Source organism: Numenius arquata, chromosome W (assembly GCF_964106895.1).
Source record: "Numenius arquata chromosome W, bNumArq3.hap1.1, whole genome shotgun sequence".
NCBI classification, from domain to species: Eukaryota; Metazoa; Chordata; class Aves; order Charadriiformes; family Scolopacidae; genus Numenius; species Numenius arquata.
The window spans coordinates 15738875-15809325 of record NC_133615.1 but is presented as its reverse complement, the minus strand read 5'-3'; the positions used below and the strand labels follow the sequence as shown (position 1 = coordinate 15809325).

Genomic DNA, 70451 nt, shown 5'->3' with positions numbered 1-70451 from the left:
TATGTTTTTGATTTGTGACCAAAATATTGTTGATATGACAACAATGTTGTAGCTATTGCTGAACAGTGCTTGCACAGTGTCGAGGCTTTCTCTCTCCCCTTTCCCTCTGCTCCCCAGCGAGTAGGCTGGGGGTGGGCAAGGGGTTGGAAGGGGACATAGCTGGGACAGCTGACCCCAACTGAACGAAGGGATATTTCATACCATATGATGTTGTGCTCAGCAATAAAAGCTGCGGGGAAGAAGGAGGAAAGGGGGACATTCGGAGTTATGGCGTTTGTCTTCCCAAGTAACCATTATGTGTGATGAAGCCCTGCTTTCCTGGAAATGACTAAACACTTGCCTGACGATGGAAGTAGTGAATGAATTCCTTATTTTGCTTTGCTTGCGCGCAGCTTTTGCTTTCCCTATTAAACTCTCTTTACCTCAACCCACAAGTTTTCTCACTTTTACCCTTCTGATTCTCTTCCCTATCCCACTGGGTGGAGGAGTGAGCGAGCGGTTTTGTGGTGTTTAGCTGCCTACTAGGGTTAAACCACAACACAGGCCTTTCTTTGCTGACTGTGGGCTATTCTTTCCCTCCATGTGGGCCACATGGAGTCCATCTGTATCCCCACAAGGCCTCCATTAGTGGAGGGAAAGGAGCAACTGGTGTCAAAGTAGAATAGTGACTTCTGCAAATGTTATGAAGTAGTAGATAGCCATGAATGCTGTCAGACCTGGAATGGACACCAACATGGTGATACTAGGGTGCTCAAACTGTCCAACCAGGTGTTTCCCTGTTAGTCAGGGAAAGCACCTGACCCTATTCCCATCCCAAGCCTACTGACTGCGGAAGTAGGTCAAACTTGTGTGGTATGATCAATACAAAAGGTTTGTTGTTATGCTCCAGCTGCAGTGATCAAGTGCACAGCTGCCTGACCGGGACCTCTGAACAACAACCATCATATCATCTGCATACCTTATTATCCCTTTTCCCATTTCTTGGACCTCTTTTTCGCCAACCCAGTCTCCTCTCAAATACTGATTTCTTTTTTTTCCCCGTTGGTCCCAGTTTTGCTTGATCCATATCCAAATTTGGTATTTCTTATACCATTACCTAGGTCATCTTGGCTGTACATGGTATTACTGTTGCAGTTACCTAGGCACCGCTGGCCTTGGAAGACTCTGCTCCCCAAAAGGTCCCCGTCACTGCCCTTCAGTTAGCTGTGAAGCTTGGTCATCTCTCACATCACTCCCTGTGAAATCCAGCCATTGCTTACAGCACTGTCTGTAGCTTCTGTCAGCTTCTCACTCTGTTATCTGTCACATCTAGCAATTTCTCATGTCACATCTGGTAGTTTCTTATGATCTGTTCAGTTAGTTAAACATCAGTCAGTGGCCTGCAGCCTTAACACCTCCTAGGTAGAATGGTTTTGAGATGAGTGAGGTAAGGAAAATGTGAGACCTAAAGGCCTCCAGTTTTGTATTTTGAGGTCCTCCAGTCTGAGTGCTGGAGTACTGTAGCTGTTAAGGGATGTTAAGAGAGAGAGCAGCTACTTTCTCCAGCAGCTCCAGTCCAGGTTCCCCCTGCCCAGATGCTGGAGACCAGCCTGGTGCACTCAGGGACCTGGGGTCTCCGCCCGAGGTGAGGGATGTGGCTGCCGCTTTCCCATTTGCAGGTTCAACCAGTAGCAAAGCAGAGAAACATACACATGCACACACAGGACACTGACACGGCTGGCTACAGACTGCCACAGACAAGGCACTGCCTTCAACAGCACCTACAAATAGGACTCACATAAAGCACAAACACAGACAGCCAAGTCCCCTTCCTCCTCTTTGTCTGGCAGAGAGAGAGGTCACTAGTGAAGGCACACACATGACACTAGATTCACACACACATTTGTGGATCACCTGAGTATCAGCATGGCCCCGCTGTCCATCTGGTACCACTGATCAGATCCCAAGCCCTCTGACCTGCTTCACGGGTCCCCTACTTGCTGGCTGGTCCAGCTTGATTCTCACTAGCAAATGTGCAGCACTCACCCATCCCACAGGCACCCCACACTTGCAAGTTCCCCTAGATACCAGCACAGACCCTCTGGCCACCTGATACCTCTGCCCAGATCCCAGGCCCCCCTGTTTACCGCCTAGTCCAGTTTGAAGTTTGCTAGTGAATGACATGCACACCCCCAATGCACACCCAGTTTGGGGAAGATACAGGCACTCGGACCCCACAGCAGATGGCACCAGGCACACAGGCTGTGACCCGTAGTCCCACTATGTGGAGGAATGGCTGAGTGAAAAAGGGCACAACTTGATTACAGTGAGCAACCCAGTCTTTGATAGGGATGAAAGCCCGGAGGAGGCTGTGAACTGTCCTTGAGAAATAGAAGTATGAAGAAGTAGCTACATGATAAGTAAGTGATAAGTGGTACTGCCTCCGGGAGATAGAGAAACATCTGCTGCGCGTGGACAAGAGGTCTGCACTAATTGTGTGAGCGCTCTAGGCGCGTGAACAGAGACTGTAAGCCAATCGTATAATTGTTGCTAGCGCGTGCTCTGCTTGTCTGTCTTTATATACTCTGTGTGAACTTGAATAAAGGGAGAACGACCATACTCATATTGAGACTCATCGTTACTCCGGGTCCGTCTCCCACTCCGACATCTGGTAGCAGAGGATGCACAGAGATCCATAGCTCAGCGGGACTGAGTTCTCCGAGTCTGCGGTAAGCAGCTAGAGGAGGGGAGTGGGAAACCATGGCTGGGAGAAGTGCTGCTCGGGCGCAAAGGCGGGAGCAGACAACGGTGCGAGGTGGCCTCTCGCCTCCCAGGCGCAGTGATGCAAGTAGAAGCTGCGACCACGCTACTCGCTGGAATCCTCTCTAAGAGAGGGAATGAAGTACCGGCAAAACTGTTGATAAAGTTAATTAAATTAGGACAGCGATGGGGTCATTTTTCTGACACACCTATGCTGTTTTCTGTCTCAGAATGGTGAGATTTTGGAGGGACGATGTGGCAAAAAACAATCGAGGGGGATGAAAAAGAGGAGAAAGAGATAAAAGCTGTCCGTGGGTTGTGGCATACTGTGCTAGAGACTTTAGAAGCGATGAAAGCAGAGCGGGAAGTAGCCTGTGCAGCTGCTCAAATGTTAGGTCCAGGAGCGGCCGCCTTAAAACCTGAAAGTAAGCCTGGACCTATTGCACGGTTCTTTGGGCTGCCCGCGGTAAAGGGAATGACCGGGACTGTGTGTAAAACTGTTGCTGAAATTCGAGCTAATGAGGACTCTGACCCTCCTGAGAAAAGTAAAGACTTGCCGCTGAACCCCTTGCAAAACTCGGGAAAAGCGGAAGTGAGTGATGCGAAACCAAAACAGAAAAGTAATGCAAATGCGGAAGCGTCTCCTCAGAAAACTCCAGCAGGGGAGGGGCCTGAAACATCTACTGATCTCATCGATTTGGGAGGAGCAGCGTGTCGGCCTCCGCCCACAGCACCGCCTCCAGCAACTCCGCCTCTCTTGTATCCACCGTTACCCTCCTCCAGTGATTCGTCTGGTCCGCCAACTCCACCTCCCGACAAGAGTCGTAAACTGTCCACAGACAAAATGTTACAGACAGTTTTAAGATGCCTCGAGGAGTTAGATTTACGTGTGGGAAGGAAGGATGATAACATGCCTCCATGGCTAGTGAATCCCTCAACACCTCCGAGAACTGCACGCTGGAATGGCATTATTAGAGACGCTATATTAGAAGGACAGTGGGGAGCAGCCGCTAGTCTGAGCGGAACTCCACCTCTCGCGTGTCCCGTCGTACATGTAAACAATACTGGCAAATAGGAGCCACATGATTGGAAAATTTTACAACAAGCTCGCACCACCATCTCAACTTATGGAGTAAAATCTGAGGCTACCCGACAAATTGTCAGCTGGATTTTTTCTGCTGATCTGATGTGTCCATATGATTGTCGTAACCTAATGAGACTGTTGCTTACTCCAACACAATATTTGTTGTGGGAGTCCTCCTGGCAACAACGAGCCATGAATGAAGCAGCTCGAAGACAAGGGGAGGGAGTCCTCCTCCGTGGAGTCACGGCAGAGATGTTCGCAGGGCACGGAAAATTTAGTGACTTGCAAGTACAATTGACGTTTCCAGCAAACCTATTACAGCGATCAGCGCAACTTGCCCTAGAGGCGTTTCTCGGCCTCCCAGGATCTACTATTCCGTCATTTGGTACCATGATGCAAGGAACTACAGAAAAATATAGTAACTTTGTTGACCGACTGTGGGAAGCAATCATGAATCACCCTGATTTAGATGACAGCGGCAAACAACAGATGTTCAAAGTATTGGCTTTTGACAATGCCAATAAGACCACCAAGCAAATTCTAGCCAGTCTACCAAAAGGAGCAGGCATTGAAGAAATGTTATTGAGAGTAGAAAGGACTGAAGCTCAAAAACAAAGCACCACAGTTGCTGCAGCAGTTCAAGGAGCTGTCCGAGAAGTCGTGCAGCCCTTGGCCGCAATTGTCCAACAGAAGCAAGTACGGCCGCCTGAACAACCCTTCCGTGGAAGTTGTTTCCGCTGTGGTGAATCTGGCCATGTTAAAACCAACTGTCGCAGTGCCGTATGGTGCGACAAGTGTCAAAAGAATACTCGTGCTACGAAAGTCTGTACGGGAAACTGGAAGCCGAGCGCAGGGAGAGGCCACGTGCAGAAACAAATAAACCCTCAAAACAAGACAAAGGTTTTCTACAACAGCACCAACCAGCAACCCGAGGGAGCATGGGAATCGACGTGGAAACTACAATAGATGTTACCCTCATTGACTCCAACGTCCAGAAAATTCTTAGCAACGCTGTAGGGCCTTTATTTCATCAAAACAGTGTTATTGGAGGACTGTTACTAGGCCGGTCGTCAGCAGGAATCAAGGGACTGATTGTACTGCCTGGAGTCATTGACGCAGATTATACTGGTCGCGTCCACATTATGGCCTACACCGTTTGTCCGCCTTTATTTATTCCAAAAGGTAGCAGAATTGCACAAATAGTCACTATTGACAATCCATTGGATTATCCGCCAGAATCAGATGTCTATCGTGGTGATCGTGGCTTTGGGTCCACTGGGCCTGCGGTGTGTTTTACCATGAAAATGGACCAGTGCCCCATGATGAGTGTAATCATTTCACAGCATGGCATGTCTAAGCGAATTATGGCAATGCTAGATACCAGAGCCGATGTTACAATTATAAGCCGAGCTATATGGCCTGTAACTTGGTCAGTAGAGTTACCAACGTCATCCATTGCAGGTGTTGGAGGACAGTCTACACCTTATGTCAGTAAACAGCCAATACATTTGCAATTTCCAGAAGGCCAACAAGTAAGTCTCAAGGTATACGTGCTACCCTTACCTGGGACATTAGAAGCCTTAATCGGCCGTGATGTTCTAAGCCAAATTGGAGCAGTTTTAACTACAAGCCATTTTTAGTCATGGGCACTGGAGAGCAGTCGCCCAACCCGCCGTTAACTTGGACCTCCAATGAACCCGTGTGGGTTGACCAGTGGCCCATGACCGAAGAGCGACTGCAGATCGCTAGACAGCTAGTTGCCGAGCAACTTGCAACTGGCCACATAAAACCTTCTGTTAGCCCATGGAATACGCCCATCTTTGTAATCCCAAAAAAGAGTGGAAAATGGCGACTTCTACATGATCTACGAAAGGTTAATGCACAAATGCAATCTATGGGTGCATTACAACCTGGAATGCCTTCCCCTAATATGTTACCAGATGGATGGCATATATTGATAGTGGACTTGAAAGACTGATTCTTTACCATTCCCTTACACCCTCAAGATACACAGCGATTTGCCTTTTCTATACCAGCAGTAAATAAAGCCTCACCTGCAGACCGCTATGAATGGGTTGTTTTACCACAAGGGATGAAAAATTCACCCACGCTATGCCAACTTTACGTAGCATGGGCACTGCAACCACTTCGGAACCAATGGTCGAACACAATAATCTATCATTATATGGATGATATTCTCTGTTGTCAAAAGGAGCCTTTCTCTGAAGAGTCTTTGCAGCAATTAACCAACGTATTATCAAGAAAAGGCCTTGTTATCGCACCCGAAAAGGTGCAGCGCACAGCTCCCTGGAAATATCTCGGATGGTCCATCATAGACTCCAAGATTCGACCGCAAAAAACTGAGCTCGCAACTCAATTGCGCACACTGACTGATGTCCAAACCCTGCTTGGAGACATTCAATGGGTGTGGAACTGTGTTGGCATCTCCAATACCGACATTGCACCCTTAACAGAATTATTGAGAAGCAATCATCCAGCCAACGGTGTTACTCTGACGGCGACGCAGCAAGCAGCACTACAACAAATTGCACAAAAACTGCAATCGACGTGGTCATCTCGACGCATTTTAATGTTGCCAGTGTCTCTGATAATATGTAATGGGAAAGATTCACCATATGCAGTCATTTGTCAGTGGCAAAACAAAAAGGGGGAACTTGCTACTCCCTTCTCCTTCTTTGGTGATGCCACTGACAAATGCGAAGGGAAGGTAACAAAAGAGAATGTGTTCAATGTCTTAGAATGGGTGTTCTTAAGTGTACAACCAAAAACAAGCATTCAAACGCGAACTGAAGCAGTAGGTGAATTGATACGAAAAGGAACATCACGAATCATAGAAATCAGTGGTAAAGAACCAGAGGATATTAGCATACCTGTTAACGCTGTAGATTTAGAATGGTGGCTGCGCAATGACACTGCCATGCAAGAAGCCTTGTTAGGCTACAGTGGGAGAGTGCATTCACAACAGCCACAAGGGAAATTGTGGCAAGTTCTAAAAAGAAATCAGTGGCTAGAAAGACCCAAGGTACAGAAAGACCCATTGTCAGATGGTATCACTCTGTATACAGATGCAGGCAAACGCTTGCGGCGTGCAGCCTGTGTTTGGCAGGAAAAGGGTCAATGGTGTCAGCATATCATAGAGGGACAACCTCGAGATTCCCTTCAAATATTGGAACTAACCGCAGTAGTATGGGCCTTGAACAATTGGCTAAGTACTCCCTTGAATGTAGTAACAGACTCATCATATGTGGCTTGAATAGTGCCACGCCTGGAAGACGCTCTACTTGGAGAGACAGCTAATTCTAGGCTGGAGAGTTTATTTATTCGGTTGCGATCTATACTTGACCAAAGAACAGCTGCCTGTTGTGTTATCCATATTCGTAGTCATCAGCTAGACCTTGGACTAGGCCAGGGCAATCAACTTGCTGACAGCCTGGTTAGTCCAGTGTGTCATGTGCCCCCTATGGATAAATTTCAGCAAGCTAGGCAGAGTCATGAGAATTTTCACCAAAATGCAAAAGGGCTAAAAAGACAATTTAACAGAAAATGAGGCTCGAGGCATTATCCAAGCCTGCCCGAAATGTGGGAGCCATGGCCCAGGAATAGGGTTAGGAGTGAACCCAAAAGGACTAAAGGCATTAGAGTTATGGCAGATGGATGTCACACATATCCCAGAGTTTGGTCGCTTGAAGTATGTACATGTGACCATTGACACCTTTTCAAAAATGATCTGGGCAACCGCATTGCCTGGAGAAAAGGCACATCATGTCTGTAAACGCTTGCTTGCTTTGCTGTATTAGGAGTGCCTGAATGCATTAAAACTGATAATGGGCCTGCTTATGTTAGTCAAAAGGTTAGAAAGTTCTTGCTAAGATGGTGGGTCGATCACACGACAGGGATCCCACATTCGCCTACGGGACAAGGATTAGTGGAACGCACTCATCAAGTATTGAAGGACTATCTAGGTAAACAAAAGGGAGTAGAGACAGATGCTCAGCAAAGGCTACATCGTGTGCTCTTTACGTTGAACTTTCTCTGTCTCATGGGTGATCGAGAGGAACCGCCAGTGATGATTCACCATCAAAACCTTAAGTTCAATAGTTCAACAAAACTCCCGCAACTCAAAGTGATGTATAAAGATCCAGTCTCTGGAATTTGGATGGGGCCTGTTCCTGTTATATTTAATGGTCGAGGTTATATGTGTGTCTCCACAGATTGCGGTCCAGTGTGGGTGCCCAGTCGAGCTGTAAAACCTGCTCTGACTCGACATGATCCGCCTGACAACCAAGATGTTCAAGATCCTGACCCTGGGGATATTGATTCCGGCGGTAATGACCCTCCACAAGATTGAACCTAGGGAAAACATGTGGGTCACCTGGGCGAATAAGATAGGACAACAAGCCTTTTGTCTATCGCTTGCCTCTGCTACAGAGCCTTTTCGGACATGTTTGATAGGAGTGCCTGGTTTTAAGGTAGAAGACTTTAGCAAGTATAGTAAGCAGAACTGCACTAATTCCCAGAGTGTTAGTAATTGTAGTGCCACGCTCCTTAATAGCTTGAATGTTACGCTGCCTTGGGACCCTCAAGAATTAGAACTGTTAGGATCAATGAGAATTGGAAATGTCTCCCAGAACTGGACTCAAACCTGCATATTTTTTGGAGGACCTGCCTTTACTGGCGTAAATTATTATCGATCATTTAATTGGATGGGGTGGACAAACGTCACTCCGAAAGCAAACTACTATGACTATAGATATAAAGGCGCATTTTGTGGCACAAATGACACATCAAAACAAGGACTGGGAGCCCTTGGGGTTGGAACAAAAGGGGAACAGCAAATTTGGAACAATGGCACCCCAAAAGCCTTGCCGCCAGACGTGATTTTGATATGTGGTGACAGGGCATGGCAGGGAATTCCGAAAAATGCGATAGGTGGTCCATGTTATCTTGGCAAATTAACGTTGTTGGCCCCAAATCAAAACTGGTGGAAAAATGTGACCAAGGGAGAAAACGCCGCACGTACGAAACGGGCGGTCACGGGTCTCCCACCAAATTGCAATGATGACGTTACCTTACTCAATCCCACTGAGAGAGTGTTTTTATCCTTGTTTGTACCTGGGGCAGCAGCAGGCAGAGCTTTGAAGGAGATAGGACGGTTAGCTTGTTGGGCTGAAAAACAAGCTAAAGTCACCACTGAGGTAATAGAAACTCTGTTAGGAGATCAAAATAGCTTACGCCACGCAATTTTGCAGAATAGAGCGGCAATTGACTTTTTGCTATTAGCTCAAGGTCATGGTTGCGAGGATTTTGAAGGCATGTGCTGTATGAATTTGTCCGATCACAGCAAATCAATTCATAAACAGTTGCAGTGGTTAAAAGAGCCATGCAAACAAAATTCATCAAAACCATGGGTTTTTAGATGGGTGGCTGACTAACTTGTTTGGGAATATGCCACAATGGTTAGTAGGCTTGCTTGTTGAAGGCTTGCGCATTATATTAACCCTTATGATCATAGGTCTGTGCTTATGTTTAGTGCTTAGTTGTATTAAGAGAGCTATGTTAAAAGTAATAAACCAAGCCTGGATTGCTCAAAAACAAGAAGGAAGAGTTGTGGAGGAATGGCTGAGTGAAAAAGGGCATGACTTGATTACAATGAGCAACCCAGTCTTTGATAGGGATGAAAGCCTGGAGGAGGCTGTGAACTGTCCTTGAGAAACAGAAGTATGAAGAAGTAGCTACATGATAAGTAAGTGATAAGCGGTACTGCCTCCGGGAGATAGAGAAACATCTGCTGCGCGTGGACAAGAGGACTGCACTAATTGTGTGAGCGCTCTAGGCGCGTGAACAGAGACTGTAAGCCAATCGTATAATTGTTGCTAGTGTGTGCTCTGCTTGTCTGTCTTTATATACTCTGTGTGAACTTGAATAAAGGGAGAACGACCATACTCATATTGAGACTCATCGTTACTCCGGGTCCGTCTCCCACTCCGACACCACTAGCTGCTGGTGCTGAGCCCCTTACTCATGCTGTTTTCCCCCAGTAACTGCTTTTTGGGATACATGCTGTTCCCACCCCAGTGGCTGGCCGCCAAGATCCCCCACCTGCTCCAGTAGCTGGCACTGAGAACTCCACTTGCTCCAGTAGCTGACACCACAGGCCCAGGGCACCTACACCCCCAGTCTGATTCTAGTAGCTGGCACCAAATCTACTCACACACACACAGAGTAGCTGGCACCTGGTCTTTGCAGCACACATACACACGGGCTAGAGAGTGAGATTATGCAGGGAGCTAGTTAAGAAAAGATTTAATAAAGATAGAACAGACTGTGGTGATCAGGCACAGGACTCAGCCAGAAAAGTGTACTAACCAGCCCCATTTTACAGGCAACTGGCCCCTTTTATACTCTTTTCTGTCTTCTCCCACTTTGTCCCTCCCCAATTCCCTCCCCCTACACATTGCTTCATCAGTTGGCATCGTCCCACTGGCCCCCTCTAACATCCTGGACCCTCAGGTTTGCATCTTTATCAGTTGCAAAGTCCTGGTTTGCCTGCTGTTTCTTGGTAACCCAGTGTGACTGACCAGGTTTGTTCTCATCACCACCTGTCATTTGTTGGTCAAGTTTGTCTCTGTATGTTCTTTTTTTGACCAGATACCCTTAAAGGAGCAGATACTCTCCTTCCACATACCCTTAATGTAGATATCATTGCAGATTTCTCTGATCATTTTGGAAAAGCAAAGATAATTGAAGAACAGATGTAATTTTTGAATGGAAAGAATTTTGAAAGTTTAGCTTGTTTTACCAACCATACTGGTCACTTATGGTTGTACACTTCCTTCCATGTGGATAATTAAAACAGACTAATATAACTTCCTTCTCTCCTTGCCTTCACTAAGACAATTTTTTGTTTTCAATTGAATGGGAATATCAAGAGTGGCTCCTATCTGTCTTATAGCTCATATAAACTGTTTACTAGTTGCCTAGTCTTGCACAAATACCAAAGTAAGTTTTTAGTCATATTGTCATCAACTGACAGAAAAAAATTCCCCTTTTGTCCAAACAGGCACAAGCTGGTGAGATAGCTATGTTGCAGGATGACAACTAGACAAATATTAAAGGTGAAAGTTTTCATACCCATCAATATTATATCTAAAACTGGGCTTAAAGCCCAGTGTTGGTATCCATTCACTGAATTTTCAAACCAACTAAAAAGGACATTTAATAGAGGGAATCAGAACTGAACTGCTACCACGCCCTGGAAATAATTCACTAAGACATGAATATAATGAACACTGCGACAAAGCTGCTCCCCGTGCATACTGGGAACCGCGAATAGCCTAGGGACCATTCATAGTTTTGCGCACGGCCCAGGACGCGGCTAAGGGCCAGTGTGTTTTGGGAGTTGCAGTTTGGGGTGGACCGCAGTGTTTGCCGGGAACTGTAGTCTAGGGAGGTAATCACAGCATGACCGACTCATAGCCTGTTACTGGGTCTCTTCCCTTTGATTCACCACCCCCTGAACAACTAAGAGGGTGGGGTTTCCGGGGGTGGGGTTTTTTGTCGGTTCAAAATTCCCCGGATGTGGATATTAGTTTGGAATTTTCCAGAAAGGTTGTAAATTGTAAGTTCTCGATTTTGTGTAGTATATTTTGATTCTTTCCTTTGATGAGGGGGTTGGTGTGTCCGTATGTTGGGATTAATTGCTTAGTGTTCTTGTAGGTCTGTCGCCATGGTGAAGGAGACCCTGTATTATGATGTGCTGGGGGTGAAGCCCAGTGCTTCTGCTGAGGAGTTGAAGAAGGCGTACCGTAAGCTGGCATTAAAATATCACCCTGATAAGAACCCCAATGAGGGTGAGAAGGTTAGTGTTGAGGGAGCGGGAGCTGGACCGAAGCTGCTGAAAGGGTTGGGATGGAGTCACCCCTGATTTATGCCTAGAACAGTCCACCAAAGTTGTCCTTTCCTTCCAGTAGTTTGACTTTCCCATTCAAAGGTGAAGAGTGTTTGGCTTTGTTCATCCACTGGAATGCAGAAAAAAGCATCTTTTAAGTCTAACACTGTAAAGTAGGCATTGTTTTCGGATACAGGTGCTAGCAGGGTATAGGGGTCAAGCACCGTAGGATGTATATCTTTGGTTATCCGGTTTATGGGCCTAAGATCCTGCACTAATCAATATTCCTGGGAACGAGGCTTTCTCACTAGTAAGATCAGTGTATTATATTCAGATCAACATTCTCTGATCAGTCCACACTGTATGAAGGTATTTGTCAGAGGTTTGAGGCCCTTACGAGCTTCCAGCCTAATAGGATATTGATGCACCCTCACCGGTTTGGCCCCCTCTTTTAGTTATATTTCTATTGGACTTTTTTTTGCTTTACCTGGTTTCTTAGAAGCTCATACCAGGGGAATTACCACATCTAGTACAGTGCTCAGAATATTCTCCTTGGATTCTTCTGATATTTCATGTGTCAAGCAAGCAGATCTGGGTTCTCCAGGCTGTTTCAGGGAAGGATAAGGAGCTGTATGGCATTCTCAGAAAAGGTTACTTGTGCATTTAGTTTGCATAGCAAATCCCATCCCAGCAGCGGTAGGGGGCATTCTGGCATATATAGAAAACTCATGGGTTAATTTGGTGCCTCCAGTTGTGCATTCCATAGGTTGCAAAAATGACCTGAATGTTCTTTTTCCCATTTTCTACTCTGCCCTGGTGAGGCCCCATCTGGAGTACTGTGTCCAGTTCTGGGCTCCCCGGTTCAAGAAGGACAGGGAACTGCTGGAGAGGGTACAGCAGAGGGCTAGAAGGATGATTAGGGGACTAGAAGATCTCTCTTATGAGGAAAGGCTGAGGGACTTGGGTCTTTTTAGTCTGGAGAAGAGAAGACTGAGGGGGGATCTGATCAATGCCTATAAATACTTAAAGGGTGGGTGTCAGAAGGATGGGGCCGGTCTTTTTTCAGTGGTGCCCAGTGACAGGACAAGAGGTAACGGGCACAAACTTGAACATAGGAAGTTCCATCTAAACATGAGGAGGAACTTCTTTACTTTGAGGGTGGCAGAGCACTGGAATAGGCTGCCCAGAGAGGTGGTGGAGTCTCCTCTGGAGACATTCAAACCCTGCCTGGACACGTTCCTGTGCAATCTGCTCTAGGTGGACCTGCTTTGGCAGGGGGGGTTGGACTAGATGATCTCCAGAGTTCCCTTCCAACCCCATATCATTCTGTGATTCTGTGATTCTGTGAATCTAGAGTGTCATGTATTTGCCTTCACCAGCGACCTGTTTCTTCCAGCCAAAGAGGAAGGGGACTTGGCTGTCTCTGTTACATGCTTTATGTGTGTCCTATATGTAGGTGGTCTTGAAGGCAGTGACTTGTCTCTGTCAGTCTTTGTAGCCAGCCATGTCAGTGTCTGGATGTCTGTGTCTGGGATACATGCTCAGCTGCACTACTGGTTGAACCTGCAAATAAGAAAGCAGCAGCCATGTCCCTCAGTCTGGGCAGAGACCCCAGGTCCCCAGGCTGGGCTCCAGCATTCAGACAGGAGGAATCCCCAGGCCCTGGAGCTCCTGGAGGTCGTGGATGCCTATAATATCCCTGAACAGTAATAACATTTACCATAGTACTGTAAAAATCTTTATCTTCTAGCTACAGTTCTAAGTTGTAAAATTGTTGGCATGTTGGCATTCAACGCAATTACAGTACTGTTTTGGAAAATGTTATTAAATTTCTTATATAATCTAGGAAGAGGCTTTACCCCTGGCAAATCTTCCATATACCATGCAGTTTTATCTGTAAGAGTTGAAGGCAGCTCAATTTAGTGCTTTAATTAACATTTAAAAGGTATTGTACACTGTTGGCCCATGTGAATTACTTTATTCATGAATTGGCTCTATTGAAAATAGCTAGCTGTGTCCTATCTACAGGCATCGGAAATGTTGTACATGAGGTGCACCATTTAAAGACTTGATGGTCAGTTCCAGCATAACATAGTGATTTAATCCTCCTACTTCTGCAGTAGGAACTAATGAATTTCAACCTGGCTTGTGTGTCGACAGCCTATATACATGTGCAAAATATATGTGCAAGAGGTATAGCCCCCTGCAGCAAAAAATATGCAATCTTAGGTTTCTGTACAGTTGTGCAAGCATGGGCTTAACTCGCCTTTTTCTATGTTCCTAGGGAAATACCCCTGCCTAAGTAGCACATATATGCCCATTGTTATCAAGTACAATCCTACTCTGACACCATAACCAGCTTACTACCTGCAAAGGAGAAAAACACACACAAACCCCCAAACCAAGCCATCAGACAATTTCTCTACATCCTATTAGAAACTGAGGGATGACTTGCACAGAAATCTGAGTAATTGCTTACAGAACAACTCGTTTACAAAGAGCTTCTAAAGGAGATTAAGCTCTCATGAGATCAGAAAGAAAACCTTTACTGAAGTTTGGGGACAACATGAAACAGAAAGCAGTAGAAATATGTCACTAGGTTCTTGTGACTAGTAACAATAGCATCCCACCAGCAACAAATTCCTATTGGTTCTACTTCCATTGAAAGATATGGTGACATGCACAGATGTCAGTTAGGTGCCATCATTAGGGTCACTGTTTTGTCGTTAGGATGCGAGGTGGCTGATCACCAGGTTGCTGTCACTTAATTACGAGCACATGACAGTTCAGACATTAAAGGGGGTTTTGGAGGCCTAGGACACAAGGTGGTGCTCTTAAATATGGCTCTCATACTCTGATGCAGACCCATGTCACATTAATTTCTCAGTATCAGGACTGGCTGAAGTCCTTAGGCCTCCAGTAGACCAATTCATAGCCTTCCCCCTCCTGACATACTGAGGGTAGAGGATGTAGCTTTTTCTACAGCAGCACCTGTTGCTGGTAGACAGCTCAAGTTGTCCAAGCAGCCCTTGTAGATTACTACAGGCTCTTGGTGTGTCCAGGCAACCTATGGGGTCAATGCTTTTTCCATGCTGCAAGTAGTAAAGTAAGCACTAGTAATACAAGTCATTAGGGCAGTAGGATCAATACCTTATCTCGTGACTTGAGTATGACTCATATAGCAGTATGGACATGGGCTAGGTACTGAGTTTTCACATTTATGGCATTTACTAAAATGTGCTTGCTCTGCGAAGACAGGCAAACACAGCATGGTGCATCAGCCAGGGTGTGGCATGTCAGTTTGCGCAGCACTTTGTGCAGAACGGTGTGCAGGAAGGGCGCCTCTTTGAAGGAGGGAGAACTTGAAGGACACATAACCCAGCAACCAGACACTGTTCTATGACCATCTGCACAGGTCATAGAATCATAGAATAGTTTAGGTTGGAAGAGACCGTAAGCTGGCATTAAAATATCACCCTGATAAGAACCCCAATGAGGGTGAGAAGGTTAGTGTTGAGGGAGCGGGAGCTGGACCGAAGCTGCTGAAAGGGTTGGGATGGAGTCACCCCTGATTTATGCCTAGGGTCTGACTATAGCGTGGGGCTTGGATGGGGAGATTATAAAGACCCTTCCAGATATTGTTGCTGCTTTTGGAGGGGAGAGGTTTGGTTTGGGGGGACCCTATTGTCTGTGGGGAGGGAAGCGTTCTCTTGCCAGGGGCCTGGTTGGAGTGGGGAGGGGTCTAATGGTAAATTGAAGGACCCTGTGGGGGAGGTTGGTAGGAATGAGAGCCCCTGGTGAAGAGAGAGGGGTTCTGGCTGGACCTGACTGGGGGAGGGGGGGCGGAATGGGCACTTGAGGGAGGACTGTCAGGTTGAGGACAGGGGGAATGGACTCCTGGGGGAGCTGCTGCTTCAGGATTGGGGTCTGAGGCTTAATGTGCATCTTTCACAGTTCAAACAGATTTCCCAAGCCTATGAGATACTGTCTGACCAGAAGAAGAGAGATCTGTATGATAAAGGTGGTGAGCAGGCTGTCAAAGAGGGTGGCTCCAGTAGTAGTTTTGGGTCACCCATGGACATATTTGACTTGTTCTTTGGAGGTGGTGGCAGGATGCAAAGGGAGAGACGAGGTAATGTTCCTACTTCTGATGCTGCCCTAGACTTAACAGTATGACCATTGTACATGAAAGAGTGCTGAAGTTTGCCTCGGGTGAACAGTGTGGCTTGCAAGACTGCATCAAGGCTATTATCTTATAGGCTATGATCTTATAGCTGTATTCCGGAAACTATCTAAAACTGTTGTTAGCCTTTAAAGCCTAAAATGAGTAGGGGAAAGGGGTGCCTGTGTAATGAGAAGGGTACTCATTTTATACACTGGTAGTTTAGATCTGTGAGTTGTCTTATGTTAATTTAACACCTAGCTAGACTCTGCATTTGGGAAGCCTTTAAGGATAAGCCTAGCTTTTAATAAAATAGAATGGGAATGGGATGGTAAAGTATCTTACTTGGTAACTAAGGTACTGTAAGTGTACTGTCAAAATCTGAGTTTTTAAATCACTTCTAGCTGAAAGACCTTAGTTAAAAGTAAGAACATATAAATGAACAAAGCCATTTTCATTTGAGATGTCCTTGTTCTTCTGTACTGGCCTGTCCAGTGGAATTGGGTTAAAGCTGCAGTAAAGCTAAAATGCCAATCCAAATTGAAGTTCAGACCGATAGTATCGGCAAAGATGTCAATATTAATTTTAAAACTGTGTTTAAGAGTAGTGCTGACTATATAATTTCTTAGTTCATATGCAGTGCTGGTAAATAAAAGAAAAGAAGGTCTTTATCAAAATGTCATACAACTTCATATAGCAAAACATTTTCAGTAAGCAAGAACTTGTTAGTTGGATTCGATTAGAACTTTATTTGGCAAAACCAGTTCCTGATTGTAAAAGCCCAATTGCCCAACTGTTTTGGGTAACTTCTGAGGGAAAGGGGAGGGGGGGGGGAGGGGTGGTGGTAGTATTTCATTGGCCGTAGGAACTATCTCCTACTTCCCTGTAGTTATCCAAACATACCTGTCTATTTTCACCCTTTAGACAACGCTAAAATCTTAAACCTAAATCTCAGTGCATTTTGTTCTTATTGCTTATACTTTCACGGAGTAGTATTATGGCTCTTTCTGAAAAAGATTACTAAGAAAACAATGATAATCATTACATAGTTGTAAGATAAAATAGGAAAAAGCTATTGATAACAGCAGAAGTAGATATATAGGAAGTGTTAAAGATTTTAAAGACTTATTCTAATGCAATTTGAACATAGTAATATGGGAAACTTATAATTTTGGGCTCAAGCTATCAAATTTGAATAAATATACTCTCCCCTCCCTCCCCTTCCCTTATAGGCAAAAATGTTGTTCATAAGTTGTCGATAAGCTTAGAAGATCTGTATAATGGTGCAACAAGAAAGCTGGCTTTGCAAAAGAATGTGATCTGTGACAAATGTGAAGGTAACTTCAGCACTAAAACTAGACATTAGTTATTTCTGAAGCTCCAAATATATTTTGACCTTCTAGTTTCTTCTGGAAATGTAACTGATTCTCACTCTGTCATCAGGTCATGGCGGTAGGAAGGGTGCAATAGAATGCTGTCCTAATTGCAGAGGCACAGGCATGCAAATCAGAATTCACCAGATTGGTCCAGGAATGGTGCAACAGATTCAGTCTGTATGTATGGAGTGTCAGGGGCATGGGGAGTGTATAAGCCCCAAGGACTGGTGCAAGAGCTGCACTGGCAGAAAAATTGTTAGAGAGAAGAAGATTCTAGAAGTTCACATTGACAAAGGTAAGGGTTTTACTAACTTGGAGTATTATATTTAAATAGATCATCATTGGGGTTGGTTGATTGTGGGGGTTTTTAGCACTAAAACAGGAGCTTCAGTAAATGCATGGTGTTAATCACTTGTTATAATGAGTAACACTGTTGGATATGCATTCAGTACAATAGCCTGTTCCTACTCTTTAAAGGTAGACTTGCCTTTAAGCAAGGGTGATTACTTGTGTATTAGTGTCCGCTTACTATATACATTACTAAGTGTTAATCCCAAAGCTTGTAATGATGCAAATAGTGAACTAATCTCCATAAGAGCAGGTTCAGAAACAAAAATACTGACCATTTAATTGGATTGATAAAAAGCAAATACATCACTTAGCTTATTAAGCAAGTTTAACTATTATCTTGACATTTTGGAGACCCTACAGAATCTGATCACTTTTATAGCATTTTACTGTGAATGGGAGGACAGGTCTCCTGAAACGTGAAGACATTGCTAAGCCTATAATGCTTAGAATTCATTTTGTTATGTCGCCCTGATAACATTGTGCCATACAGATGTTCTGGTCTGTATCCTTTATGTCTGGCAAAACTTAATTCAGAATTTAAATCCCCAGAATGATAAAGGGACGTGAGGCTATTTAGCAGCAAACACTTTTCTTCAGAGTGGGCTGCTCAAAAGTAGTTGGGAACAGTCTTTGGAGGAGTTGGAGTTGAAAGATAAAATGCATTGGCAAGCATGTGGCTTACAATTGACTTGTACCTAACAGTAATCAGTAACTATTTTACATCTCTACTTAAGCATGCTTTATGTAATGTCTCATCTTTAAGAGGAGGAATATGATAGTAACACTAAAATTGAAGCTTGGTAAGAACATATCACCAATATTTTTAAACACTGTTTTAAAAGTTACTGAAAAGAGAAAAATATTTACTATTGTAGTCATCCTGTTTTTTTTTTTTACCTGGTAGCATGAGGCTGCTAGAATTAATAGTGCAGTAACCCTTCTGTAGGTGAAGTTGCTTTCTTGAGTGACAGTCACACTCCTAGGAAGAGTGCTTCCTAAACTGAAGGCAATGAAATCTTTTTTCTCTGCCACACACTTAAGAGACTTATCAACTTCTTAAAGCAAGCTTTGTGTGCAGCATTTCTTCTATGCCTCTTCTGTAGTGGTTGTGCATGATAGAAGCCGTCTTGATAATATTTCCCCCAAGGATTTTTATCTTGGCAGGTGACTAATTTTTACTAGAATGGGATTTTGTGCTTATGAAATGTTATAGTTGAATTTTAAGACAAATCGAGTCCGAAATAGATTTATTAAATATTTATTAAGGTAGGAAAGCAAAAGCAGTGCTGGGCGGCCGGGGAGTCGCAGCTCCACCAAAGACTCGCAAATTCAGGCAAAGCTAAACGACTCCTTTTATCTTCACAGAGGTCGATTGCAACATCTTCGGTACGCCCCTCTTCGGCTTCTTCCGAGGGGCTTCTTGCTTGGGGCAATTTCGATAAGATATCCTCACAGAATCAGCTTATACAATCTATTCTTTTCAGGGTTGATTGGTACAATGGCACACGTTAGCACGACATTAACGGTTTAACATTCGCTCAAGGTAACACATTCTGATGACATTGTGGTTAAGCCTTTCTTGTCAAACAGGGTGTTCCCATGTTTGGTGTTGCCAGATAACATTGTGGACGTGTATCTTCTGGTTAAATAGGAAGTTCTCAAGACTGCTACAATGGGTTCGTTCCTCTTGCTTAACCTGTTTGATCAGCAAATTACCCTTAGTTACTTATTACAATCCCCCCTTTTTTATTTATAAGTGATTTGCTGATCAAACCTAGACAATACCTCACAAGCGGCATCTAATTCAGGATTTTCGTTCGGTATAATTTTCATTTCCAGTTCTGATTGCTTCATCACCATTAGCTGCACTTTTTCTAACCTGCCTTTAAAAAAGGTTACAAGTTTATTAATGACACAGGGTCCAAAAGTCAGAGCCAATAGTAACATTATGAGGGGTCCTGCCAAAGTAGAAATTAAGGTAGTCAGCCATGGTGACAGATTAAACCAAGATTCATACCAGGAGGACTGAGCCTCTCCTTCCCGTTTTCTTTTCTCTAATCCTTCTCTCAGCTTAGCTAACGAATCTCTTACTACCCCTGTATGGTCAGCATAAAAGCAACATTCTTCACCTAGGGCAGCGCATAATCCTCCGTTTTGCATGAACAAAAGGTCCAATCCTCTTCGATTCGGTAAAACTACTTCTGACAATGAGGTCAATGATTTCTCTAAATAGGAAACAGATTTTTCTATTCGGGCCAAATCTTCGTCTACTGCAGCTCTTAGAGATGTTAGACTCTGTTGTTGTTGTACCAAGGAGGTTATGCCAGTGTGTCGCGACGGAGGGAAGACAGGGCCACTCAATATGAGTGATCAGCAAGCTTCGTTTATTGATTCACACAGTTGCCTTTTATGTCCTAACATAATTAGCTCATACATATTACAAAAGTTAAGCTCATGATTGGTTAGTTCTTAGAAAGATCAACTCCGCCCTTGGTTCCTTCTTTACAGTTACTTTCATCCTCTTTTCCCATGCCTGAGCAGCTGCAACCTCCCTGTTATCATACAACAATTATAGTCAAGGACAAGGTGTCCTTGCCAGCCCAGCAGTTACGGGGGCTGAATCCGATGTTTCTCAAGCTTTTGCTCGGCCAGCTGGATCATGTCTACGTGACCCTTCTCAGCTAGCCATTCTCCCACAATTCCCCCGTTTTTATTTTGAATGACACAGGCTTGGTTAAACATCCGTAACACAAGGGTTTTCATACAAGACAACACAACTCACACAAAGCAACGCTATTAGTACAATGATTAAGACTAGCAATCCTGTCTGTAAAAGGTTTCTCAGCCATCCGGACAGACCCAACCAGACTCCAAGAGCACCCCTATAAGGCACGTAGTAAATGGGGAGCGGGGTGTTGCTAGGCTTGCACAAAAGCTGGTTGTGTTGAGTGACCGAGCTAAAGTTATCCACACATTTTCTCGTGGGTCAAACATCTCGCTATATGGGATGGCTCTTATGCTTACAACTAAGGCAACTACTATAAAGCTTTCTATACCTAAATTAACCATTTTCTCTGTTTCAACTTCTAAGCAAATAGCATGCACATAATACCTAGGGGTTACAGACCCCACAGACTGTACAATTAATTTCTGTCTTTGCGACCTCGTGGTTCACACTCAGGCGCAGCGGTCTCAGTCCGTTGGTTTACGGTGATTAGTCGGGTCACCTTCAGTGGCGACTTCAGGGTGGTCGATGGCAGGCCTTACCCAACGGCTGGGAACCCAGATGGTACCTTGTCCCCTATGGTCCATTGTAGAAGGGGTGATTTGCGAGCAAGGGTCAATCCTCCTACTCCCGCGACCGTGGCGCTGCTCGCGTAGGTCGGCCATTGAGCCGGCCATTTCCGTGTACTGATTATAGAAACATCGGCACCAGTATCCAAAAGTGCGACAAGTGAGATGGTTTGGTCGCCGTACTGCACCGTAACCGATCGTCGTGGCCGTTGGTGCAGGCCGATAGTTAGCAAGGCCATTTGTCCCGTAGATCCAAAACCACCTTGCCCTCGAGGTTGCTCCTGCAGCGGTTGAAGGGCCCCCGCAAGATGTGGTAGGGGAATTAATTGCGCCACCTTGGTGCCTTTAGCGATGAAGAGTGGTGGGAATAACGTGTGGGCCATGATCTGGATCTCACCGTGGTAATCTTTATCAATCAGTCCCACCAACACATTAAGTCCCAGCATGGTGGCCGATGAACGGCCTATAAGTAGTGCTCCGACAGCTTGTCCATTGATACAGATTGGTCCTTGAGTGCTAGTAGCAATCCGGACAGGCTTTGAGTCCAACAGGGTACAATCTACTGCTGTTGCCAGGTCCAAGCCGAGGCTTCCGCTTGTGGCTGGTCTGAGCTGAAGGGATTGAGTGCTGCCGGATATGCAGCCGCTTTTTGTGTCGGCGCGGGGCGGCTTTTCCCGCTGAATCGTCCGTTTCCCGGTTTAGAAGCGCGACATGCAGTCTCATTGTGGTTGTCCGACCGGCAGTTTCTGCACCATACTGAGCCGGCGTTGCAGTTCCGTCTGATGTGTCCAGCAGCGCCGCAACGGTAGCATCGCGGGCGAGATGATTCACTAGCATTTAATCGTTGAACGGAGGCTTGCAAAGGAGCAAGGGCTGCAAGAACTTGACTCTGCGTAGCCTGCGCGTGTTCCTTTAAACTATTCCCTAGTTCCTTTACTGCCTCAACTAACATTGCCTGTGGCCCTACCGGTACCTGAGCCATCCTTTCTAGTCCTTCCTCGATAGTCCATGTCCCTGGCAATGTAGCCAAGATGTTGCGTGTGGCCGGATTACTATTTTGTATAGCACACTGCTTTAGTATAGTGCCTCTGAGATAATCGGGCACCCCGGCCGCCTGTATGGCGTCTGCTACTCGATCTATAAATAGGCCAAATGGTTCCTCTCTTCCTTGCTTAATACCCATATATGAAGGGATTTTTTTTTTTTTTTTTTTGAGTGAACGGCTTTTTTCTCTCTCTTTTTTTTTTTTTTAATTTTTTTTTTTTTTTTTCCTCAGCTCGGTTTGCAACGGGGCGTTAGCGACTGCCTGCCATGGCTTTATCAACTTTTTGGCTGATTTATTATCGCATATAACTTCGTCAAACAATTTATCCTCATATTTACGCCATTCCTCGTGTTCAAAAACCGTATCTGGATTATCAAAGCAACCTCTCGCTACTCCATACGCTGATAACCCAGGCAACTCCCTTTTACAATCTATACCCTGAACGCTCCGCTTTTCTAAAAAGCATTTGAGCAAATCATACGCCGCTTGTCTATTCATACCTTCGTCAGCGCGCTGTTGCAGCCTTTCAGACTTCGGCGGCGCGTAGCCGGCAGGACACTCTCTATAGGTGCTCCTGGGCGCGGGGACCTTTTCCTTTAATCCCTTTCGCTCTTGGGCGCGGGGACCTTTTCCTTTAATCCCTTTCGCCTCCTGCGCTGCTTACAGGACCAGCACTGAGACTCCGTTGACCGTGGCTCGCAGGTTCAGCCCTCTGTAGGGTCCCTGTTCGGGCGCCATTTGTCGCGACGGAGGGAAGACAGGGCCACTCAATATGAGTGATCAGCAAGCTTCGTTTATTGATTCACACAGTTGCCTTTTATGTCCTAACATAATTAGCTCATACATATTACAAAAGTTAAGCTCATGATTGGTTAGTTCTTAGAAAGATCAACTCCGCCCTTGGTTCCTTCTTTACAGTTACTTTCATCCTCTTTTCCCATGCCTGAGCAGCTGCAACCTCCCTGTTATCATACAACAATTATAGTCAAGGACAAGGTGTCCTTGCCAGCCCAGCAGTTACGGGGGCTGAATCCGATGTTTCTCAAGCTTTTGCTCGGCCAGCTGGATCATGTCTACGTGACCCTTCTCAGCTAGCCATTCTCCCACACCAGTGGCGGTCCCGGCGACCCCTAAACCAAGTAGAGTAGCTATAGTAATTGCAGATATTGGCTCTCTTTTGTTGATTTTATGTCCTGAATTGCTCCAATGTAAATACATAGTTTCTTCCCCATGTAAGAGGATTCTAGGTACCACAGTAACTTGTACACAAAATTCTGAGGCATTTTTCTTGAGAACAGCAGTGGACAAACAAGGTGTTAATCCGGTTATGGAACATTTTAACTTCCCGTTTTTGAATGAATATTAGTCCTCCTCTATCAGTTCCAGATTCCCAATATCGCATTCCCCAGGTTCGTCCAAATAACCATCCATGGTCATTAGGCTGCAGGATTTCTAATATAACATGCTTACAGTTGCCAAGATGGGAGCCCTCTATGTGTCCATCCCAGCTAGAAGCTGGCGGGTTGCATCCTCTGGGCCCCCATATTATATTTAAAAATCTATCTTTACTGGCTACATCCCAGTTTGAAGCTATGGTTTCACATCCCCAATATGCACAGTAATAGTGATTAGGGAAATTGCAATAGCTTTTCCCTGGATTCGAACTGGGGCAGAGATAAAAAGGTTTTATTGCTCTTTCTTGTCGACCGGGTGGGTCTAGTTCATAAAAGACTAATTCTTCCAATTTAACTTGGAATTCTGGGGGTCCGGCTGTCACATTATACCGAACTTCTATTGAATCTTCCCATCGACCTAAGGTCCAATTGAAGGGTTGATGTTCATTTTCTAAAGTCGTGGTAATTAATACCATTAATAGGATACCAGCTTTCATTTCCCCCACTGTTCAGTACCTCTCTGCCTTCCTCGTCTACTCTTTTGCGGAGAGCAACGGGATATTAATATCTTCTCGGCAGCAGCAGGTAGTCTTCAGGGGGATTTTGCTGTTATCCTGTCAATAATTTCCAAGGTCTAAAGAGTTAGTTACCTCTCAAATATATTTCCACCTGTTTGGTTGTTGTGCCCGTTTCCAGGCAAATCTTATAACACACTGTCTTAAAACTCTATACCAGTCTGTTTCATATATTTCCCAAAGCTCGGGTATTGACAATTCCCACCCACAAAATAATTTACGAATCTCTGCTTGAGCCCGTTGTTCCCTGGTATGTGTCAAATTATTGCGACATTTCATACAATAAGATTGTCTCTTAAATGAAACACAGGACCATTCTTTATCGCAATTTAAACATTGGCAAACAACCCAACATAAATGTCCGGAAGTGGGGTGTTTCACGCAGGGTATTCCACGGAGATCTCCTATACTGGGCAATTCAGGTATTTCTGTCTCCGTCTCACAGCAAAAAGGAAAAACCTGAGGAGTTCCTGTCAGTTTGTATAATCCAGCCCCCCCCCGTTTGGTCAGGTATTCTCTCCTCACTCCAAGGTGCAAAATATACTTTTCGTAGGGTATTTCCAGGTGGTATTTGGAACCATTGATGTAAACTATTTCTTGCTTCCCTTCTGGAGTGGTTCATTTACCGGTCTCGTTTTTCCTTATCTTCATTCGGAGGTCTCCTGGTTCTGACGTTACGGTCCACCTTTCTGGGAAGATAGGTCCCTTAATTCTGCTGGCATGAGTCCATCCTTTTTCTGCTGTCCGTACAGCCGTATCTGTGGTAAGTAAAACAACAAAGGGTCCTTCCCAACGGGGTGTTAGGGAGGTTTCTTTCCAGGTTTTGATTAATACCTGGTCTCCAGGCTGGATTTGGTGTATGGAAATGTCCAAGGGAGGTCTTTGTACTACCAAACCCTTCTTTCTTAGTTCCTGTCTCCTTCTTGTAAGTTCTAAAATATATTCTGTTAAAATTTTATCCTCGACCTTTGGGTGCTCTACTAATAATCCAAAGTCATAAGGCATCCCATACAACATTTCAAAGGGGGATATACCAGTATCTGTCCTAGGTTGAGTTCTAATGTAAAGCAAGGCCAGCGGTAGACATTTAGTCCAATTCATTTTTGTCTCCACCATAAATTTGGTTAGGTGTTTCTTTATTTCCCCATTCATTCTTTCTACTTTCCCGGAACTTTGTGGGTGCCAGGGAGTATGGTATTCCCATTTTGTACCGAACAATTCAGTTGTTTCTTTAATTATTTTGGATGTAAAATGTGGGCCTCGGTCTGAGTCAATTACCGCAATAGTTCCATACCTCGGAATAATTTCTTCCAAGAAGATTTTAGTAACTGTCTTTGCAGTAGCCCTTATCACTGGGAAGGCTTCTACAAAGTGCGTAAGGTGATCAACCAAGACTAATAAATACTGATATCTCCCAACCTTCGGTAATTCAGTAAAATCCACTTGTATTTTCTCAAAGGGCCTTTTAGCCAGTTCACGACCCCCTTGAACCTTCTCCCTAAGTTGTCGTTTATTCACTTTGTGACAGGTTAAACATCCCTCTAAGATCCTTTTGGCTAATCCGTATATTCCGATGCAGGCATATTTTGTTTCAAACTGATCCACTAAAGCCTGAATTCCCCAATGGGTTTTATGGTGTAATTTATTTAGTATTCCTCTGGCTAATCCCTTTGGAAGAATTTCCCTACCATCTGGTAGCAGCCATTTATCACCATCTCTTTTTGCTCCAATTTGTTTTAGCTTATCCAATTCTTGGAGAGTGAAAGTCTTCTCTATTTTTAGCCTTTCAGGTTCCTCTCCCAAGGTCTGAACCATTAACAAGGCAGCCCGTTTTGCCTCTGCGTCGGCTAGATTGTTTCCTCTTACTGTATGGGTTAGTCCCTTCTGATGTCCTTTTACATGGACTATGGCTATCTTTAGTGGACCTCTTAAGGCCTTTAAAACTTCTTGGATTAGTTTTTCATGGACTAATCCCTTTCCCTGGGTGTTAATTAAGCCCCTCTCTTCCCAAATTTTTCCAAAGGTATGCACCACCCCAAAGGCATACTTTGAATCTGTATAAATGGTTCCAATTTTATTTTCTAAAAGTTTTAATGCTCTCATCATAGCATATAACTCACATGCTTGTGCGGACCAAGCTTTATTTAATGGTCCTGACTCTTTTATCTGAAAGGTATACCCGTCCACAATAGCATATCCCGATTTCCGTTGTCCTTCAACCACTCGTGAGGAACCATCCACAAATAATTTCTCCCCTTCGCCTAATTCATCTTCCTCTAAATCCTCCCTTATCTTAGTTTGCAAATTTATTAGTTGGAGACAGTCATGTGTCAAATCTTCCCTGGGTTCCCCATATAAAAATTGGGCAGGATTCTGAACAGAGGTGGTTTCCATTTCTAACCTAGGGGAGTTAATCAAAATTCCCTCATATTTTAGTAATCGACTGTCTGTAAGCCACTTATCAGCTCGTTGTTGCAATACTCCTCGAATGTTATGGGGGGTGTATACCTTTAGTTCACCTCCTAAGGTGACCTTTCCAACTTCTTCTACCAATAATGCAGTGGCCACTATTGCTTGTAAACAAGTGGGCCACCCGCGGCTTACAGGATCTAGTATTTTAGAATAATATCTTACAGGCTTTCTCTGCCCTGCCCACCCTTGGGTCAGAACCCCATAAGCTGTCCCGTTATCCACATTGATAAAAAGTTGAAAGGGTTTACGGATATCGGGTAAACTGAGGACAGGTGCTTCCACCAGGTTTCTTTTCACGTTCTCCCAGCGCTTCTCATCTTCAGGGGTCCATTTTACTAACCCATTTTTAGTTAGTTTTTCGTACAAGAATTTTACTTTACTGCTGTAATTTTCTATCCATTGTCGACAATACCCTAACAATCCCAACAGCTGTCTTATCTGTCTTTTATTAGTGGGCGCTGTTAGGGATAAAATTCCTTTCACTCTTTCGGGATCTAATTTCTTGTGTCCCTTTGTGAGCCAATGTCCCAAATATTTTACCTCTTCTTCAGTGAACTGCAATTTGGACTTAGAAACCTTTAACCCCTTGAGGCCCAAAAAGTTTAATAATTTGATGCTCTCATTTCTGACTTCTTCTTGAGTTTTTCCTGCAATCAATAAATCATCTACGTATTGTATCAGGATTAATCCCTGACTTAATTCGTAGGATTCCAATAATTGTTCCAGAGCTTGTCCAAACAAATTTGGGGATTCTGTGAATCCCTGGGGCAAAACAGTCCACCGTAATTGTTGTTTTCTATGGGTTCTGGGGTCCTCCCACTCGAAAGCAAAATAGTTTCTACATTCTTCTTCTAAGGGACAGGCCCAAAAAGCATCTTTTAAATCTATAACACTATACCATTTATATTCTGGACTTAACCGATTAAGTATAGTGTGTGGGTTAGCCACCACAGGGAACCGGGTAATGGTTCGTTCGTTTATGGCTCTCAGATCTTGTACTAAGCGATAGGACCCATCCGGCTTCTTTACGGGCAATATGGGAGTGTTGTGAGGAGACATACAAGGTTCTAAAAGTCCTTGGACCAAAAGTCTCTCAATTACTGGCTGCAACCCTTCTCTCCCTTCTCTGGAGATGGGATACTGTTTTATCCTAGTTGGCTGGTCTGGGTCTTTTATAGAGACTGTGATCGGTTTGATATTTAATTTTCCCACCGATCCAGGGCTATACCAAGTTTCTGGATTAATCTTGGCTTCATCTTCAGCGGTTAATAAGCATAACTTTACTTTTAACATCTCTTGGTCTACTTCCAAATTAATTCCTAATTCCACCATCAGGTCTCGTCCCAAAAGGTTATATTCAGCTTCTGGGACCAATAAAAATGTTCCCACCCCATCTTTATTTGGGGCTTCTATTGCTACATTCCTTATCAGGGGCACCTTGAAAGGTTCCCCCTTTGCACCAATTACTTGGAGTTTATCCTTTGATTCAACACATCCAGATGGTAACTTTTGGACGGTTGATCTTTCGGCACCCGAGTCCACGAGGAACTCGAACACTTCATGCTGAGGACCCAATTTCAATTTTATCAAGGGCTCGGTAACCTTAGGGGTCCCCAGCAAATAGAGCCCCTGACCCCCCTAATCTTCCTTATAAATCTCCTCATCCTGCATTCTTTTCCGACAATTTCTCTGCAGATGTCCCTTCCTGCGACAATAAAAACATTCTATGTCCTGCGAACCAAATCTCCTTCTTCTCGGTTCTACTGGGCCCTTCCAGGGACTTTCTCTTCTCTTTCCCTGATTTTGCCCTTCCCTTACAGCAGCCATCAGGATTCTGGCTTGTTTCTTCTGACTTTCTTCTTCCCTTCTCACATACACCTTCTGAGCTTCTCGTAGTAACTCATCTAACCCCCTCTCCTGCCAGTCTTCTACTTTCTCTAACTTTCTTCTTATATCTGTCCAAGATTTAGCTACAAATTGAGTTTTCAGCAGGGCTTGACCCACTTGGCTATTGGGGTCTAACCCAGAATATAGCTGTAAACTCTTTCTCAATCTTTCCAGCCATTCGGTGGGGGTTTCATCTTTCTTCTGTTGTTCATTAAAGGCCTTATTGATATTTTGCCCTCTAGGTACAGAATCCCTAATCCCCTGAATTATCATATCACGGAGATCAACCATGTTATTTCTATGTGCGGGGTCTTGATTGTCCCAATTGGGCCTCTGTAAGGGCCATTTTACATCCCCGGCGGGACCATGCTGATGCCTCTGATCCCAGTGTCTCATGCCTGCCATTCTGATCATTCCTCGTTCTTCGTTTGTGAACAAGATCTTTAAAATAGACTCCATCTCGTCCCAAGTATAAATGTTAGGCCCGAGGAATTGATCAAAACGTTCTGCTACCCCTAATGGGTCCTCTAACAAGTGTCCCATTTCTTTCTTAAATTCCCTCACATCCCCGGAGCTGAGGGGTACAGATACAAATCCAACTCCGGGTTGTGGTCCCCCCATAGCAGTCTCCCTTAAGGGATACAATAAATTTTCCTCCCTTCTTTCTCTGATTTGACTTCTAGTTATTCTTCGATTAGAAGGAGGAGTCTCTTCCTCAGGTTCTGTAGGTGCTGTTGGAGGGAGATCTTGCTCAGGACCTTGTGGTGGCGGAGGAGGGGGGACATAGGGTGGGGGGGACACTGGAGGTTCGTCTATGTCCCACCTTTTCTTTTTATCATTTTTCTTTTCCTTTAATGGAAACAAATTGGCGGCCTGAGCCGTGCTCAGGATCCATAAAAAGGCATATTCACTCTCCTCCTTACTAAATGGTCGTTTGTTGTTAATGTATATGTTTAATTGTTGGCATATCCAATCCTCTAAGGATCCATGAATTGGCCAATATAAATCTTTTCTTATCTGTTTTCCTCCTCATATTTCCATACAATAATAGACCAATTTCTCCTTGGATTTCCCTTTTAGGGAAGGGGAACTATCCCAATATCGAATCATTAGGCCAAATGGGCTATCTTGGGGTATATCAGGGAGCCCACCCCCACCCCGTATCTTCTGTATGGAACCAGAAGCCTTACTTTTCTTCTGTCCCATCTTCCGGGAGCGCCTTCTCTCACTCAAGTTTCACTCGCTTCCCTCCGTTCGTGGCCCACGCCCTCGCAGACAATGGGAACCGCACTATTAGGAGGTCCACACTCACTTCGTCCGGTGGGCTACTAAGCCCAGTGGACGTCTCAGTCACTCGCACCCCGGGTACCCAATCCCCGACCGAACGGAACCGCAATATACTTATTCACTCCCGAGTCTTCGTCCGGCTCTTTGTGCACAAAAATTACGGGGAACTGCAGTTTTCCTTTCTCTTTCTTTTTGCTTTCCTATCTCAGTTCGGAAAATCCAGGTGAGCTAAGTCGGAATCTCCTCCAGGACCATCCGAAGATGGGGGCGCCCTCCCAGAGTTGAATTCTGAGTTGGCTGTCTGGATCCGAGTCACGGCACCAAATTTGTTATAGTTGAATTTTAAGACAAATCGAGTCCGAAATAGATTTATTAAATATTTATTAAGGTAGGAAAGCAAAAGCAGTGCTGGGCGGCCGGGGAGTCGCAGCTCCACCAAAGACTCGCAAATTCAGGCAAAGCTAAATGACTCCTTTTATCTTCACAGAGGTCGATTGCAACATCTTCGGTACGCCCCTCGGCTTCTTCCGAGGGGCTTCTTGCTTGGGGCAATTTCGATAAGATATCCTCACAGAATCAGCTTATACAATCTATTCTTTTCAGGGTTGATTGGTACAATGGCACACGTTAGCAAGACATTAACGGTTTAACATTCGCTCAAGGTAACACATTCTGATGACATTGTGGTTAAGCCTTTCTTGTCAAACAGGGTGTTCCCATGTTTGGTGTTGCCAGATAACATTGTGGACGTGTATCTTCTGGTTAAATAGGAAGTTCTCAAGACTGCTACAATGGGTTCGTTCCTCTTGCTTAACCTGTTTGATCAGCAAATTACCCTTAGTTACTTATTACAGTGGTGTCAAACAGTGGAATGGATTTCCTGGAGAAGCTGTGGGGTTTCCATCCTTATAGTTATTCAAAACCCGACTGGACGTGGCCCTGACCAACCTGTTCTAGTTGACCCTGATTTGAGCAGGGGGATTGGACTAGAGACCTCCAAAGGGTCACTTCCAATCTCACCTATTCCATGATTCTTTGATAATTTATCCATCTGCATTTAAAAGGCCCCCTTACTTACAACACAGGATTGAGCGTTCTTAAGTGTTCAGGCTGTTCACTTCTCTATGTTAAAATTACTGCTTTTAAAGTGATTAGGGAAGTCAAGAGTTGTTTCTGACTTCTCTTGAAATAAAAGTTTTGTTCTGAGCTCACTGCGTTTTGTTTTCAGTCTCACTAAAATTACTGTATCTACTTCATTTCCAGTAGCCTTCAGGTTATTGTTTTTAATAGCAGAAAATATTAACTCATTGTTTGGCTGAAGAGTTTCAAATTAAGATTTCTGAAAGCTTTAGCATTTCTGCTTAAACACTTGCAGTGGTGTTTACTGCAGACTAGGGAGATTCAGGTGATCCATTGAATTGCTAAAATGGCATTGAATAAAATTCTTCGGCAAAGGGTTTTTGAATATACTAGACCACTGAGGAGTGGAAGGGAATATTACATGGATAAATGACTGGCTAAAAAGTAGGAAACCAGGTAAGAATATAATTCCCTCTGATAAAGAAACGTGATGGGACCCTGAATGAGTCCTAAAAAGAGCTGCACTGGGGACCTTTAATTTCTTTTAAACTCTGAGGTGGTGACTTGTAAATGATACAGAACAGGGTAAGGAAGATGGAAGTTGGTTAGAGTTGCAGAATGATTGCATGATATAATGCAACAAACGTGGCAATTAGTTGAATGTTAAATATAAAATTAAGTGCATAAACTTAAATACTTGCACAATAGTGGGGTCTTGGAAGTACCAAAATGTTGGTTGTAACAGATCTATAAATAGACCATCTCAATGCTAAGAAACAAGTAAAATGTTAGGAATTTGGCAGGGGCGGGACATGACGGATGGACACATGGGACGATGCCAAAACCAATTGCTGTCTATATAAAAAGCTGTGATATGCCTGCACCTTGAATACTGTATGTAATGCAGATTTACATTGCAAAGTGTGGTGGACTGACCCCAGCCAGCAGCCAAGCACCCACAAAGTTGCTTGCTTACTTCCCCCCCCCGCCCGCATTCTGGGAGAGAGAATAGGAAGAGCAAAAGCAAAACAAAACTTGTGGGTCGAGATAAAGACAGTTTAACAGGTGAAAGTAAGTCACAAATCTAAAACACAGCACCACATAGGCTGCTATGAAGAAAGTTAATAACATCCCAGCCAGACCCAGTACACAAAGATAAAGTAGAATCATAGAATGGTTTGGATTGGAAGGGACCTTAAAGAGTTCATTGAGTTCCAACCCCCCTGCCATGGGCAGGGACACCTCCCACTAGACCAGGTTGCTCAAAGCCCCATCCACACAGAATCACAGAATCACAGAATCTTAGTGGTTGGAAGGGACCTTTGAGATCATCGAGTCCAACCACATTAAAAAAAAAAAAAACAAACAAAAACACACAAACAAACAAAAAAAACACAACACAAAACCAAACAAACAACAACACCCCCCCCAAAAAAAAAAAAAAAAAAAAAAAAAAAAAAAGCAGCATCCATCAACTAAACCCCACACACAACACCCCACCACAAACCAACAATCCCGGGCACTAGAGCATGCCCTGAAGAGCCACGTCTACACGTTTCTTAAATACCTCCAGGGATGGTGACTCCACCACCTCCCTGGGCAGGCTGTTCCAGTGCTTGACCACTCTCTCAGTAAAGTAATTCTTCCTAATATCTAATCTAAACCTCCCTTGCCGCAGCTTCATACCATTTCCTCTGGTCCTGTCATTATTCCCTTGGGAGAAGAGGCCAACCCCTGCCTCTCTACAGTTTCCTTTCAGGTAGTTGTAGAGGGCAATGAGGTCTCCCCTCAGCCTCCTCTTCTCCAAACTAAACATGCCCAGTTCCCTCAGCCTCTCCTCATAGGACTTGTTCTCCAGACCCCTCACCAGCTTGGTGGCTCTCCTCTGGACACGCTCCAGCACTTCAATGTCTTTCCTGTAGTGAGGGGCCCAAAACTGAACACAGTACTCTAGATGAGGCCTCACCAGTGCCGAGTACAGAGGCACGATGACTTCCCTGCTCCTGCTGGCCCGCTATTCCTGATACAGGCCAGGATGCTGTTGGCCTTCTTGGCCGCCTGGGCACACTGCTGGCTCATGTTAAGCCGGCTGTCCACTAACACTCCCAGGTCCTTTTCTGCCGGGCAGCTTTCCAGCCACTCTTCCCCAAGCCTGTAGCGTTGCTTGGGGTTGTTGTGACCGAAATGCAGAACCCGGCACTTGGCCTTATTAAACCTCATCCCATTGGCCTTGGCCCATTGGTCCAACCTGTCCAGGTCCCTCTGTAGAGCCTGCCGACCCTCAAGCAGATCAACACTCCCACCTAGCTTGGTGTCATCCGCAAACTTACTGAGGGTGCAGTAAGACTGAGGGTGCATCCAGACTGGCCTTGAACACTTCCAGGGATGGGGCATTCACAACTTCTCTGAGCAACCTGTTCCATTGCCTCACCTCCCTCACAGTAAAGAATTTCTTCCTAATGTCTAATCTAAATCCACCCTCTTCTAGTTTAAAACTGTTACCCCTTGTCCTATAGGTACACTCCCTCATAAAGAGTCCATCCCCATCTCTCCTGTAGGCTCCCCTCAGGTACTGGAAAGCTGCTATAAGGTCTCCCCAGAGCCTTCTCTTCTCCAGGCTGAACAGCCACAACTCTCTCAGCCTTTCCTCATAGCAGAGGTGCTCCAGCCCGCTGATCATCTTCGTGGCCCTCCTCTGGACCTGCTCCAACAGGTCCATGTCCTTCTTGTCCTGAGGACTCCAGAGCTGGATGCAGTATTCCAGGTGGGGTCTCACCAGAGTAGAGTAGAGAGGTAGAATCACCTCCCGCGACCTGCTGGCCACGCTATTTTTGATGCAGCCCAGGATGCCATTGGCTTTCTGGGTGGCAAGCTCACATTGCCGGCTCATGTTGAGGTTCTCATCCACCAAAACACCCAAGACACTCTCCTCAGGGCTGCTCTCCAGCCATTCTCTGCCCAACCTGTATTTGTGCTTGGGATTGCCCTGACCCAGCTGCAGGACCTTGCACTTGGCTTGGTTGAACTTCGTGAGATTTGCACGGGCCCACCTCTCAAGCCTGTCCAGGTCCCTCTGGATGGCATCCCTCCCCTCCAGCGTGTTGACTGCGCCACACAGCAAATACCTTATCCACTGAGTGGTCTATCCATCAAATCCATGTCTTCCCAGTTTAGAGACCAGGATGTCATGCGGGACAGCGTCAAACACTTTGCATAAGTCCAGGTAAATAACGTCTGTTGCTCTGCCCTTATCTAGCAATGCTGTAACCCCATCATAAAAGGCCACCAAATTTGTCAGGCACGACTTGCCCTTGGTGAAGCCATGTTGGCTGTTATCAATCACCTCCTTATTTTCCATGTGCCTTAGCAGAGATTCCAGGAGGATCTGCTCCATGATCTTGCCGGGCACAGAGGTGAGACTGACCGGCCTGTAGTTCCCCGGGTCTTCCTTTTTTCCCTTTTTTGAATATGGGGGTTACGTTTTCCCTTTTCCAGTTAGTGGGAACTTTACCAGACTGCCATGACTTTTCAAATATAACGGAAAGCGGCTTAGCAGCTTCATCTGCTATTTCCCTCAGGACACGTGCATGGATTTCATCAGGTCCCATGGGTTTCTGCTCCTTCAGGTTCCTTAGATGGTCTTGAACCTGATCTTCTCCTATAGTGGGTGGTTCTTCATTCGCAGAGCCCCTGCCTTTGCGTTGTGCGACCTGGGCAGTGTGGCTAGAACACTTGCCGGTGAAGACCGAGGCGAAAAAAGTCATTCAGTACCTCAGCCTTCTCCATATCCTGGGTGACTAGGTCTCCTGTTTCCTTCTGGAGAGGGCCCACGTTTTCCCTAGTCTTCCTTTTATCCCTGACATACTTATAGAAATTTTTCTTGTTGCCCTTGACATCCCTGGCCAGATTTAATTCTATCTCGGCTTTAGCTTGCCTAATCTGGTTCCTGGCTGCTCGGACAGTTTCTCTGTATTCCTCCCAGGCTACCTGTCCTTGCTTCCGTCCTCTGTAGGCCTCCTTTTTGCTTTTGAGCATGTCCAGGAGCTCCTTCTTCAGTGTCCAGGAGCTCCTTCTTCACTGAGTACAGTGCTTCCCTGTACTCAGCGCTGGTGAGGCCACACCTCGAGTATTGTGTCCAGTTTTGGGCACTTCAATACAAGAGAGATATCGAGGTGCTGGAGCGAGCGCAGAGGAGGGCAACGAAGCTGGTGAAGGGCCTGGAAAACAAATCATATGAAGAGCAGTTGAAGGAGCTGGGACTGTTTAGTATGAGGAAGAGGAAGCTGAGGGGAGACCTCATCACTCTCTACAACTACCTGAAAGGACACTGTAGAGAGGTTGGTGCTGGTCTCTTCTCACAGGTAATTAATGACAGAATGAGAGGGAATGGCTTCAAGCTCCAGCAGGGTAGGTTTAGACTGAACATTAGGAAAGAATTTTTCACAGAAAGAGTGGTCGGGCATTGGAATAGGCTGCCCAGGGAGGTGGTTGAGTCACCATCCCTGGATGTGTTTAAGAGACGTTTAGATGTGGTGTTGGGGGATATGGTATAGGGGAGAACTTTGTAGAGTAGGGTAGATGTTTGGACTCGATGATCCCAAGGGTCTCTTCCAACCTAGACGATTCTATGATTCTACGATTCATCCATGCAGGCCTCCTGGCTTTTTTGCCTGACGACTTCTTTCTTGGGATACACAGCTCCTGAGCTTGGAGGAGGTGATCGTTGAATGCTAACCAGCTTCCTTGGGCCCCTATCCTCTCCAGGGCTTTATCCTATGTCACTCTACCAAACAGATCCTTCAAGAGGCCAAAGTCTGCTCTCCTGAAGTCCAGGGTAGTGAGCTTGCTGTGCACCCTCCTCGCTGCCCTAAGGATCTTGAACTCTACCATTTCACGATCACTGCAGCCAAGGCTACCCTTGAGCTTCACATTCCCCACTAGCCCCTCCTTGTTGGTAAGGACAAGGTCCAGCATGGCTCCTCTCCTTGTTGGTTCCTCTATCACTTGGAGAAGGAAGTTGCCATCGCAGGAATACTGCGTCCAGTTCTGGGCTCCCCAGTTCAAGAGAGACTGGAAAGAGTCCAGCGTAGGGCAACAAAGGTGATTGAGGGATTGCAGCATCTCCCTTATGAGGAAAGGCTGAGAGAGCTGGGACTCTTTAGCCTGGAGAAGAGAAGGCTGAGGGGAGACCTTATCAATGTTTATAAGTATCTAAAGGGCGGTTTGAGGGAGGATGGAGCCGGACTCTTTTCAGTGGTTCCCAGTGACAGGACGAGGGGCAACGGGCACAAGCTGGAACATAGGAAGTTCCACTCAAATATGAGGAAGAACTTCTTTACGATGAGGGTGACAGAGCACTGGAACAGGCTGCCCAGGGAGGTTGTGGAGTCCCCTTCTCTGGAGATTTTCAAGACCATGGATTTTCCTTCCATTCCAACACTCCAGTCATAGGAGCCATCCCACCATGCCTCTGTGATGCCAATAAGATCATAGCCCTGGAGGCGTGTGCATGTCTCTAACTCCTCTTACTTGTTTCCCATGCTAGGTGCATTTGTGTCTGTGCTCTTCAGCTGGGCACCTGATGGAGCTGACTTATTGGCTGGAGTGGCTGCAATTCCTTTGTTCTGCTCTCCAGGTGGCCTTCATTGGAATTGTTTTACCCATGTTTCCCTTTGGCTCCTATTGCCTCAGGACCTCCTGGCCCAGCCCAGCCCCTGGCCCCATAAGAATTCAAGTGTGCTGCAGCGTATCCAGCACATCTCAGAGCAACACGTTTGATAATATCCCCCTCCCCCATCAAGTCTAGTTTAAATCTTGGTCAATGAGCCCTGCTAGCTCATGAGCTAACACCCTCTTCCCCCTTTCAGAAAGATGAGCCCCATTCAATGCCAGCAAGCCTGGTGCCATGTAGGCCACTCACTGTCAAAAAACACAAAATTGTGGCGGTGACACCAGCCACGGAGCCATGTATTAACAGACTGAGTGCATCTGTTTCTTCCAATGTCACTGCCTGCAACTGGAAGGAGAGAAGAAAAGATATCCTGTGCTCCAGATTCCCTTCTTAACCTTCCCAAGGCCCTGAAGTCTCTTTTAATCACCCTTGGGCTACGTGTTGCCACTTCATCCCCACCCACATGGAAGAGCAACAGTGGGTAATAGTCCGAGGGCCATACCTGGCTAGGAAGTTTCCTAGTGATGTCTCTGACCGGGGCCCCAGGGAGGCAGCAGACTTCCCTAAGAACAGGGTCTGCCTGGCATATTGGACCTTCTGTTCCCCTCAGAAGGGAGTCACCCACAACGATAACCCATCTTTTCTTCCTCGTGGAGGTGGTTGTTAAACGGGGGTTAGTACTTTCTGCCCGGCAACTCCTCCGGTGTAGTCGGACCGTCTTCCACATCATTCATTGGCTGGCCTACCTCATCGAGAGCCTCATACCTATCATACAGAGGCACCTGGTTAGGGGAGGTGGGCAAGGAGTGGGTTCGCTTGCCTCCCCTAGCATGTGTACTTGCCTCCATTCACAGCTCTCCATTTGGCCACAGCCTTCAGCTTGGCAGGGGGAGGATACGGGATCTCTTTGATCTTGGGGTTTTTTTCTGGTGGCTGTTCCAGTTTCTCTCTCAAGGAGGTCAGAGCCCGGTTCTACCAATCTATTTCTTTCTCGCGCTCCCTGATGCTCCTTAGCCTTCATACTTCCTCTCTTAGCTCTGTCACCATGCTGAGCAGATCATCCACCTGGTCACACCTCACACAACTGTCTTCCCTACTACCATCCATTAGCGGTTTAAGGTTGTGGCACTCCCTGCAGCCTGAGACCTGGGTGGCTGCATGTTTCCATGGGAGCTCTGTCTGTGTGGCTACATCTGCTCTGGCAAGTGCAAAAGACGCAGCTTTCTGCCGGGTAAATACCATGGCTAAGCTCCCTCTTGCCAGCTGAACTCCCCTCTTGAGCTGGCAGAGCTTTCTGCACCTTTCCACACAAATTATCACTCCATACCCTGTTTGTCCGTCCTGTTCGCTGCGCTCCCTGGGGTTGGATTTTTAGGGGAGTGGGGGTGGCCGCCGTTGCTGCTGGCCCCGCCCCCGCCTCGTCAGCCGCCCTCGCGTGATCTGCCGGCTCCCTGCGCTGCCCTGGCCTTTCCCCGCCCTAGAAAAGCCCGGGAAAAGCCCCTTTTCGCCGCGATCGCTCGGCTCCTTTGTGGACGTGTCTGCACCGGAGCTGTTCCTGTCGGCGAGTCAAAGGCATTCATCCTACTTGACCCTCAAGGCAGAATGGTGGGCACTCATCAGAGAGCAAAGGCTGCAGTTCTCACTTGGGGGGGGGTCTGCACCATCTACCCCAGCGGCGGCCGATGCCTCCACCCAGACGGAGCTGCTGAAGGGAGAGGCTGCAGTGCAGACCTCAGACTGCAGGAAGTGCCTAGACCTTTCTCCTAGGGCAGGGATATGTGGCAGGCATCCTGCAAAAGGTGTGCCCAGGTGGAGGACCACCTGCAGCACACAGCTGAGCTGCAGGAGGCTGCCTAGCATCAGGGAGGCTGAGGAGTTAGATAGCTGGTTCCAAGTGCAGTCTGCAGTGCATCCACAGCCAAACAACCAAAAACTCCCCCACCGGCACACACAAAAGGGAGGGGGGCCAATAATACAGAAGAATGGAAGCTTGCAATGGCAAGGACTAGCAGAAGGAAGAGACTTCCCCCAGCCCCTGAGGTGCCCTTGCAGAACTGCTTCACTGCTCTGCAGACTGAAAAGACCAGTCATATCAGGAGAGATGCTGGAGCTGAGTAAGGCAGCTCAATCTGCTCCCTGTATAACACCAGTGCAACTAAGAAAAGGCAACAGGTGATAGTAGTGGGCGACTCTCTTCTGAAAGTTATGGAGGCACCCATTTTCCAACCTGATGCACTCTAGAGAGGTGTGCTGCTTACTGGAGGCTCGTATCAGGGATGTCACCAAGAGACTACCAAGCCTCATACAGTCCACTGACTATTATCTGCTACTGTTGTTTCACATGGGCACCAGTGATACATCCAGGAGCAGCCTAAGGACTATCAAGAAAGATTACAGAGCCCTGGGAGCAGCAGCAAAGGACTCTAGAGCACAGGTAGTTTTCATCAACCCTCCTGGTCAAACGGAAGGGGCGAATCTGGCAAATCAGCAAAAGGTTACAGGACTGGTGCCACAGCTACTTAGACAGTGGGACTCGCTTTGAGAAACCAAGTCTACTGGGGACTGATGGGGTCCATCTGTCAGAGAAGGGGAAGAGCATCTTTGATCAGAGGCTTGCCAAGCTTGTGAAGAGGGCTTTAAAGTTGCCAGGGGAGGGGAACCTCCATCCATCCCACTCCTAGCAGTTTGATGCCAGTGGCAGAAATAGATGCCCAGAGCCTGGAGATCGATCACAGGTTAGAAGGAGAGCACTTGGAGTGTAGCACAAAGGAATTTCCCCTAAACAAAGACTGAGAGAAGCAGCCTGAGGGAAGCATGAAACAAATAGTGAGACAAAGGAGGGGGACAAGGCCCTCCGAGCCTTCCTGAGGAATGTCTCAAACACTCTTAAGTACCAGGCCTTCTGGTAAAATAACTCTTAAGTCGGTGACAGGACAGCCCTGCTTTTTCTCAGCAAGACAGTAAAATCAAGATAACAGGAATGTGTGTAGTTTGTTTCTTTGAAAGGCTACCATGCCTGATAACTGACCTTTGCCTCATTACCTGTGAAATGCATAATAGTTGACACACCTGTATATGCTAATGAAAATTTTAGAGATCATGGTAAATATATATGACTAGAGCTCTCATCTCCCCACCCAAATCATGCTACATATCACCTGGGGGTGGGGGGGAGAAACCCGAGATGAAACTGCCCTGTAGCAAGTAGGGTGGGCCGTGCTGATACAGCAAACGTAAAAAGGGGAAAAATATGTGCCCCCTAGTGATGCCGTGAAAGACGAAATCAGGACTCAATAGTCGGGATGACTATTAAGCAGGTATCCTTTATTGCAGCGCTGGACGCACAGGGGATCGCTCCTCCAAATGTGCGTACCAGATAAAGTTAGTTTAACAACATATATGCACACCACACATACATATTCTTGTGAGAACTAATTAACATATTCATTAGTTTTGAAACCTTGGGGTAACACTGTCCAAGTAAGCTGGGGTTTCCTACCAGTGGTAGGGCTTTCCCATTTGAAAGCAAACAACTTTTGACTTTCTTTAGCCAAAGGCAGACAAAAGAATGCATCTTTTAGGTCTAGTACTGTAAACCATACCTGATTGTTTTTCAATTTGGTAAGTAAGGTATAGGGATTGGCAACTACCGGGTGCAAATCTTTAACAATTTTGTTTATTCCTCTTAGGTCCTGTACTACCCGATAAGTTCCATTTGGTTTCTTTACTGGGAGTATGGGGGTGTTATATTCTGATTCACATTCCACTAGTAGTCCATGTTGTAAAAAGTTATTAATTGGGCCTTCTATTCCCCTGCGATCTTCTAATCTCAAGAGGTATTGTTTTTGACGTATTGGGCTCGCTCCCTCCTTAAGTTCTATTGCTATGGGGGTGGCGTTTTTCGCCCTTCCTGGAGTCCCTGTAGCCCAAACGCCTGGATATACTTGATTAATGATTTCTTCGAGTTCGGGTGATGATACAATGAGCTTTTCAGAGTGTATTAGGGCTAGGCTCAAAATTTCAATCAACTGATCTTCTTTTACTTTTAATTCCATGACTCCTTGATTAAAAACTCTCACTGCCCCTAATTGCTCTAATAAGTCTTGCCCTAACAGTGATCTGGGGGAATATGGCAAGTATAAAAATTGATGTATTCTGATCTGTTTCCCCAATTTAAATCTGAGGGGTTCTGAAAAGACTGCCTTTCTCTGCTGGCCGGTGGCTCCTATCACATTTACAAAATCCTTGCTTACAGGTATTAATTCTTGATTTAAAACAGAGAAAGAGGCACTTGTATCTATTAAAAATTCAACTTCTTTCTCTTGTTCCCCTAGCTTTATCTTAACCAGTGGATCCGCTAGGGTAGATGCCCCAGGTCCCCGTCAATCGGTTCCCGTTTCAGCTATCAGGGCAGGCGGGGTATCTTTAAACTCAGGGCATTCATTTTTCCAGTGTCCTTTTTTCCGGCAATATGCACATTGATTCCTTTCCAATACATTCTCAACATTAACACCTCTACCTCTTGCCAAATTCCTTAGTCCTCCTCTATTCCCAAAAGGCCTCCCTCTTCCAAGTCCTCTAAATCCCCTACCATTCACTACTCCCCTCTGTTCTAATGCTGCCACAGTGGCTGTGGCCATCACTTTTGTCAGCTTTCCCCTGTCTACATCTTCTCGATTTCTAAAAACTCTCCAGGCTTCTTCAAGTAATTTCTCCAGATCCCTTATATCTGGTTCTTTCAATTTCTGGACCTGCTTTCTAATATCTGGAGATGATTGTCCTAAAAACAAGGAAACAAGCTGTTGCTTCCCTGTGGGAGAATGGCTAGCTGAGAAGGGTCACGTAGACATGATCCAGCTGGCCGAGCAAAAGCTTGAGAAACATCGAATTCAGCCCCCGTAACTACTGGGCTGGTAAAGACACCTCGTCCTTGACTATAATTGTTGTAAGATAACAGAGAGGTTGCAGCTGCTCAGGCATGGGAAAAGAGGATGAAAGTAACTGTAAAGAAGGAACCAAGGGTGGAGTTGATCTTTCTAAGAACTAACCAATCATGAGCTTAACTTTTGTAATATGTATGAGCTAATTATGTTAGAACATAAAAGACCACTGTGTGAATCAATAAACGAAGCTTGCTGATCACTCATATTGAGTGGCCCTGTCTTCCCTCCGTCGCGACACTTCCCTATATCTGAGGGGGGATCTAAAGTAGTATATTTTCTCATTGCCTCTCTCAGTTTGTCCAAAAACTCCGTAGGGGTCTCCCTCTGTCCTTGTTTGACAGCATATAATGCTGACCAATTTATAGTTTTTGGAATGGCATTTTCCAGCCCTAATTTGATCCAATCTCGATATCGTCTTAGCATTGCATAATCTTGTCCATCATTGGGATCCCAGTTCGGATCAGTCAGTGGAACGTGCTCGTCCAAACTCCCTTGCAGGACTCTCCCTGTAATTTGAGCCTGCACATGGGTTCGGGCAGTCTTTAATACCAATTGTTTTTCTGTCTCAGTCATCTCTCCCAAAATTAAATCTACATCTCTCCAATCTGGATCTTGATTTCTAATTATCAATTCAAATCGCTTTGCCACCTTAGAGGGATCATCTTGATACCCTCTAGCTACTTCTTTCCAATCATTTAAATCAGTGGTGGAAAACGGAATTTTCACTCTAGCTGGCCCACTAGATCCCATTACTTCCTGTAACGGGGCTAGAAGTTGTGGAGCTCTCTGGGTTTTACTCCTGGTTCTTGCAGTAACTGGAGTAAAGGCAGTTGCCACTTCCCCTTCTTCCTCACCGCTACCGCCACTCTCTGTCTCAGTGAATGGCGATTGGTGTGGAGAAAGTGAATCTTGCAGTAGAGGGGGAGGCATTCCCAAATCCTCAAGCTGATCCTCTGTTTCCTCTTCCCTCTTTCTGGATTCTGTTACTTTCAAACACCTTTGTCCAATACTACATGCCGAGCAGCACCTCTTCATTTTCTGCTGCCCCTTTCTTTTATCTTTCTGTTCTTTCTCTAGGGACAAAACTAGAGGGTCTTGCGGTGGTATATTAAATCCACAGTCCTTTTGCCATTCAGGATGGTTTCGCAAAGTGAAAAACATACCCGCTTACATAACCTCATCCCATTTCCCTTCTCTTCGTAAGAATAACATTAACTGCAACATGGTATTATAGTTTAGAGTCCCATTGAAGGGCCACTTTTCTCCATCATCTAATTTATATAAGGGCCACCATTTTATCAAAGTTTTCTTATTCACGTTCCCACCTGATGGTCCCCCTATATTTTTCCAATGTTTTAAAATACATCCTATCCTTTTCACAATTCCACCACTTTTCTGTCCTCCCATCTTTATTAATTTAACTCCCCAATTGCCCTACCACACAGTACAGTTAGAGGATAAAATCTATCTCCCCAATGTTCCTCCTACTGCATCCACAGCTGGCAATTAGGGCACTCAAAATCAGTACAATCTGGATTAGACCCAAACCAATGAACATAAAATATCTTAAAACAATTTTAACATTTAACACATTGTTTGCTTACACCCGTTATCCAGGTGGAGGGGACAATATCCATTTATATGACCGGTCACATTCATCTGATCAACCAAATATACTCGCTTCGTTCATCTCCGGCCGCATCCCTCATGGGATAACGGAACTGCGGATCAGAACTCCGCACTCGCTTTGCAGCTCTGCTGCATCTCAGTCACTCAAATCATACATACAAGAGCTAGCTCAATTCATTCACACACTTTTTATCAAATCCAAATCAACTTTCAATAAACAGTTCCTTTAAACAGTTCCGATTTCAATACCGATAAGTTACTACCGCCACAAGGCACGTTAATGCAAAAGTACATAGCTTTACTCGCCACCGTACCCAATGTACCAAAACCAAGTGTACAAATTACAAGAGTACGAAGCACAACACGTGCTCATACCCATGTACACAAACCAAGACCAAGTGTACATATTGCAAGAGTACTGAGGCGCGGAAACAGACTCTACAACTCCCGAAGAGTTATAAAGCAGGCATGTTTATTGCAGCGCTGGGTGCAAGGGGGATCGCTCCTCCAAACTTGCACACCAGCTCATAAAACAAGCATCTATTTGTGATAAAAAGCATATATATTCATTAATGTGGGCTGGGTTATTATAATTAATTCTAAAAAAAGTCATTACTATTCTAATTATTTCTAGGAACTCATTATCATAAGTCTCTTCCCCTTGCCGCATGCGTACTGTCGCCCGGTGGTCGTGGGCCAGGGTCTTCTGGAGGAAGGCTCATAGTCTTCTTCACTGTGTACTTTTACCTTTGGCTTAGAATGCTGAGCTGGCTGGACCCCAAACCGTGAAACTGGTCCCGACCAGATGGACGCTTTACCCAAACAATTGGGTTCCTCCTTAGCATGCAGGCTGTTCCTACTATCTTATACACAAGGCCAGTTTCTTATCTTGGAATGCTGGGCTCCTGGGCTCCGAGCTCTGTTCTTTGCCAAGCTGTACTAAATCTACACTAACTACGTTTAACCATTCATTCTCCGAATCAGTACACAGCATAACATGTGCTCGCACCCACGTACACAGTATGCCCTCAGACACTAGTAGCCTGGCATACAGCGCCCTGCATAGGACGTCTCCTACAGCTTATGGGAACCCCAAATGACCAGTTCCAAAAACCCAAACAATTTTTTTAAATTTTTGTTTTAAAAGAATACCTTATTCATTAGATGGTCCTTGTCTGCCCCCACAGTGATCCGCATGAGGCGAGGAGTCCCTCCGGGAAAATCCCGTGGGTACCCTGGGGAGTCCTGTTCTCAGCGGGTCCTGCAGCCAAGCAGAGTGTCCCATCTGGGGTGCCAGAATTGATGCCGTGAAAGACGAAATCAGGACTCAATAGTCGGGATGACTATTAAGCAGGTATTCTTTATTGCAGCGCTGGACACACAGGGGATCACTCCTACAAATGTGCGCCCCAGATAAAGTTAGTTTAACAACATATATGCACACCACACATACATATTCTTGTGAGAACTAATTAACATATTCATTAGTTTCCAATAATTCATTACCATATGCTACCTCCCTCTTGGAGCTCCCCGTTCTTCAGAGATAAGTTCCTTCTACAAGATAACATTGTGCTGGCCTACACGATTGCTACCTGCATACGTGCCTTCCTGTCTTGTTACTTATGATAGCTCTGCAGGGGGGTAGGCCCCTGTTTGTGGTCAACCAAGTTAAAGAAACAAAATCACACAATATTTGCTAACTCATACTTAGGACAAGAGCAGCCTAGTTATGTCAAGCAAACCTTCAAGCCATACTTAGCCTTATTCTTTAATTCAGGAACCAGGACAGATGTAATGAAGGAGAATTTGTCCAGTCCCGCTGCAACTGTTGAGTTGACTGAATGACATGCACAGTTTACACCTGTAAACACAGAGTGAGTAACAAGAACAGTTCAGTAAACATGTCCCAGTAAATTCCTTCCTAGTCTAAAAGATTGCACTTTAACTAAAAGGATTTTGATATTTTTAAACATTTTTCAATCTTTTCCCTAAGCTCTATCACAAGCATTTCTATGGCCTGCAAAAATGCATTTGTGGTTATTTTTTTCTCAGTGGGTTACATTCTATTCACATTAATGTCTGCAATACATTTAGATGCCCTGAATGAACTACTATGTTCCTAAAGTAAGATAATGGACTGCAAGAAGTTCTTGTGTAATTTAAAGTAGAGTGTCCACAGCAAAACATATGACACTGCTCTACCACCTGCGTCATACCAAATGGAAGGGCTACTGAAGATAGATAGTCTTGATACTGAATACATCAGTGATACTTTTGGTTGTATTCCAGTATCACAGTGAATCAATTGAATGTATTGACAGCCCAGATAATTTCTTGAAATACAGTAAGGTAGTATTTTGACTTAAGAAATGGAAAAGCCTCATTAAGCTTCATTTACTGCCTCAAAGCAGCTGTTTTGCACCAGGATGTGTTGGTAAATTATGGTTTCATTAAGAAAGGCATTCAGACTCTGTAAAGTATCATTTAAAATGATATTTTTTTAGAGCTAACACTATAAGAGAATAGCATAGATAACCTTATATCCCTTTAGATGGTGGGAACCCCAAGTGGTGTAGCATCAAACAGGCCTCCAATACATGTGCAGCATGCTGGGCAAACCCTGTCCATAGAAGAGATTCTCTTTTCCCCTTTCGGTCACCTGAGCTATTATAGGATTTTCTGTCCTGGCATCACTGAAATTGGGAATAAACTCCTTAACACCAATGTAGTCTTAAGAAGCAGGCATTCTTTTTATTCAGTGCTGGGGACATGGGGGAATCTCTCCACCCAACATGTCCACCGAATGCGAGATTCACAGAGACTTATATCTATACAGAATATGTGTAGTCATTACATTTCCCAGAACTCATTATAATTTTCACATCACCCTGGCACATGCGCATTACGTCCATTAGGGGCTTCATGGAAGGTCTTGGGTGGTTCCTAGTGGTGTTTGGTGGTCACACAGGAGTGAGTATTGTTCTGTTTGACCAGTATGGCTGGTTTGAGCTGATTAGGAAAGAATTTTTCACAGAAAGAGTGGTCAGGCATTGGAATAGGCTGCCCAGGGAGGTGGTTGAGTCACCATCCCTGGATGTGTTTAAGAGACGTCTAGATGTGGTGTTGGGGGATATGATATAGGGAAGAACTTTGTAGTGTAGGGTAGATGGTTGGACTTGATGATCCCAAGGGTCTCTTCCAACCTGGATGATTCTATGATTCTATGATTCTATAACTCTTTGAGTGGATTGGGGAAGATAAATGCAGAAGCTGTTTGCAACTCCTCCATTTATTTTGCAAGCTTGTGAAGTGTTTCTTTCTGATGGTATTCTTCACTGTTTTTTTTTTCTCGTATTTGTGAAAGGCACCCTTAATCCACACATTTACATATCCACTAGACTCAGTTCCTGATTGTAACACTGGTTTGAGGAAACAACTCTATTCATAATTTTTACTGTCAAAAAGAAAGTATGTTTGCATGAGAACTGTTGTCCCTTAATGAGGGTTTAGGTTCGTACCTGGTGTGCAGGAACCAATGAGCACATAGAATCAAGGTCCACTTTCTAACCTTTAATGCAATTATGTACAGAAAGGGGTGGCAGGCAATAGTTCACAAAGCTAGCACACCTCTTCAAAGGGGTTGTAGGTTTTTATACAGTTTACAACAAAGAAAAAGTTATGCAAAACTTGTTCATTGGTCACCTTTCAATTATATAACAAATGCCCTTCTGCGCATGCTCCAATTAGCGGCTAGTTCATTATACAGAGGCAATCTGACATCAGCATGTAAGGTTTCCTCCCAGGGGTGTGATTTTTACCATGCTAATTAGTCTTAGGTTACCTTCGGGCAACCCCCCTTCCCCCTCTCCCACCTTCCTAGTCAGTAGATGATTCATCCTTGATGGTATTAGCTCATTTCTGTATGTTGTGTCATCTTGTTGTGACTCTACTTTGAGGACCACAGAACTTCCTGCTGCACTTTTAGATAAAGGCAAGGCCACACAGATGGTTTAATCACTGATACCAAGTTGATGGTGCCTCCAGGCTCCTCTGTTACAATGAGCTGGCTAAGTTTATTCTGCAGCTAAGGGCTTTGTGCAGCCCAACACAGGCCTGAAGGCCAAGCTCTACGTGCAGCACAGCACAGCACAGGCCTGGGCCTACTCAGGTTATTTGTTATGTGGATCACTAACTCCTCGATGTACAACGGTCTTCCAGTCAGGATCACTACAGCAACCTGGACTAGTTCATTCTGGACAGTGTAGCATGACTTTAAAACAGAGAATGTATATTCTCAGCTGGGTCAGGGTAGGGGCATTTTGATTAATACACCCTTTTTTGATTCCAATTATTTACAAATTAGGTTCCTCCCATTTCACTCTACACTTAAAATGTCAATGGGAACAGCCTCCAATCCTAATGAATCTTACACAGATCCTTGTGTTTGCATCTCAGCATTGAAAAAAGTCAGGGTTTCAACCGTACTTCCTCAGCTGTATAGCAGTAATTGAGCTCTACATGTTAGAGGAAAATATGTAGTAGGCGGTTCAGGAAGTCTGTACCTTCCAAGTACCTCAGCCAATGGGGAAAGGAAGAGGGTCATATGTGGCCGGGGAGTTAGCATAAAAAGGACGCTGTGTCCTCCGGTAATTTTGAGAGACCCCACAGGAGTATGCCCCAGTGGACTCTCCCTTTATTTGAATAAAGTCAACTATTTCCAGGACTCCTCTGTCTCTTTTGTGAACACCAACCTCTGGCAATGAGATTTTCCACACAAATGGGGGCTCGTCCGCGATCCTTCCACCTTCCAGGGATGGCGGGCGACGAATGGAGCTGATGGTGCGCCTCACCAAAACTTTGGTGATCAGTTCCCTTCGGCGGCTGCCAGTGCTGGACGACTGATTGGGTACCCGAGACTGTTCAGGAGACAGATGAGCAATGGACCACAGAGGTCCATGAAGAGGTCCGCAGGGAGAGACTGTTGAAAAATCTCACTGGGATTGCGTATGTACTACTGTACTACGTACTATCACTGTACTATGGGAAATTCGGGGAGTAAAAGAGGGAGGACACCCAAGAAGGGCAGTAAGGGAAAGTCGAGAAAAGGCCTTGACAACCAGGATGATGATCCCCGAAATACCCCCGGAATGTCCCTTAGGCAAAATGTTGAGATCTTGGGATAGTCTACATATTCTCCTAGAAATAACTAAGGAAACAATGATAAAGTTTTGCTATTTTATCTAGCCTGAATATAATTTGCAAAAAGGTTTTAGATGGCCTCCTCTTGGGTCAGATGATGCTAGTCTTTGTCAATGTTTATGCTTATACTTGAATGACACTGAAAAAGGACTTAGTGAAAAAGAATGTGGGGAAATATGGTTAAGGGCACCACCAACAGGAATTTGTGTAGTCAGAGGGAGAAGAAATAAGAGAGTCGGAAAATGGGGAGAGAAAGGGAACAGAGGAGACGTGGGATGTTCTTCAGTGTCTTCCCCCGCCTTATCCCCAAGCCCCTCCAGGTCTCCCAAGGGATCCAGGAGTGGCTGCTGGGCCTTTATACCCCCAAATCCCAGATCAAGAAAACCAAGGAGAAACCACCCCTACGGCCCCTCTTGGCAAGAATGACAGTGAAGGGGAGGATGGGCAAGATGTTATGTCCCCATCTAGAACTAGAAGGGGGGACACAATATAAATCATCAAGGATGCCTAAAACCCAGGAGGGAAGAGTTCATCAGATGCCTCTACATCAGGTCCCTTTGGGCAGACAAGGTGGAGGATTTGGGTTTCTAATTGTGCCCCTTACAACTCAGGACATAAGAGGGAATTACACCCATGTTTGGATGACCCCATAGGGGTGGGGGAAAAGGTAGACGAATATCTAGGGAATGCAGATTATACCTGGATGGACTGGGATTTTCTTCTAGGAATTTTATTTGGGCCACAGGAAAAACATGATTTTGCAAAAAGCCTGTCATTTGTGGGAAGATGAACGCCCAGAGGCAGCAGGGAATGCAGGGCAGAATGCACTCATGGTTGATGATGCAATCACCCAAGTGAAACCCAACTGGGATCCAAATAATCAGGCTAGCCTAGCCCGCCTTCAGGATTATAGAGCTTATTTGATTAGAGCAATTAAGACAGCGGTTCCCAGAACTAATATGACAAAAAGTGTGATGAAATGGGAAAAAGGACTTCACTGAGAGGTTCAAATTCACAATTTATTTGGACTTCACTCACAGGTCCGATATGTCACTATTGCAGGTTCTATGTGTACAATGGCGATTACGCTATTGCAATTTAAAAGCAATTTGCGGAATACACTACTGCAACCTACAAGTGATCCCGAAAAGTAACAACACAAGCCACAAGCGCGCTAGATATTAATACCTTAAAAGAGTGCACCAATCACGATCTTAATAGCATGCCATATACCATACATACGTATCTTAATCACTTACCCTCTCTCTCAGGTAAGGTCGCTCAATCCCTGGGAAGTTACCCTGTACAGTGTCCTGGACAAGGGGACACGAATCTCCTACAGGCCAGCTGTATCGTTGGAAGATTCCCCATCTTTCTCCCCAAACCTTACGGTTTATATTTCCTGAGTCGGTGGGGGTGCAGGATTATGCCTGCGTGGATTACACTATCTGGGATATTTACCTCTGGTGGTGTGATGGCTCCGAAGTCTCTGTTGCCAATTTTGTGATGTCTAGCACGCAAAGTCATGGGAATAGTGGTGGGATGGGACTCAGGGCATTTTGTTTGCTAAGGGAGTTTGTTAAGGCTCCATTTGGTTTTGGTTCTTATTGTGATGCAATCTTGAGACAACCCCGGGCTGAGCTGTTTTTGCAGCTCCCCCCAAGTTATCTCTGCATAGACAAGGCAAGGCGGAGATGAAGCTGAGTTGGATGACAACTCCCTGCATCTCACCTATTGTGCTCTGAAACCGGTTTGCCTGGGTGCTCCCATACCCAAAGGCTATGTCCCTAGAACAGGAGAGAGACATGAGTCCTTCTCACTGGTTGGAAAGGACCAGGAATGCCTTAAGAAAACAGGAAGGGACCGGCCTTTGACACTCTGTTGAGGTGTGGGAGACTGGCTAGCTGAGAAGGGTCGCATAGACATGATCCAGCTGGCCGAGCAAGAACTTGAGAAACATCGGATTCAGCCCCCGTAACTACTGAGCTGGCAAGGACACCCTGTCCTTGACTGTAACTGTTGTATGATAACAGGGAGATTGCAGCTGCTCAGGCATGGGAAAAGAGGATGAAAGTAACTGTAAAGAAGGAACTAAGGGCGGGGTTGAAGTTTGGAGGACAGGCCAATCAGAAAGATGTATTGCAGAATATGTATTAGCTAATTATAACGAAGCATAAAAGACGGCTGTACTATTCAATAAACGAAGCTTGCTGATCACTCATATTGAGTGACCCTGTCTTCCCTCCGTCGCGACAAATGGCGCCCGAACAGGGACCCTAGAGAGGGCTGAACCTGCGAGCCACGAGTCGACGGAGCCTGGGTACCGGTCCTGAAAGCAGCGCAGGAGGCGAAAGGGATTAAGGGATTGATCCCCGCGCCCGGGAGCACCTATAGAGGGTCCTGCTGGCCACGCGCCACCAAGGTCTGCAAAGGCTGCAACAGTGCTGACGAAGGTATGAACAGACAAGTGGCATGCCTGGGTACCGGTCCTGAAAGCAGCGCAGGAGGCGAAAGGGATTAAGGGATTGATCCCCGCGCCCGGGAGCACCTATAGAGGGTCCCGCCGGCCACGCACCACCGAGGTCTTGCAAAGGCTGCAACAGCACTGACAAAGGTATGAATAGACAAGCGGCGTATGATTTGCTCAAATGCTTTTTAGAAAAGCGGAGCATTTAGGGTATAGATAACGAAGGTATGAATAGACAAGCGGCGTATGATTTGCTCAAATGCTTTTTAGAAAAGCGGAGCGTTCAGGGTATAGATTGTAAAAGGGAGTTGCCTGGGTTATTAGCGTATGGAGTAGCGAGAGGTTGCTTTGATAATCCAGATACGGTTTTTGAACACGAGGAATGGCGTAAATATGAGGATAAATTGTTTGACAAAGTTATATGCGATAATAAATCAGCCAAAAAGTTGATAAAGCCGTGGCGGGCAGTCGCTAACGCCCCGTTGCAACACCGAGCTGAGAAAAAAAAAAAAAAAAAAAAAGAGAAAAAAAAAAAAAAGAAAAAAAAAAAAAGCCGTTCACTCAAAAAAAAAAAAAAGAGAAAAAAAAAAAAAGCCATTCACTCAAAAAAAAAAAAAAAAAGGAATAGCAAACACCATACAGGCGGCTGGGGTGCCCGATTATCTCAAAGGCACTATACTACTATACTAAAGCAGTGTGCTATACAAAATAGTAATCCGGCCACGCGTAACATCTTGGCTACATTGCCAGGGACATGGACCATCGAGGAAGGACTAGAAAGAATGGCACAGGTACCGGTGGGGCCACAGGCAATGTTAGTTGAGGCAGTAAAGGAGCTAGGGAATAGTTTAAAGGAACATGCGCAGGCTACGCAGAGTCAGGTTTTAGCAGCCCTTGCTCCTTTGCAAACCTCTGCTGGGCGGCCCACCTCGTTTGCGGTGCTTCTGTTGCGGCGTCGCTGGACACATGAGGCGGGACTGCAATGCCAACTCCGTGTGGTGCAAGAACTGTCGATCAGACACTCACAACGAAGCTGCCTGTCGTCAAGCTGGATCGGGAAACGGACGACCCAGCGGGAAAAGCCGCCCCGCGCCGACACAAAAAGCGGCTGCCTACCCAGCAGCGCACAACCCCTTCCTCTCCGGCCAGCCACAAGCGGAAGCCTTGGAACGGATCCTGCAACGCCAGTGCAGCTTACTGAGCAACAAAGACAAACGCTGCAACAAATAGCTTCTATGGTAACTATGCGTTCCACGCATCGGCGTGTTGAAGGTCTACCCATTGACTGGACTGTTTTATGTGGTGAGCAGTATCTTATGGCAGCCTTAACTCAGCAAAAAATAAAAACGGGGGAGAAGCAGGGGTCCACCACTATCGTATTGGAATGGATAGCCCCTCCGCTACAACCACGGCGGATAATACAGGAAAAAATTGCCACGCTAGCAGATCTGATCAGGAAGGGTCGGTGCCGTATCCTACAGGTGGATGGAACCCCGCCAAGCACAATATGGGTGCCAATAAAGCAAATTGACCTGGAATGGTACTTGCAGAATTCCAAGGAGCACGATTGTATGAAAGCGAGGAGCAAAAGACCATGGCAAGGGTGCGCTGGAAGATCACCAGGGAGGTTAACAGAATCCTTGGGCAACAACAATCACAAATCTTGACCAGAGTGTGCGGGGATGGCATTAAGGTCCCCCGCCTGTGGATGGTCGGTCCCCTGGATTGGGGGGAGTTGTGTCGTCGTTTTGCTACTATGCCTCCTCGCCAACGGACCCCACGGCAACGCAGGCGGCGTCGCTGCCGTCAGCCTCCACGAAGTTCAACCAACTAAAAACATGTGGGTCACGTGGGCCAACCAAACAGGGCAGACCTCCTTTTGTCTGTCCCTCGCCTCGGCTACTGATCCCTTTCGAACCTGTTTGTTTGGCGCGCCTATAGGAGACCCTGAGCATCTAGCCACTGTAATGAAAGGGTTCTTTACAGGCAACTGTACTAACCAAGACAAGGTGTCTGAAACTGCATCATGCAGAATTAATTGCCTTAATGTTACGCTAGGCCCTTGCTATCTGGGCCAACTAACACTGTTTGCTCCAAATATACATACCCTCAGATATCATACTAGAAATAGACGATCTCTTTCTACCCTAGGTTCTGATTGTAATGACAATGTGGAGTTGTGGGGGACAGCAACTAACGTAGTCGCCTCTATCATCCCCGCTGTTGGGACCGCACATGCTTTAGCTAACATAAAGAAGCTTGCTTGTTGGGCAGTTAAGCAATCTAATGTAACCACGCAAATAATTATGGAATTAAGGAAGGTCTTCGTTGGGTTGGTGTCATTATACTGATTTTGATAGCAGCACGTGCAATACTGGGATGTGTAGTTAAGAAAGTTGAACAAGTCACCGAAAAGGTATTACTTGCCCAAAATAAAAACGAGGGAATTGTGGGAGACTGGCTAGCTGAGAAGGGTCGCGTAGACATGATCCAGCTGGCCGAGCAAGAACTTGAGAAACATCGGATTCAGCCCCCGTAACTACTGAGCTGGCAAGGACACCCTGTCCTTGACTGTAACTGTTGTATGATAACAGGGAGATTGCAGCTGCTCAGGCATGGGAAAAGAGGATGAAAGTAACTGTAAAGAAGGAACTAAGGGCGGGGTTGAAGTTTGGAGGACAGGCCAATCAGAAAGATGTATTGCAGAATATGTATTAGCTAATTATAACGAAGCATAAAAGACAGCTGTACTATTCAATAAACGAAGCTTGCTGATCACTCATATTGAGTGACCCTGTCTTCCCTCCGTCGCGACATTGAGGGTACAATTTGTCACCAAGTCCTGGCCTGACATAAGGAGAAGAATATCGAAAGATGAGGATTGGCAGAACAGGCTTTTGGACGAGTTGGTTAGAAAGGCGCAGCAGGTGTACGTAAGAAGGGAAGAAGAGAGGGCAAAGATGAAGGCAAGAGTGATGGCACAGCTTTTACAGCCTCCAAAGGGAAAAATGCGAGGACCCCCAGGGTTGAAGGGGAGGGGGCAACCATCAGGATTTAACAGAAACATGTCTTCCTCAGTGGGAAGGGGCCAACCCTGGCCTCGGTTGGGAAGAAATCAGTGTGCTATTTGTAAGAAAGAAGGACATTGGAAGAGAGAGTGTCTGCAGAGGCAGGTGGACCCTAATGAGGAGGAAGTCCACCGGTTGATGGAAATGGATTGTTAGGGGTGTCAGGGGCTCCCACTGTTCCAGGGACCCACCACCTTGGAGCCCTTGATAACCTGTCGGGTGGGTCCAAATCGGGAGGAGATACACTTTTGAGTGGATACCAGAGTCTCTCGATCTACTTTAAACTGTGTGCCTAAGGGGGGACAGTTGTCAAGAGAATCTCTAATTATCCAAGGAGTAAGTGGAAAGGATGAATGTGTACATTTTGTCCATCCGCTATTAATAGATATAGGAGATAAGTTTGAGATGCATGAATTTTTGTTCATCCCTAATTGTGATTGTAATCTATTGGGGAGGGACCTGATGGCTAAATTGGGGATGCAGATTAATATCATAAAGAGTGATGAAGAAGTGAGTACTGTTGTAACTTTGTGCCAATTGTCCGATAAAGCTTATGCTAAAGTAAACCCAGAAGTGTGGGCAGTCCCAGGGAAATATGGAAAATTATATATGGAACCTCTTCAGGTTACTTTGAAACAGCCTGGTCAAGTGGTCTCTAAAAAGTAATACCTTATTTCAAGAGATGGAAGAAAGGGACTACAGACTATTATTGAGTCCTTACTAAAGGCAGGTCTTTTGGAGCCGTGTATGTCTCCCTATAATATTCCCATCCTGCCAGTTAAGAAACCGGACGGAACCTAAAGAATGGTACAAGACTTAAGAATAATAAATAAGATTATTAGACCAAGGCATCCCACGGTTCCAGATCCTTATACTAACCTGAACCAAATTCCCTCCTCACACGACTATTATTCAGTGCTCGACTTAAAAGATGCTTTTAGGGGATGCCCACTTACAGATGATAGTAAAAAATATTTTGCCTTTGAGTGGGAACAAGAGGAAACAGGGAAAATAGTGAAGCAACAATTGATGTGGACAGTCCTTCTGCAGGGATGCACGGAGGCACCGGTCCTGTTGTTGTGGTTTGGCCTGAGATGGCAACAAAGAACCACGTGGCAGCCGCTCTCTCAGACCGGAGCCCCCACCGCCACCACAGCCGTGAGGGGAGAATGGGAAGAAAAAGGCAAAACTCATGTGTTGAGACAAAGACAATTTAACAGAACAGCAAAGGGAACAAGAAGCAACAATAACACTGACAGAGGAATATACAACCACGATTACGATACCACCACTTGCCGACTGGACCCGGGATGCCCCAGCCTGCTCCGCTCCCCCGTGGTGACTTCCTGTCCCTCCCCTTCCCCGGCTAGCTCTGGCTACCCCCTGGGCATGGCTCACATGGGATGGAATACCTGTGTCACTGCTGGATCCTGGGGAGAATTAACCCTATCCCCGCCAGACCCAGGACATCATCCACCCCTTATTCCATTCCATGCCATGCCCAGATCCTACAGTTTCCCCTGACATATATATATGTACATATATATATCCATGCAGGTATAATGTCCTTAGTCTGTGGGCCATCACTCTAAAATGTCCATTGAGTTCATTTAATCCATGACTTTGAGCTCAATCTGTTAGAACAGTCTCTCAGGCCATGCAGATGGTGTGTGTGGGGCTGGACTGTCGCATGCTGTATTTCTGGGGCTTGCGGCTGATGTATCTGGTGCAGCTCATGTCCATGGTCCATGGGCTGAAGATGTCGATCTCAATGAAGTTGCTGGGCACCAGCTGCTGAGGTCAGTTCTGATCCCTTCACTGCTGCACTTGGTTTTCATCAGAGTCCATTTGTCATTAGTTTGGGTGATTCTTACTAGTACAACCAGTATAGTACAACCAGTAGCAGTTACAGAAATGAGATGTACAGTGGCAGGGTCATTTAGCAATTAACATCATACAATTTCATTCACTGGCTATTCTTGCCCAAAATCAGATCCCCGTGAGGTACACATCGAACTTCCCCATCCTTCCGCATCACTCACCAAGTGCACCCAGGCCCTTGAGCAAAGGCAATCCCATGGACGGGTTTGCCTTTGCCTGAGGCAGGACTAACCCAGACTGTCTTCCCTAACATATTCTTCATGTGCACTACGGGGACTTTATCTCCCTCCACAGTACATGGAGGTTTTGATTGGGCAGGGCCAGCTCGGTTGGTAGACCCCCTGATGTTAACTAGCCAGGTAGCCCTTGCCAAATGTGTATCCCAATGTTTTAAAGTCCCACCACCCATTGCTCTCAGTGCAGTTTTTAACAGTCCATTGTACCGTTCTATCTTCCCAGAGGCTGGGGCATGATAAGGGATGTGATAGACCCATTCAATACCATGCTCTTTGGCCCAGGTGTCAATGAGGCTGTTTCGGAAATGAGTCCCGTTGTCCGACTCAATTCTCTCTAGGGTGCCATGTCGCCACAGGACTTGCTTTTCAAGGCCCAGGATGGTGTTCCGGGCAGTGGTATGGGGCACAGGGTATGTTTCCAGCCGTCCAGTGGTTGCTTCCACCATTGTGAGCACATGGCGCTTGCCTTGACGGGTTTGTGGGAGTGTAATATAATCGATCTGCCAGGCCTCCCCATATTTGTATTTCAGCCATCGTCCTCCATACCAAAGAGGCTTTAATCGCTTGGCTTGCTTGATTGCAGGGCGTGTCTCACATTCATGGATGACCTGTGCAATAGTGTCCATGGTCAAATCCACCCCTCGGTCACGAGCCCATCTATATGTGGCATCTCTTCCTTGATGGCCTGAGGAGTCATGGGCCCATCGAGCTATGAATAATTCACCCTTATGTTGCCAGTCCAGATCCACCTGAGCCACTTCAGTCATAGCAGCCCGATCCATCTGCTGGTTGTTCTGATGTTCCTCAGTGGCCTGGCTCTTGGGTACATGGGCATCTACATGACTTACTTTCACAACCAGATTCTCTACCCAGGCAGCAATATCTTGCCACAATTCAGCAGCCCAGATGGGTTTGCCTCTGCGCTGCCAGTTGCTCTGCTTCCACTGCCGTAACGACCCCCACAAGGCATTTGCCACCATCCATGAATCAGTGTAGAGGTAAAGTACCAGCCATTTTTCCCACTCGGCAATGTCCAAAGCCAGCTGAATTGCTTTCACCTCTGCAAACTGGCTTGATTCACCTTGTCCTTCAGTGGCTTCTGCAACTTGTCTTGTAGGACTCCACATGGCAGCCTTCCACTTTCTATGCTTTCCCACAATCCGGCAGGACCCATCAGTGAACAGGGCATATCTCTTCTCATTTTCTGGTAGTTTATTATACGGTGGGGCCTCTTCCGCACGCATCACCTCCTCCTCCAGTGACATTCCAAATTCCTTGCCTTCTGGCCAGTCCATAATCACCTCTAGAATTCCTGGGCAACGGGGGTTTCCCATTCGAGTTTGCTGCATGATCAATGCAATCCACTTACTCCATGTAGCATCTGTTGCATGATGTGTGGCAGGGACCCTTTCTTTGAACATCCAACCCAGCACCGGCAGTCGAGGTGCCAAGAGAAGCTGTGCTTCTGTACCAACCACTTCCGAAGTAGCTCGAACCCCTTCATATGCTGCCAATATCTCCTTTTCTGTTGGAGTATAGCAGGCGTCGGATCCTCTGTATCCCCGACTCCAAAACCCTAGGGGTCGACCACATGTCTCCCCTGGCGCTTTCTGCCAGAGGCTCCAGGTAGGGCTATTCTTCCCAGCTGTGGTGTAGAGCACGTTTTTAACATCTTGTCCTGCCCGGACTGGCCCCAGAGCTACTGCGTCGAGCGTTTCCTGTTTAATTTGTTCAAAAGCTTGTCGCTGCTCAGGACCCCATTTAAAATCGTTCTTCTTCTGGGTTACTTGATACAGAGGGCTCACAATCAGACTGTAATCTGGGATATGCATCCTCCAAAAACCCACAATGCCCAGGAAAGCTTGTGCTTCCTTTTTACTAGTTGGTGGAGACATAGCTGCTATTTTATTGATCATGTCCATTGGGATCTGACGGCGTCCATCTTGCCATTTTATTCCTAATAACTGGATCTCCTGTGCAGGTCCCTTGACCTTACTTCATATTATGGCAAAACCAGCTTTCAGAAGGATTTGAATTATTTCATTCCCCTTCTCAAAAACTTCTTCTGCTGTGTTGCCCCATATGATGATGTCATCAATGTACTGCAGATGTTCCGGAGCTTCACCCTGTTCCAGTGCAGTCTGGATCAGTCCATGGCAAATGGTGGGGCTGTGTTTCCACCCCTGGGGAAGTTGGTTCCAGGTGTACTGGACACCCCTCCGGGTGAAAGAAAACTGTGACCTGCACTCTACTGCCAGAGGGATTGAGAAAAATGCATTAGCGATATCAATTGTGGCATACCACTTGGTTGCCTTTGACTCCAGTTCGTATTGAAGTTCTAACATGTCCGGCACAGCAGCATTCAGCAGTGGCGTGACTTCATTCAGGCCACGATGGTCCTCTGTGAGCCTCCACTCTCCATTAGATTTCCGCACTGGCCATATGGGACTGTTAAAGGGCAAGTGAGTCTTGCTGATCACTCCTTGAATCTCTAGTTGACGAATCAGCTTATGGACGGGGATCAGAGAATCTCGGTTAGTTCGATACTGCCGCCGATGAACTGTTGTTGTAGCGATCGGCACCTGTTGTTCTTCAACCCTCAACAACCCCACAGCAGAAGGATCCTCTGAGAGACCAGGCAAGGTAGACAACTGTTTAACTTCCTCCGCCTCCAAGGCAGCTATGCCAAAAGCCCACCGGTACCCTTTTGGGTCCTTAAAATACCCTCTCCTGAGATAATCTATACCAAGGTTGCATGGAGCGTCTGGGCCAGTGACAATGGGATGCTTTTGCCACTCATTCCCAGTTAGGCTCACTTCAGCTTCCAGTACAGTGTCCTGGGTTGAGAGACACAGGACTAACTTTTCTTCTAATGCTGGGGAAAATTGCACTTTTAGAAGACTCTAGTGTCTGAATTTGTGAAAATATTTACTTTATAGCCAGCCAGGCTCTGTGGGATTCAAGGTTTTAGTGTTTTCGAGCCTTGCCAGGTGCAGGGACAAGGAGGAGCAAGGCCTGGGCATTTGACCCAGGCTGGCCAACAGGAGTATTTCATACCATGAATGTCACATCCAATATAAATTAGAAAAGTTTGCTGCGTAGCTGGCTCTCTCCCTGATGGCGGCGGTCCGGACAACTCCTTGCCCCGGTGCCGGAGCCCTGAGGCCTTCCCTTTCTCCTGAAGCCATTGCGCTCGCAGTGTCCGATACTTGTTATCCACTGCTGGGAGTGCACAGCTTCTTACTGATATAGATGGCTGAGTATAATTTCTGTATATCTTATCTCAGTATCGGGATTAATACTGGTTCTTTAGTATTATTGTTAATTATTTAGTCTTAGTCTATTAAATCTATTTATACTTCAACCTTTGTGTTTTCTTTGTGTTCCCCGATTCCCCTTTCCGGGTGGGGAGGGGTCATCGGGTGATAGAATAATTGTCTAACGACAATAGATTGTTATGAGTTGTCTCAAACCATAACATACAGTCAACTCCTGGGATCCCTCTGTCACTCCAGAAATACAAATGGGTTCTGCCCCTCTATAGCTTGATGGTATGAGGGTACACTGTGCGCCTGTGTCCACTAGGGCTTTATACTCCTGTGGCTCTGATGTGCCAGGCCATCGAATCCACAATGTCCAATAAACCTGGTTGTCCCTTTCCCCCACCTGGCTGGAGGCAGGGCCCCTCTAATACTGGGTCATAGTATCCGTTAATCACTTCTTGCAGAAATGATTTGGAAGTTCCTTCAAGGGGATCAGAAGTAGGCTCAGGCCTTCTATTCTGTCTGGGGAACTGCACATTGGAAACTGGGGCAGCACTTTTCCTGGAGAGATCCCCTTTTGTGGTTGTTCTTCCTTGCAATTCCTATACCTGTGCCCATAGGATTGAAGTAGGCTGTCCATCCCACTTCCTCATGTCCTCTCCGTGGTCACGCAGGCAGAACCACAGGGTGCTTCGTGGGGTGTACTCCCTGTATTCTCTATCTGGAGTGGAGAAACGTCTGTTCCTAACAGCTGAGATACCGGCTCGTACAGGTGGGGAGGACATATTCTCTTCAAGTTGCTGGACCTTCCGGGACAGTTTCTCCACAGCTGAGACGAGGGGAGAAGAGAGATTTTCTTCGTATTGCCCAAGTTGGGCAGCCACCTCATCCACTGTTGGTCCCTCTGCGCCTTTCCATTCCATTACTGCCAATGAGTTGGCATATGACGATGGGGCGCTCCGTACAAACTTCCGCCACATGGGCCTTGTGCATTGGATCTCATCAGGATCTGTGGGAAACTGGGCATTGTCCAGGTCATGATAAATCATCTTCCGCACGGTACTGGTACCGTACTCAGGTACTGGATACCTCTTTCCATGGTGGTCCACTTGCTCGGATGACATACAATATCTTCACTGAAGGGATACCTTTCCCTCACGCCTGATGGGAGTTGCCTCCAGAGGCTGAGGGCTTGTGTCTTTTTCCCAATTGCCTTGTCAATGCCCCCCTCTCTAGACAGAGATCCCAGCTGCCTGGCTTCCCTACCCTCCAATTCCAAGCTATTGGCTCCGTAATCCCAGCATTGGAGCAGCCAGGTGACAGTGTGCTCGCCTGGAAGTCGGCTGAAATCTTTTCGCATGTCCCGCAGCTCACTCAGGGACAGGGATCGAGTGATTATCTCTGGTTCTGCCTCTTCCTCCTGTTCTCATGATGACCCTGGATCATCGTCATCCCTCACTAAGCGAACTGATTTCTTGGTGTATCTCTTCTTCTGGATAGGGGCAACTGATACGGGCACAGGTTGGCTTTCTGGTTCAGTTGCAGTGCCTGCCACTGGGGTTGGAGTAGCTGCAGCGCCTGCTGCAGGGGTTGGAGTAGCCACAGTGTCTGTCGCAGGAGTGGCAGTAGCCACATTGCCTGTCGTCCTGGTTTCCATCTCTTTCTCCTGAGGATGCTGCACAATATTGAGCAATGCTTGGTAGATACTGGCCAGGGCCCAGCACAATGCAGTGAGTTGTCCCTCTCTGGAATAGCCACAGCATTTTCCTTTCAAATATTCTATCACTTTATCAGGGTCCTGTAATTGTTTGAGGGTGAAATCCAAGACCATTGGAGGTGAAAAACTCTCTAGATACCTGCCCATGTTCTCCCACATGCCATGCCACCCATGACTATCCAGCCTCGGGGCAGATCTCTGGGTGGGAGTCTTAAATAGTTGCTTAACCCTAAACAAAAACTGAAACACATTCAGAAGACCAAGCAATAGGACCAAGCTGGTTTGCATGTCCCAAGAGTATTCAAAATTCTCAAAAACAGGCATACCCAGCACGAAAGAGAAAAGGGAGGTGAAAGAGCTGGGGAAAGTATCCCCCCCTGCTTCCCCCATAGACTGAGTGTGATAATAAATTCCCCGAGGTATGGGCAGGAAAGCAGTGCCAAATAAATGCCCCAACATAACCATCTGAACAGTGATGCTATCATATCATAAGTTGATATCACACAGGACAGCAAAATTATAATCCTGATCCCTCTCCCAGAAGTGATAAACATCATCACGGGGAGTACATAGAGCATGTAAGAGTTTACATAACACAGCCATGAAAACAAACGAAGCAACATTGTGCCCAGCAACTAACACAAAAAATACAGATAACAAATTCCTTTTAACAAGCTCTGGTCAGATCTGTCATTATCTCAACCGTCCAAGTACCCCACGTTGGGCGCAAAAAAGGACTGTTGTGCTTTGGCCTGAGATGGCAACAAAGAACCACGTGGCAGCCGCTCGCTCAGACCGGAGCCACCACGGCCGTGAGGGGAGAATGGGAAGAAAAAGGCAAAACTCATGTGTTGAGACAAAGACAATTTAACAGAACAGCAAAGGGAACAAGAAGCAACAATAACACTGACAGAGGAATATACAACCACGATTACGATACCACCACTTGCCGACTGGACCCGGGATGCCCCAGCCTGCTCCGCTCCCCCGTGGTGACTTCCTGTCCCTCCCCTTCCCCGGCTAGCTCTGGCTACCCCCGGGCATGGCTCACATGGGATGGAATACCTGTGTCACTGCTGGATCCTGGGGAGAATTAACCCTATCCCCGCCAGACCCGGGACATCTGTTCAGGCAAGCTTTACAAGAAATATTGAGAGAAATTACTCTGCCCCCAGGAATTAGGTTGTTACAGTATGTAGATGATTTACTCCTGACAGGAGAACAGGAGGAGGCAGTGGAAGAAACCACTGTGGAATTGCTTAATTTTCTAGCTAAGAAAGGGCTTAGAGTATCTAAAAAGAAGGCACATGTGCAAAAGTATCAGAAGATTGGCGAGGAGGACTGTAAATACGCTCAAGTGATTCGCGTGTGGGGTGCTGGAAAACACATATATCACACTAATTGTTGTTTAGTTTTGTGTGCTCAACAAGTACAACAGCTGCACTTAGATAACATAGGCCTGGGATAGACTCAGCGGCACCTTATTGAACATGCCCGAGATTCCTGCCCTGCTGTTGAAAAGATCAAAGCACAGCATAAAACTCTGCCTGCTGGAATCCTTGAAATACAGGCCAGAACAGCAAGTGTGAGCTCTCTTGCACTCTCACTCCCTTGCTAACAAGGACTCTTTTGCTAATAAAGACACTCTCTCTCGCTCCTGTGACGAAATGGGAAAAAGGACTTCTCTGAGAGGTTCAAATTCACAATTTATTTGGACTTCACTCACAGGTCCAATACGTCACTATTGCGAGTTCTATGTGTACAATGGCGATTACACTATTGCAATTTAAAAGCAATTCGCGGAATACACTATTGCAACCTACAAGTGATCCCGAAAAGTAACAACACAAGCCACAAGCGCGCTAGATATTAATACCTTAAAAGAGTGCACCAATCACGATCTTAATAGCATGCCATATACCATACGTACGTATCTTAATCACTTACCCTCTCTCTCAGGTAAGGTCGCTCAATCCCTGGGAAGTTACCCTGTACAGTGTCCTGGACAAGGGGGGACATGAATCTCCTACAGGCCAGCTGTATCGTTGGAAGATTCCCCATCTTTCTCCCCAAACCTTACGGTTTATATTTCCTGAGTCGGTGGGGGTGCAGGATTATGCCTGCGTGGATTACACTATCTGGGATATTTACCTCTGGTGGTGTGATGGCTCCGAAGTCTCTGTTGCCAATTTTGTGATGTCTAGCACGCAAAGTCATGGGAATAGTGGTGGGATGGGACTCAGGGCATTTTGTTTATTAAGGCTCCATTTGGTTTTGGTTCTTATTGTGATGCAATCTTGAGACAACCCCGGGCTGAGCTGTTTTTGCAGCTCCCCCCAAGTTATCTCTGCATAGACAAGGCAAGGCAGAGATGAAGCTGAGTTGGATGACAACTCCCTGCATCTCGCCTATTGTGCTCTGAAACCGGTTTGCCTGGGTGCTCCCATACAGCTCCGCAGTGCCTGCGTCCCCTGCTTGCATGCCTATGCCCAGGTGCTGCTTTGGAGATTCCCCGATCCATGAGGTATTGAGATTAAATTTGTTCTTTGCCTTTAATCCATGGTTTCGTAGTTGTTCCTGCATCCTGCCTGCATCGGCTCACACAGCACAACTAGTGGAAGAGAAAGTTATATATTTGGGACATTTTTTGACTGAAGGCTTGCGGTGTATTGATACAGAAAGAATTTGAGGAGTTTTAGAGGTACCGTTACCTAAGACTAAAAAAGAGCTGCGACAATTTTTAGGACTAATACAATATTTCAGGCTCTGGATTGATGACTTTCCTGCTTTAGCCAAACCCCTGTATGATCCCTTAACCCAAGACAGCCCCAATGTTTTAGTATGGACACCAGAAGGGAAGCAGAGCTTTGAAATATTAAAGAATAAGTTAACCATAGCTCTGGCTCTAGCCCTTCCAGACCAGGAAAAAGAATTTGAATCATATGTGGATGTTAAACAAAGCCATGCTAAAGGGATTCTAATGCAAGAACAAGGGGGTAGTCGAAGACCAGTGGCCTATTTTTCTAAAATGTTAGATCCTGTGTTCAGGGGGGGTGGCCTCATTGTCTACAAAATTGTGCAGCCACAGTTTTAATGGTAACCGAGGCTCGAAAACTGACAGCAGGAGGAGCTCTCATTGTTAAAGTACCACACCAAATTAAAGCTTTGTTAACTGAAAGAGCTTCTAAATGAATGACCATTGCTAGGTTATTACACTATGTAACTTGTTTAATGGAACAAGAGGATTTAGAATTAAGAAGCAGGGAAGGGTTTAATCTGGCCTCCTGTTTAGCTGGTCCTGAGGGAGGAGATCCGGAGGAAATTCATGACTCTGTTCAAGTCATAGATCTTCAAACACGGGCCAGGGAAGAACTAAGGGATACCCCTTGGCCAAATGGGGAAAATGTGTTTATTGATGGGTCCTCAAGGGTAATAGAAGGAAAACGAGTTACAGGGTATGCTGTGGTAAAAGGAAGAGAACTGCAAGGAGGGGAGCTACTCTCCACATGATCAGTGCAGACTGCAGAATTGTATGCATTAATAAGAGCCCGTGAATTGTATCAAGGAAAAACAATAAACATATTTACAGATTCAAAATATGCATGCAGGATGGCTCATGCATTTGGAAAATTATGGGAGGAAAGAGGGTTATTAACCTGTAGAGGAAAAACATTAGCTTATGAGTGTTTAATTACTCGCCTATTGGAGGTGGTGAATTTGCCAGAGAAAGTGGCTATAATACATGTCAGGGGACATCAGACAGGATACTCAGAGGAGGCAATAGGTAATCGACTGGCAGATGAAGGTCGGCGAGGCGGCGGCAGCAGCACCGGCAGCACCGGCGACGAGGACTGAGGTGAGCACGCGGGGAGGGTTGGATCGCGCTGTACGGAGGGGTTTCGGAGCTCAGGGACCCCCCACTCACAGACCGAGCCCCAGCCGGAACCCAGAAGTCCGCATCAGCCAATCAGGCGCGGAGGGGGTGTGGCCGTGGGGATTTAAACGCGGTCAGAGCAGACACTCGCTCGGTCGGCGAGGCGGCAGCAGCCGACCGGTCTGGCAGGTGGCGCGTGACACACAGGAAAAAAAAAAAAGTAGTCACTTGGCAGAAGAGATTTTTTTGAATCATGGTTGGAGCTCGGCCGAAGGCTATTAAAAAAACTGTGGGTACCCAAACTGAGGCCCTACACAAACATGCAGGCACCCAGGCAATTGGCTGCAGTGAGTGCTGGAACCTTGCAACAGAGGGTGGCAGAGACACCATCTGTGTTAGGTGTGAGCAGATCAGCGATCTGCTTAACATGGTGGCTGAACTAAGGGAAGAAGTCAGTAGACTAAGATCCTTAAGGGAATGCGAACAAGAACTAGATGTGTGGTATCAGGCACTGCAGACCCCTGTAGCAGAGGGAGGTGACCAAAGGAAGAAGGAGGAATGGATACAAGTGCCTGTTAGAAGAGGCAAGGGAAAACCCTCACAGCCCGCCTCTTCTCTCCATTTACCCCTGTACAACAAGTATGGGACACTGGAGGTTGAGAGTGAAGCAAATGAGAAGGTAGAAGAAGCACCATCTGGGGAGTCACCTAAAGCAAATCAGTCTCCCCCTCGCATCAGAACCTCTACACTACAAAAAAAGAGGAAGGTTATTGTTATTGGTGACTCCCTTCTGAAGGGAACAGAGGGTCCCATATGTCGGCTGGATCCTTCCCACAGGGAAGTCTGCTGCCTCCCTGGGGCCCGGGTCAGAGATGTTACCAGAAGGCTGCCAAGTCTGGTACAGCCCTCTGACTACTATCTGTTAGTAGTTATTCAGGTGGGTAGCGATGAAGTCAACACTGGAAATTCAAAAACAATCAAAAAGGACTTTAAGACACTGGGGAAACTGGTTGAGGGATCAGGGGCACAGATAATTTTCTCGTCAGTACTCTTAGTCGCAGGTAGGAATACCGAGAGGAATAAAAAAATATGCATGATTAACAAGTGGCTCAGAAACTGGTGCCACCAACAAAATTTTGGGTTTTTTAATCTTGGGGAACTTTATACGGCACCAGGTCTCCTAGCAACGGATGGAATACATCTTTCTCAGAGGGGGAAAAAGATACTGGCATGTGAGTTGGCAGGGCTTGTTGAAAGGGCTTTAAACTAGGCTCGAAGGGGGAAGGGGTTAAACACAAGTCCAGCAGAAATAAGCCTAAGGAGAGCCTTCAGCCTGCCATCTCACTTGAAGTGGGAGATGCTGTAAATACTGTAACAAAGGCATGGTCTTGCAGAGAGGGACCGAGATCCCCTGAGACAATAGGGGACAGAAGTGTATTTGGCACAAAACATGTTGGGAGATCAGTGGAGTGCCCCTCTAAGAAGGAGACACAGCCAGCAGACCAACTAAAGTGTCTCTACACCAACGCACGCAGCATGGGAAACAAACAGGAAGAGTTGGAAGCCATCCTGCTACAGGAAAGCTACGACATAGTAGCAATTACGGAAACTTGGTGGGACGAGTCCTACGACTGGAGTGTGGCCATTGATGGCTACAAACTATTCAGAAGGGACAGGAGAGGAAGAAGGGGTGGAGGTGTTGCCCTCTATGTGAAGAAATGGCTAGAGTGTGAAGAGTTGTTGCTAAAGAATAGCCATGAGCAGGTAGAAAGCTTGTGGGTAGGAATTAGAGATCGGGACAACAAAGGGAACCTTGTGGTAGGAGTCTACTACAGGCCTCCTGACCAGGCAGAGCCTGTCGACGATGCCTTCTTACTCCAGCTGGAAGAGGCATCACGATCACAGGCTCTCATCCTGCTGGGTGACTTTAACCACCCTGACATCTGTTGGAAAAGCAACACGGCTGGCTGCAGGCACTCCAGGAAGCTTCTAGAGTGCCTAGACGACAACTTCTTGAGACAAGAAATCACCAGCCCTACTCGAGGAGATGCATTGTTGGACTTGTTGGTCACAAATGCAAGTGAGGCCATCAGGGATATCAAAGTTGAAGGCAGTCTGGGCTGCAGTGATCATGCTCTAGTGCAGTTTACTCTCTTAAGAAGTTTGAAGCCCAAGAGGAACACCATCAGGACGCTAAATTTTAAGAAAGCGAACTTCCAACTCTTCAAGGAGTTAGTAAATAGGACCCCATGGGAAACTGCCCTTAGGGACAAGGGAGCAGAACAAAGCTGGCAGATCTTTAAGGATGCTCTCCATAGAGCACAAAAGATCTCAATCCCAACATGTAGGAAATTGGGTAAGGAAGGCAAGAAACCACCATGGTTGAGCCGGGACCTGCTGGTCAAACTAAGGGGTAAGATGGGGCTACACAGGAAATGGAAGAAGGGACAGGCAACCTGGGAAGAGTATAGGGATGTTGCCCGGCTGTGTAGGGATGAGGTCAGGGAGGCCAAGGCACAGCTAGAATTGGACTTGGCAAGGGACATAAAGAAAAACAAGAAAGGCTTCTACAGGTACATTAACCAGAAAAGGAAGGTTAAAGAAAATGTACCCCCCCTAATGAGCAGCAATGGGGAACTTGTATCAACGGAGGAAGAGAAGGCAGAAGTTCTCAATAATTTTTTTGCCTCAGTCTTCACTGGCAACCCCTCTCCTCCTAGCTCTTGTATTGATGGCCCACAAGTTGAGGATCCAGGTGACAAAGTCCATCCCACTATAACTGAAGGCATGGTACGTGATCACCTAAGGAATCTAAAGACATACAAGTCCATGGGACCTGATGAAATCCATCCCAGAGTCCTGAAGGAACTGGCTGATGAAGTCGCAAAACCACTTTCCATGATATTCGAAAAGTCATGGCAGTCAGGTGAAGTCCCTGCAGACTGGAAGAAAGGAAACATCACACCCATTTTTAAAAAGGGAAGAAAGGAGGACCCTGGGAACTACCGACCTGTCAGCCTCACCTCTGTGCCTGGGAAGATCATGGAACAGATCCTTCTGGACGCCATGCTTGGGCACATGGAGGACAGGGGGATGATTCAGGACAGCCAACATGGCTTTACTAGGGGCAAGTCCTGCCTGACTAACCTAGTGGCCTTCTATGATGAAGTGACTAGGTCAGTAGACAAGGGGCGACCTATGGATGTAATCTATCTGGACTTCTGTAAGGCCTTTGACACAGTTCCTCACAACATCCTACTTGCCAAATTGGAGGGATACGGATTTGATGGGTGGACGGTTCGGTGGATAAGGAATTGGCTGAATGGTCGCACCCAGAGGGTGGTACTCAATGGCTTTAAGTCCAGATGGAGAGCAGTGACTAGTGGTGTCCCTCAAGGGTCCGTCCTGGGACCAGTACTGTTTAACATTTTTATCAAAGACATAGACAGAGGGATTGAGAGCACCATCAGCAAGTTTGCAGATGACACCAAGCTGTGTGGTGTTGTCGATACACCGGAGGGACGGGATGTCATTCAGAGGGACCTGGACAGGCTGGAGAGGTGGGCCCAGATGAACCTCATGAGGTTCAACAAAAGCAAGTGCAGGATTCTGCACCTGGGAAGAAACAATCCTCAGTATAAATACAGACTGGGGGATGAGGTATTAGAAAGCAGCCCTGAGGAAAGGGACTTGGGGGTGCTGATTGACGAGAAGCTGGACATGAGCAGGCAATGTGCTCTCGCAGCCCAGAAGGCCAATCACATCCTGGGCTGCATCAAGAGAAGTGCTGCCAGCAGATCCAGAGAGGTGATTCTGCCACTTTGCTCTGGTGAGACCTCACCTGGAGTACTGTGTGCAGGTCTGGAGCCCTCAATATAGAAAGGACATGGACCTGATGGAGCGGGTCCAGAGGAGGGCCACCAAAATGATCAGGGGGCTGGAGCACCTCTCCTATGAGGACAGACTGAGGGAGCTGGGGTTGTTCAGCTTGGAGAAAAGGAGGCTCCGGGGAGACCTCATAGCGGCCTTCCAGTACCTGAGGGGGGCCTACAGGAAGGCTGGGGAGGGTCTGTTTACAAAGGCCTGCAGCGACAGGACGAGGGGCAATGGTTTTAAGCTGGAGAAGGGGAGATTTAGATTGGATATTAGGAAAAAATTCTTTACCGTGAGGGTGGTGGAACACTGGAACAGGTTGCCCAGGGAGGTGGTTGAGGCCCCTTCCCTTGAGATATTCAAGGTGAAGCTCGACGAGGCCCTGGGCAACCTGGTCTAGTTGGGGGTGTCCCTGCTGACTGCGGGGAGGTCGGACTAGATGACCTTTGGATGTCCCTTCCGGCCTGGACCAATCTATGAATCTATGAATCTATGAAGAAGCTTGAAAAGCAGCACTTTTGCCAGAAGTATCTAGGATCCTCCCTTTGCTCCCAGTGACTCCAGCACTGCCAGAGAGGATGTGTTTTCCACCCGAGGAGCTGGAGATAATTAAAAATAGTGGAGCAGAAAAAAGAGAGAACAATTGGTTTACAAAGAACCGTAAACAATGGGTACTGAAGGCCTTGGCCCTGCAAATATTAAAACAACTCCATGAGGGGAGCCATTGGGGTTCTCGAGGGTTAGCAGAAGCCTTCCTCAAAATGTACGCTGCATTGGGTCTTTTTGTTTTAGCAAAAAGAGCAACTGAGGGTTGTTAATTTGTGCTAAGGTCAATAATCAGGTTACAAGGGAAGCTGCTCAAGGAGGCTGACCTTGGGCTGTACGCCCATTCCAACGATGTCAGGTGGATTTTACTGAAATGCCCCGAGCAGGAAGACTTAAGTATCTTTTGGTGTCCTGGTTTGAGGTAAAACAGAACCAACTTTCTGTTTTGTAATTTTACTTTTTTAGCTGGGCCTCTTCTAACTAACTAAACTCTGAAATTAACAGCATATTTTTCAGAAACTGTTCACTCTCACAGTGATAAGACCTGATAATACTAAGGAATGGTATGCAGAGAGGCCCTTGCTTATACTTATTGCTATAACAACCAAGGTCAGGTAAATTTGTTATTTGCCCCGTTGGAGGGTCAGAAGCGGAAAAGCGTAGAGGGGTCCCACCTGTAGGGAGGAGCGGACAGGACAGGTGACCCAAAACTGACCAACAGGGTATTCCATCCCATCTGCATCATGCTCAGTATAAAAGCTGAGGGATCAAAGGGTGATCTTCTCTTCCTTCAATGGCCGACATCTGAGGAGGACCCTGTCTGTTCGTCTGCCTTTGATCCCGATCCGAGCAATCCTGACTCCAGATCCGGAATGCAGCTCCTGTCCATCACTGAGTCCAGCCTGGGACTCTTCCCCTGTGCCTGCTGGTGACGTGATCATCACCCTGGGAGCTTGATATGGTTTTGTATATACTGTATAGGTTTTTTTCTTTTTTCTTTTCTTATTTTTATTTATTATTTCATTATTTATTAATATTTTCATTAAAGTAGTTTAGTTTTTTCTAAACTCATAAATCTCTTTTATCTCTTCCTCTCCTCTCTTTTCCTAAGGGGGGGAGGGAGGGGCCATCTGTCATTCTGATTGGTTAATCTGGTCAAAACCACGACATTTGGTAATAGTATGCTAGCTAACCGGGTGGCCAGAATCATTTCCAGTTGCTTCAGCAACTGCAGGATCAATTATTAAAGTGCTTTTAGAAAAAATAATTCCTAGATATGGAATAGTAGAGGCAATAGATTCAGACAGAGGAACTCATTTTACTGGAAAAATTCTTCAAGGTGTTATGGTGGCCCTAGGAATACAATGGGATCTACATACTCCGTGGCATCCTCAGAGCTCAGGGAAAGTGGAGAAGATGAATTGGG

At 46.1% G+C, this 70451-nt stretch overlaps 1 protein-coding gene across 1 annotated transcript; it reads left to right on the top strand.

The window, feature by feature from the left end:
- Nucleotides 1-11570: 11570 nt before the first annotated feature.
- Nucleotides 11571-36530, top strand: LOC141476784 (dnaJ homolog subfamily A member 1-like). The gene is made up of 5 exons (XM_074165584.1): nt 11571-11702; nt 15687-15864; nt 17127-17231; nt 17338-17565; nt 36523-36530. Exons 1-5 carry the CDS (start codon nt 11571-11573, stop codon nt 36528-36530), a joined length of 651 nt encoding a protein of 216 aa, XP_074021685.1.
- Nucleotides 36531-70451: the final 33921 nt, after the last annotated feature.

Bases quoted from the DNA above. Each gene is read 5' to 3' on its own strand.
- LOC141476784 (XM_074165584.1), top strand. From the start codon at position 11,571: ATGGTGAAGGAGACCCTGTATTATGATGTGCTGGGGGTGAAGCCCAGT. The intron at 15,865-17,126 runs GTAATGTTCCTA...CTTCCCTTATAG, and splicing joins GATGCAAAGGGAGAGACGAG to GCAAAAATGTTGTTCATAAG. The intron at 17,232-17,337 runs GTAACTTCAGCA...CTCTGTCATCAG, and splicing joins GATCTGTGACAAATGTGAAG to GTCATGGCGGTAGGAAGGGT.